Source organism: Mustela erminea, chromosome 17 (assembly GCF_009829155.1).
Source record: "Mustela erminea isolate mMusErm1 chromosome 17, mMusErm1.Pri, whole genome shotgun sequence".
NCBI lineage: Eukaryota > Metazoa > Chordata > Mammalia > Carnivora > Mustelidae > Mustela > Mustela erminea.
The window spans coordinates 66702676-66768112 of record NC_045630.1 but is presented as its reverse complement, the minus strand read 5'-3'; the positions used below and the strand labels follow the sequence as shown (position 1 = coordinate 66768112).

Here is a 65437-nt window from a genome sequence, read left to right as displayed (position 1 = left end):
TGAGCAGAGAGCCCGATGCGGGGCTCGATCCCAGGACCCTGGGATCTGACCTGAGCCGAAGGCAGACGCTTTAACCCACTGAGCTACCCAGGTGCCCCTAAATTCTATTTCTGAAACCAATATTACACTAACTAGAATTTAAATAAAAATTTGAGACATGAAGAAAAAAAAAAAGCATTTGTTGATGAGAGAATAGACCACCTGCCCAAAGCAAAATAAAACAAAACAAAAATGGGTATCTTTTTTTTTTTTTTTCAAAAATGGGTATCTTGTAAGGAAGAGAATTTGAAGGATTCAGTTGTAAAAGACCAGTCAGCATTTAAGAGAGAGTGGTTTGAATGGTTGGTATGTAAAGAAATTAATAAGTGACTTATTAGCCCAGAGTCACATAACACCACCGTAGAGCTGGTGCATGAACCCACAGCCCTAAGCATGGTATTCCTTCCACTGCCCATTCTGTTTCTTCATTCTCTAGGTACATTTCTTTCACAACAGGACAACCAGTTGGAGGCATACATGGGTTAAGGATGACAAACTTCCCCTTCCACGTATGGTCATTGTCTCCCAAAGCCCCAGTGCCCCAGGGAAGGTAATCTCAAGATTCACTAAATATATTATGGATGCCAAGTGTTTGCTAATTCTTTCATACACATAATAATCCCAGATATCAGGGGCAATGTGTCCTTTGACATACACATATAATTGCTTAAAATTGATTCAAACCTACCATTCTATGTCTGATGGGAAGTCCAAAACCCTCTTAAAATTTTGGCAAATTCACCAGGATTTTTAATTTTATGCTTGCACTTAGTTCTCATTTCTTGATCCCACTTCTGCCTTGCCCTTACTTCTGATGGGCTATTTGTCTTTTCTTGATCTTGCACCTACAAACAAAAGAAATCCAGCCCATTTCTCTAACTGGCCACAAACTAGCAGTCAGCCAGGTACCTGTTCTTGTAGCAGAGCTAACAGAAGGAGGGGATGGAGCCCGATTACATTGTAGGTAGCACCGCAGGGCAAACTGTCAATGTTCGTATCTGATCATTCTTTCAGTTCTTCAACGATTCCCACTCCTTACGATCTCTCACAGCACATCCTTCTATAGGTCACCATCTAAATCATATTCCTGGGGCGCCTGCGTGGCTCAGTGGGTTGGGCTTCTACCTTCGGCTCAGGTCGTGGTCTCAGGATCCTGGGATCGGCCCCACATTGGGCTCTCTGCTCAGCGGGGAGCCTGCTTCCTCCTCTCTCTGCCTGCCTCTCTGCCGACTTGTGATCTCTCTCTCTCTCTGGCAGATAAATAAATAAATAATTTTAAAAAATTTAAATCAAATTCCTCACCCTCTCCTCTGCCTTCTCTACTGTTTCCAGGGAGCCACCAAAATTCAGGTCATTTCTTAGGCACTTCACCTATAAATCTCTCTGCTTCTATGTCCCCCTGCCCTCCCCAAGCAATCTCCTGGGCTGTCCAAGAGAAGAGAAAGTGGAAGCTCAACACTGGATACAAATGGTCTAAAAAGGCATTTTGCTACTGAAAAGACGGTATGCTCCAGAGAGAAGGCACAAGTGGCTGAAGAAAGAAATTGTTTTAAATGGCAGTTTTTTAGCACTATTATGTTTTATTTGGTGTATATCACACCACAAAATTCTGAAGAAAGAGTCCTGAGATGAGATCCTAACACCAAGATTTTTCCTGTCAAATAAAATAGGCGGCCAGAACTTGACCTCGGTTCTCCGTGGGACATTGAACAAGGGGAGGGTTCAGGCTCTGAGTACATGAAAACGAATGTTTATTTTCTGTGCAAATGAGGCAGAAGCTTGGGTTTCATTAACTTCTCTGTAAATTCACCCTTGAGCCTAAGCAGAACCTTAGTGTTATGAGCTCAATCAGGTACATAAACTTAATCATAACAGAAATCAGACTTCCTCTAAACTGGCTTGATATAAGGCACCCAGGTGCCCTATTATACATATAGAAAACCATTGTGTATGCAACCTTGACATTCATGAATTAAAAATAAAAATTAAAAACTGACATAGTTGAAATACTACTCAACAATATTAGTGCAAGCTTCCTCTCCATATTGACCTTGGTTTTTAAATCTTTAGTGAACAATCTTCTAGAAAAATAACTTAAGCAGTCTTCTACTTAAAAAAATAATCAATAATTATTATACTCTTATTAAATGCTAGACACTGAGTTAAAAACTTATTTCATACATTATCACATTTAACCTTTAAAATAACTCTTTGAAGTATGTACTATTTTTATTTTCCATTTTGCAGATAAGAATAGTGAAACTGATAGAATTTTTATTTTTTTCAATGACATAGAGACCAGATCAATACTCAAACAGAGGCTCTGTCATGGCAGAGGTCAAATGCTGACCATTATACATACTGTCCTTTGAATAAGAGGAAACTCAGTTTCTCCCAGAGAAATCCACTTCATCTCTAATACGTGTGTGTGTGTGTGTGTGTGCATGTGTGTGTGTGTGTGTGAGAAAGAGAGAGAGATCTGTTTCCAACAGACTTTGTCCAATCAAATGAGGCTATAAAGAACAAGGCTAGCTCTGTTCCAGTGTTACCCCAAAGGCTTTTCTCCCAAGGGCAATCCTTTCTCAGTGCTCTGTAAACTCCTCTCTAGAATGTCAGCTCCACGAACATTATCTTGTTCTCTGTTGTATCCTTGATGCCTAGAACAGTGTTTTACTCTGAGACCCTGAAAAGGGCACCTGAAGAATACAACATTACTTCCATGATGTTACTGGTGCAATGTAAAAACAACACAAAATCCATAGATTAGATTACTATATCAATCAATTAATGATTAATTATAGGTAATTAATCATTAATAATCAATTAATAATTTCCTGATTTTGGTAATTGCTGTGTATGTAGGACAATGTTTCTCGACCTTTTTAAAAATTATTGTACACCCAAAGGAGAAACATTAAATTAATTAATTGATACTTACATTAATTTCTCTCTAATAAGATAAATTGGATACTAAGAGTTATGACTTTGGTGGGTAGGGTTGAGCTTTGGAGAGCCACAGTTCGTTCATAATATTTCAGAATTTTTTGCCCATACAGTCAATTTTGCCCCCTTGAGGGTGTGTGACCCCTACTGAGAATGTATGATGTAAGAGAATAACCTTACCTTTAGGAAACACAGTACCAGGGGTGTCTGGGGTGGCTCAGTCAGTTAAGCATCTACCTTCGGCTCAGGTCCCGATCCCAGGGTCCTGAGATTGAACCCCACACCAGGCTCCCACAGGGAACCTGTTTCTCCTTCTCCCTCTGCCCCTGCCCCTTCCCCTCTCACTCCCTCTTCCTTCTTCTGTTCTTGCACTCTCTCTCTCAAATAACTAACTGAATAAATAAATAAATAAAATCTTGTTAAAAATATTTTTTTTAAAAAAAGGAAACACACTGAAGTATTTAGGGATAAAGGAGCATCATGTCTGCAACTTACTCTCAGCAATTCAAAAAAATAGGTAAGATATATACACACACACATATGTGCATGTGTGTGTGTGTCTGTGTGTGTGTGTCTGTGTTGAAAGGCTATGAAGCAAAGACGATAAAATATTAACATTTGAAAATCCAAGTGAAAAGTATATGGGGCATGAGGACCAAAATAGAGAACACTGAAATATACTGGAGAGCCCAGTTGATTTTCAATAAGGGTACAAGATCACTCAACGGGGAGAGGATAACCTTTATACCACATGGTGCTGGGAAAATTGGACATGCCTGAGCAAAAGAGTGAAGATGGACTCTAACTCTACACCAAATTCAAACCTTAATTCAAAATGAATTAAAGACCTAATGTAAGAGCTGAAACTATAAAACATTGAGAAGACACAGGGAAAATCTTTATAATATTGGATTTGGCAATGATTTGCTTAGATATGCATCAAAGGCATAGACAACAAAAGAGAAAATAGATAAATTGAACTTCATTGAAATCAAAAACTTTTAGGGGAAATGGGGTGCTCAGTCTAGTTAAGTGTCTGACTTTAGCTTGGGTCATGATCTTGGAGTCCTGAGATAGAGTCCTGCATCAGGATCCCTTCTTAGTGGGGAGTCTGCTTATCTCTCTCCCTCTGCCCCCCCTGCCACTATTCATTCCTTCTCTCTCTCAAATAAATAAATATCTTTTAAAAAATTAAAAACTTTTGGGCATCAAAGGACACTATCAAGAAAGTGAAGAAACAACCCACAGAATGGGAGACCATATTTGCAAATCATGGATCTGATAGGGGATTGATATTCAGAACATATAAAGAATTCCTACAACTTAAAAAAGGGCAAGTCATATTCATAACTGGGTGAAGAATTTGAAGACATGTCTCCAAAGAAGATAAACAAATGGCCAAGATAAGTACACAAAAAGATGCTCAACGTTGCTAGTAACATTTAGGAAGATGCAAATCAATTTTGAAACAGCTCACACCAACTAGGATGGCTATTAATAATTTTTTTTAAATGGAAAATAACAAGTGTTGGTGAGGATGTGGAGAAATTGGAGCCCTTGTTTATTGATGGTGGGAATGTAAAATATTCCAGCAACTGTAGAAGACATTTCAGTGGTTCCTCACAAAGTTCAACATAGAATTATTGAACGATCCCGAAATTCCACTCTTAAGCATATATGCAAAAGATTGAAAACAGAAACCCACACAGATACTACACCAATGGTCATAACATAGTCAATAGCCAAAAGGGGGAAACAACTCAAATGTCCATCAACAGGCAAATGGATAAACAAAAAAAGTGTATAATACAATGGAATATTGCTCATCCTTAAAAAGAAGTGAAATTCTGATCCATGCTACAACATGGATAAACCTTTAAAACATTGTGCCAAGTTAAGCAAGCCAGACACAAAAGGACTCATATTATATGGTTGCACTTATATGAGATACTTAAAATAGGCAAATATATAGAGCTAGAAAGCAAAGAGAGGTTATCGGGGCTCAGTAGGAGGGGAAAATAGAGACTTCTTGTTTAATGGGAACAGAGTTTCTGTTCGGAATGAAGAAAAGACTGGAAATGCGTAGTGATGAGAGGATTACAAAATATTGTGAGCGTTCTTAATACCTCTGAGGTACATCTGAAAATGGTCACGATGGTAAATTTTATACTAGGCATGTTTTACCACAATAATTTTTTAAGTATATGGAAAAAATTTTGTACTATTCCTGCAGATTTTCTGTGGGTCCAATATTATGTCAAAATAAAAAGTTATGGGAATAAAAAATAAACCTGCCAGTTTAGGATGATGTCATCACAATAGGTGGTGCGTATTTTCCGCTCAGAAGAGCATGCAGTCCTAAAGGACTAATCCCTAATCTCCCCATCAAAGGGCCAGCTGTATGAAATCTGCCCCCTAAGGAATCCTGCTGCTGTTTCAGCATGATCTTTCTCTCCACCCAACTGAGTGTCTTTCTTACTTGGGGTTTCTCTCCTACTCAGGACTTTCTCAGTGCCTGAGGCTGACTCCAGATTACAAATGGACTAAAGCCAGGGAGGCTCAGAGTAGCCTGACAATACCCTCTTTTTGTCCAGTTGATAGATTATGCTCCCCAATTTTATGGGGATATAGAAGAGCTTATTGCCTTGGTCCAGGTACTGTAGGTCAACAGAACTTAGCCACAGGTGAGGTTGGTGTGGAGGATTTCTCTAGAATCAGGACATGTAAACAAGATAAGAGATGAAATAAAAATTGTCCTACCAACTCCCTGTGGACATGTTCTATTTCCACATAGATCTTGATGGAATTTACACAGGACTTCCAAATATAGCTTAAATTATTTATATGTGATAGATGAATTAAAGATCTCATAAGTTCAATTGTTCCCCTAACTCACGGGTTTGGTTCCATCAACTCAGTTCTGCGGGGCGGGGGGGATGTTGATGCTGAGAGTAATGAACAAAGGTTGTGTTACCCCATCTATCCTTTTTCCTCATACCTGGTCCCTGGGCCTCAACATCCCCCTCAGAATCCAAGAATTTTCCATGTAGATTTGGATTTGGTTGTTGATAAACAAATGTGGTATTAATTATTTTGGACGATGTCTTGATTTTCCCAAGTCTCTATTATAGCTCCTCTTTGAGTAAGAAGTAGAAAACTAGAAACTGGTTCTTTGAAAGAATTAATAAGATCAATAAACCTCTGGCCAGACTTAACCAAAAGAAAAGAGAAAGGACCCAAATTAATAAAATCATGAATGAAAAGGAAGAAATCATGACTAATACCAAAGAAATAGAAAGAATAGTTAGAAATTATTATCAGCAACTCTATGCCAACAAATTAAACAATGGATGCATTCCTGGAAACTCGTAAACTACCAAAACTGAAACAGGAAGACACAGACAATTTGAACAGACCAATAACCAGCAAGGAAATTGAGGCAGTAATCAAAAACCTCCCAAAAAATAAGAGTCCAGAGCCAGATGGCTTGCCAGGGGAATTCTATCAAACATTTAAAGAAGAAATGATACCAATTTACTGAAGCTGTTTCAAAAAATAGAAACGGAAGGAAAACTTTCAAACTCATTCTATGAGGTTAGCATTACCTTGATCCCCAGACCAGGCAAAGACCCCATCTAAAAAGAGAATTACAGACCAATATCCCTGATGAATGTGGATGCCAAAATATTCACCAAGATCCTAGTCAATAGGATCCAACAGTACATTAAAAGGATTATTCACCACGACCAGGAGGGATTCATTCCTGGGATGCAAGAGTAGTTCAACATTTGGAAGTCAATCAGCATGATAAAGCACATTAATTTAAAAAAAAAAAAAAAGACAAGAATCATATGATCCTCCGAACTAATGCAGAAAAAATCTTTTGAAAAAATATAGCATCATTTCTTGATTAAAACTCTTCAGACTGTAGGAATAGAGGGAGCATACCTCAATAACATAAAAGCCATCCATGAAAAGCCCACAGTGAATATCATTCTCATTCTCAATAGGGAAAAACTGAGAGTTTTCCCTTAAAACCAGGAACATGACAGGGATGCCCACTCTCACCACTATTGTTCAACATAGTTCTAGAAGTCCTAGACTCAGCAATCAGACAACAAAAAGAAATAAAAGGCATCCAATTTAGCAAAGAAGAAATCGAATTCTCACTCTTTGCAAATGCCATGATACCCTATGTGGAAAACCCAAAAGACTCCACCTCAAAATTGCCAGAACTCATATAGGAATTAAGCAAAGTGGCAGGATATAAAATCAATGCAAAGAAATCTGTTGCATTCCTATACACTAACAATGAGACAGAAGAAAGAGAAATTAAGGGGTCAATCCCATTTACAATTGCACCCAAAACCACAAGATACCTAGGAATGAACCGAACCAAAGAAGCAAAGGCTCTGTACTCAGAAAATTATAGGACTCTCATGAAAGAAATTGAGGAAGACACAAAGAAATGGAAAAACTATCCCATGCTCATGGATTGGAAGCACAAATACTGTGAAAATCTCTATGCTGCCCAGAAAAATTTACACATTCATTGCAATCCCTATCAAAATACCATCAACTTTTTTCACAGAGCTGGAAGAAACAATCTTAAAACTTGTATGAAACCAGAAAAGACCCTGGATCACCAGGGGAATGTTGAAAAAGAAAACCAAAGCTGGGGGCATCACAATGCCTGACTTTAAGGTCTATTACAAAGCTGTGATCCATCAAGACAGCATTGTACTTGTGCAAAAAACAGACACATAGATCAATGGAACAAAATAGAGTCCAGAAATGGACCCTCAACTCTATGGCCAGCTAATCTTCAACAAAGCAGGAAAGAATATCCAATGGAAAAAAGACAATCTCTTCAAGAAATGGTGCTGGGAACATTGGACAACCACATGCAGAAGAACGAAACTGGATCATTCTCTTAAACGATACACAAAAATAAATTTAAAATGATGAAAGTCCTAATGTGAGACAGAAATCCATCAAAATCCTAGAGGGGAATATAGGCAGTAACCTCTTCATCCTTGGACACAGTAACTGCATGCAAGACAGTTCTCTAAAGGCAAGAGAAACAAAAGCAACAAGAAATACTGGGACTTCATCAAGATAAAAAGCTTTTGCACAGCAAAGGAAACAATCAGCAAAACTAAAAGGTAACCTAAGGAATGGGAGAAGATATTTGCAAATGACATGTCAGATAAAGGGTTGGTGTCCAAGATCTATAAAGAACTTCTCAAACTCTGTACCCAAAAAGCAAATAATCCAGTCAAGAAATGAACAGAAGACATCAACAGACACTTCTCCAAAGAAGACATACAAATGTCTAACAGACACATGAAAAAATGTTCCACATCACTTGCCATCAGGGAAATCCAAATCAAAAACCACAACGAGATGCCACCTCACACCTGTCAGAATGGCTAAAATTAACAAGACCAGGAACAACACATGTTGGCAAAGATGTGGAGAAAGGGGAACCCTCCTACACTCTGGTAGGAATGCAAGTTGGAAAACAGTATGGCGGTTCCTCAAGACGTTAAAAATAGAGCTACCCTATGACCCAGCAACTGCACTACTGAGCATTTATCCCAAATATCCAGATGTAGTGAAAAGAAGGGGCACCTGCACCCCAATGTCATAGCAGCAATGTCCACAATAGCCAAATTGGGGAAGGAGCCAAGTTATCCTTCAAGCGGTGAATGGATAAAGAAGATGTGGTTCATATATGCAATAGAATATTACCCAGTCATCAGAAAGCATGCATACCTACCATTTGCATCAACATGGTTGGAACTGGAGGGGATTACACTGAGTGAAATAAGTCAAGCAGAGAAAGACAATTACCATATGGGTTCACTCTTATGTAGAACATAAGGAATAGTGCAGAAGACAATAGGGGAAGGGAGGAAAAACTGAAGGGGAAGCAATAAGAGAGGGAGACAAACCATATGAGGCTCTTGACTCTGGGAAATAAACTGAGGGTTGGTAAAACGGGGGTCAGTGGGGGGATGGGGGTAACTTGCCCAGTGGGAGCTGTTCCAAGGACAACAGCCTTGAGACAGATGTGGCACTGAGAGTATCTGGAGGGCACATAAGGCTGAATGCAGTTAATCTACGTAAATTTTTCAGACTCTGGTGGGCTGGTGCAGAGATCTACTCATCTTGCCATTGCCTCAGACAACGTCCCTAGATGAGCTCCCTTGTTCTCTTGCTTAATAATCTTGCCACCTACCCATTTGCAGTGGACTGCCTCTTTCTCTTTAGTGGTTCCCTGCCCCCTTTCCCCCATCTGTGTACAGGAAACTAGTTTGTGAACCAACAAGGCCTCCGACCATTTCTCCTTCTCTTGAACCAAAGGTAATGGCGTTCCCATCTGAAAGCCACCGTGACTCCCCTCTCTCTGGCCCTAAGGCTCCCTGGTGCTCTGAAAGTCAGTTCTCCCATTTCCCCACCACCTCTCCTGGCTCCATCCCACCCCAACTCCTCCCACTGACAAACAACAAACACAAAAACTTCTCATCTCTCCCTGCTTTTCTAGTTTGGGATCTTCCACCCAAGCAGGCTCAGTACCTACCTAGCTGTGCCTCCATCCTCTGTGAAGACTGAGGCCCGAGGGGACATTCAAAGGCTTCCAGGGTCCATGCAAGGAGGGAGACACACACCACTGGGCCTCTGACCCTCTTTTTTCAAGGACGGGGTATTTTTTTCTAGCTGACAGGAGTCAAATTCAGATGAGAAATAAGCAGGGAGAGGGAGGCCAATATTCTCTTACTCTGCAGTCGCTTCTTCCAGGTGTGTGACAGCCCCATCTCCTGTAACTCCACTTTTCCTGTTTTCTCCTGAGGAGGCATGAGCATGTCACCCAAGGAGACAGGCTGTCTGTCTTCATGAGGGTACAGCCTGTTTGACGTTACCTATCCGTGAATCCAGGTCTTGGTTCAACACGGAAATATGAAAGACCGGTATCTTACAGACAACTGACATCATTCACCACAGAGGTCAGCTGTGGCCTTCAAAATGGAAGCCAAGGGGGAGGCCATCCATTTCTTGGTCTTGTTTCTTTAAAGCGTAGTCTGCTGGACACCTCCCAGTGGGAATCAGGTGAGCAGGTCTGGTGGTTGGTAGAGATCAGAAATGCCTGCTCATGACTCAACCACTCTGAGTTTATCACTGCAAGACAAGCTGGTGGTTTTGACCGTTATACCATTTTATGTGGCTTTTTTTTTTCTTGCTCATACATTTGTTTCATGTATATCCACAGCGAGATATTGGCTAAGGTTATGGATCACGAGGAACATTCACGTTGGACTAGAACATGTTAATGAAGAACATAAAAATGATCATTCGGAATTCACCCAAAGAGTCTTTAAAAATAAATATAATTGTGAAAAGTTTAAATTTACAAAATAGTGGAGAAAAGTTATAAAATTACAAATCAAGTACCATGCATTCACTATGCCATATTTGTCATAATTATTTCTTCTTTTTTTTTAAGGTCAACACATGTAAGGATAAAATCAGGAGCTTACCCTGTCCCTACCCTCCCTTCTTCCTCAGAGATAACCAGTATGTTGAGTTAATGCTTGCCACCCCTCTGCACATTCATATATTGGCACATGTGTCTGTATGTATAAATATAAGGTCTTATCCCAGATACATATATGTATTCTATTTTTGATATTTGTCAATATCGATTGCCAGAGATCCAAACAAATAAATTATTCTATAACTCATCAAGATGTCTTCAGCAGCTAAATAAACACTTGGAATGTAAGTACTTGGAACCTAAGCATGAATACTATTTAACACGCAAGGTGCGGGGTATCCTGAAGCTGTCAGCCTCAGAAACAAAAATCAAAATCATCAAAGGATTTTTTGTGTATTTCTGATGGGGCAAAAAGTAGTTGAATTTCAATCTTCATTTCGGAGCATCTATTTTTAGCCCTGAATGAAATGTAGTATGTAAAATGTCATTGTGAATCTATCCATAAATTATGTTCTTTCATAATAATGTTAAAGTTAATTCAATAATACAGAGCACTTATTTAATGTGGATAAGTCAAATTCCTCTTTTTAGAGATACATTAATGGATATTATTAAAGAATGATAAGTGAACTTACAATGTTAGCTTTCGTTGTAAAATATTGATCTAAAGTCACATATTTTATGGAAAATAACTTGTTTATTTAACATTATGTAAAAATATACTGTGAAGATTATTTTACAAATCACTTAGGAAATTCTTTGTTATAAGTTACAGTGAAAGGAGTTTTAGAATTAAAAGCGAAAGATCAAGACTGATTTAGACCAACCTAAAATTACCCAAACAAGACAAAGATTTTAAAATGTGTTAATTCCCATCATCCCATTTCTGGCTCAGATGATATTGTTGCTGTTAATCATATAGTTGAGATTAAAGGGAAAAAATCCCTAAACCCAAATCACCTATTCAGAGATTTGCATACTAAATAAATGCTTATTGTTTCACAAACTGAGGTCTGAGTGGTTTATCACACGGCAAGGTTAAGCAGAGGAGGACAGCCACAACTAGATCCCACGGATTTGGTTGGCAACCAGGAGTCTTAACACAGACAATTTCCCTTCATTCTTCTCACCAGCCTGGAAACACACAGATGAGTCCGTGCTGTAAGTAGCTGTATAGCTCTTACTATGAATTAATCACAGAGGTAGATGCTGGGGACTATGCTGTGGGGGAAACCATACCTGACCCATATGTCCTTGGACTTTAAAGTCTCACTCATAAGGTATAATAACTGAAAAAACAGGGAACTCACCCAGTTTTTACTGGAGACAGAGAAACAAGCACCAGAATGAAATGCTTATCGTCAAGTTTATAAATCACAGACGTAAGCCAGTGTAGCTAGCTGGGTTCCCAGTATCAACATCGGTTATCAGTCCCTCTTCACAGACACCTTCCTTGAGCTCCTACTTTCCTAGCTGATGCGCTGATTCCAGGTGAAGGGCTCCATCGGTAAACCCAACACCCAGAAGCTCCTCAGAGACAACCTGGCAACCTCACTGTCAAGACCATGAAAGCTCCATCTCCACTGTCTCCATCCTGCCGTGGACCACAGTCTTCAGCCCATGCTGTACTGAAATCCACAGCCGCCTGAACCAGCGAATGTCCTTGGTCTATGGGTGACTCCCCAGCCCCCACGCCTGGAAGGAAACGCTTCCTCCGTCAGCTCCACAAGTAAGCTCGTCTTATAGAACCAACAATCTCCTTACACACATTAGGCAACAGAATGTCCCTTTAGGAGGAATGTAGCTTCCCTTTCCTTAGAGGCATGGACAGGACAGCGCAGCAGGAAACAGAACAGTTAAAAGAGAAAGGAAAGCCCGTCCAATTGAAACAATATACTGAAGTGAACAAATTTGTTTCTAATCATGTCCTGGTTCGGGTCATTAAAACCATTAAAATCGTTGCCCTCTGTTACTGGAACAAAGGCTGCGCCCCTAACTGCCCAACCTGAGAAGCCCGGCCAGCCAAGATCTCCCCTCTGCTGCAGATGTTGCTGTGCCTCTTCCTGCCCCCGAGAGCCACGGAGAGTGGGCTGGAGCTCCGGCGGTGGGACACAGTCCGCTGGGCGCCGAGTCTTGCTGGGAAGATGTTTCTCTATGTCCCTGGGGGAGCAGGTGCACAGCTCTGTGTTGTGGCGGTTTTGAGGAAGACTCAGATGAAGGACGCCGTATAAGTTACCCACTGCTGTGTGCCAAGCACCTCAGACCTCAGCAGCTTCAAACACAGAGACTTACGATTTCATCCTCTGTTTGGGTCAGAAATCAGGAAGGAGCTTAGCTGGGTGACTGAACCACAGATCACCGGGACTGTTGCCTCATCTCAGTCTTGACCAGGACAGAACCTGCTTCCACGCTGGCCTGTGTGGCCACTGTCGGAATCCGTTCTGGGGCCACTGTTGGGTTGGGGGCCACGGATCCTCACGGGCTACTGGAAGAGTTTCCCCTCATTCCTACGGATTCCTGCGGACCTTCCTACAGAGCAGCCTACAGCGTGGCCGGCTTCTCCAAGAGTGATCCCGCCTAGAGAGAAAGGGCCTAGCGCAGAAGTCTGTGTTCCCTTACTCTAATCTTGGAAACCACACACCTCAGTTTGACTGTATTCTACTCAGTAGAAGTGAGTTGACCCACAACCAAGGAGAGTAGAGTTATTTGGGGGACATATTTTTTTTTTTTTATTTAAAGATTTTTATTTATTTATTTGACAGAGAGAGATGACAAGCAGGCAGAGAGGCAGGCAGAGAGGCAGGTAGAGAGAGAGGCAGGCAGAGGCAGGCAGAGAGAGGGAGAAGCAGACTCCCCGCTGAGCAGAGAGCCCGATGCGGGGCTCGATCCCAGGACCCTGAGATCATGACCTGAGCCGAAGGCAGCAGCTTAACCCACTGAGCCACCCAGGCGCCCTGGGGGACATATTTTTAAAACCACCACATACGCTGGTAAGTACGCATATGCCTAGCAGGAGGAAGCCCCAGGACAGAGAAAGGGGGGTGGCCTGCTTCCTACATGGGAACGCCATCCCCTCTAACCTTGGTGGGGGGGAGAAGGGATGGGCAGGCTCGCTAGAAAAAGAGAAGGTCCTGGAGGGTTGCAGCGTCCCCTTTCTGACCCTCCCAATCCTTCTGTCTCTGTCACGGGGCGGGGGGCATATAAAACCTCACAAGGATCTCGGACTTGAATCAGGGGGCTGGTTTCTTCCAAACAAAGTGCATCACCTTCGTGAGCTCCCGGGACCCTGACCCTCAGTTTTCATCTGTGAAATAGCGATACAAATGACACCAGACTTGCAGACTGGGTAAGATCGGTTAAAGGCTAATTTGTTAAAGGTGACGTGTGATTTGTAAATGTTATCGAAAGTTAGTTTTTAGTAGCAGCAAAAACAAAGCTTTAGTGCTCTGTTGCCCTCTGCCTTGTTTTGTTTCCTATCCCTGCCACGAAGCGCGGCCTCATCTTCTCAGATTTCAGATACTCCCCTTGCCTCTCGCATCACTACCAGTAATCGGATATTCAAAACGCCGCTCTCGGCGAACCGCGCTGTTTTGCCCCAGGTTTGTACACTAACAAGGTCACACGTCGCACACAGGGCGATAATGAGATCAGAGGGACTTCCTCATCCTCCCGATTCCTACGGTTCCGACTAACGCGTGGGCTCTCCCCGCCCCCTCCTCTGCCCACACAGGGGCCCTCCTGCCCTCTCAGCTTTAACGTCTCTCATCTCTCCTTAGCTCCCTTTCCCTAAATTCTCTGTTCCTACTCTTGGTCTAGGGTGAGCGTCTGAAGAAACCCTTGTATCTGAGGCAAGAAGAGTTCGAGCTGTTTTCCCATTTCCTACGATGAAGCAAACCCTACGGAGCCCCGGATTTCACAGTGTCTCCCAGGCTGTGTCTCCCATGATTAAGCTGGTCATTATTCCCTAGTTTACTTCCGGACCATAATGTTTGTTAATATGCTTTGCTCAGCAAGAGAAAAACAGTTGGTCCTGGGCTGGTTGAGCCCGCCTCTCTCAAGGATCTTAAGAGGAAATAAGTCAATGATAAGTCACGCCAGGATGCCGGCGTCGCCGCTGTGGGGAAGCAAGCAGGGGACCCTGCCCTGCACACAGGAGCTGCACCACAGGAGGGGAGGGGAGGGGAGGGGAGGGGAGCTGCGCAGCCTGCACACTCTTCCCCTCCTCAGGTATCACTGGCTCTGAGCGTTGGTCCAGCACAGCCAAGCCATGCTTCCAGAAAGGTCACCATAACGCCCTCAAACCACAGCCACAAGGGTCCCGTGGGAGGCATCTCAGAGCATGATCAGTGGTGGGGGAAGCGGGGGCGCTCCCTGTGTTATCAGTTATCCCGGTGAGTCAGCGCTGTCTCACGCTCCACAACTGGTGTTTGCTGTCTGCCCCCACGATGTCTGCAGAGAAGACGGAAGTGGAGGGCAATGTAGGCCGTCTTTGTCTTCTCCCAACAGGACAGCTGGACCACAGCCTATGCTTTAACACAACGTTCTCCATGGGATGATGGCGCTAATTCGATCACAGGCATTCCGTGAGCTCCAGTGTGTTTTATGTACCCTGTTCGGAGGCAGCCTCTGGTCTCTAGTGAAGCGAGTCCTGATCCCCAGGGCAGAGATCCCACTGAAGGACTCCAGAGGCCGCACCTGCCCTTATAGCCTTTCCCCCCATGGCACCCAGTTCAAGGACATTGAGCAGTTTCTCTATGTCAGCAAAGCAGGCAAGCACATGCGGTCCATTGGGAATGCTACCGTCACTGGCAAAAGCCCCGTCTCCTTATGCCCAAGTCCACGTCTGCCCCAGCAACGGGTCTGCTGCAGGATTGCCGAGCTCTGGGAGGGTGGAAAGACCGTGGGCAGGGCGGTGCGGGCGGGGAGGGTGGTGTGAGCAAGGGCTACTGTGTGGGGACAGAGACAGAGAATACTCTGGGACAAGAGTAGGATTCCTCTGAGGTATGTTTTGATGCAAAATAATCCTTTGGGAGGAGATATGGGATGTGTCTTTGTCGGATCACGTGTTCTCCCGAAGGGAAATGTGTACCTCCAGTCACAGTAGCAAGCCCCTCAACGGGCAAGCCCCGGCTTAGAACGATGATGACTATGTGGCGACTAAGCCCAAGCTGTGGGCTTAAGCATCACTCTGTTCACACATGACTTGTGTTGAGTGAGAATTAGTCACACATTCTCTTTGAAATTAAATGTATTGGTTTAATTTTTTTCTGGCCCTGTTGTGATGGTATAAACTATATTTTTAAAAAGACAAAGAATGAGGAGCCTTTAATACACATTCTTTACTGTTGCAAATATTACTTTGGGAAAATTACACCATAATTTTCTGCAGCATCCAACTATAGGAACTCAGGGGAACACACACTGTCTTCAGTAAGGGCTCCAATCCTATAAAGACCTGGGCAGCTGTGGGAAATCGTATGGGGGTTCTGTGTGCAAAAATTCTGCAATCTATAAAAATGGGTTGACTGCTGGGAGAGGCTTTCGGGAAGGTGCCGCTACTGTGAGCGGGACCCCCAAAGAGAGGGTCTCCAGGGGGGCTTTCTGAGAAGCAGGCCTATGAACCAGGCCCAGAAAGGATTCCATGCTGTCATGGAACCTGGATAAGGGCAGCCCCAAGGCAGCTGCCGTGAAGAGGCCAAGCTTGTACTCTTCCAGACAATGTTTCATAAACATTCAGTCCCTCTGCCATTAGGGACCCCAAGTCGCTTGTCGGACACGCACTCTCAATGCACCTTCAGTGGGGACACTTGGGCCATCCTTGAGCAGGAAGAGGATGGTGAGTGGGAAATTTGGATTATCATCATTGTTATTATTACTCTTTTTTAACATCACCCTTTTACAGGCTATAAGACCTTTGGCAAGCTCTCTTTCTCACTTTCTCGCCAAATAACCCTAAAACCTTACACCTTTCTCACACATCAATCCAATCCCCCCTGCAGAAGGCAACAGCATCAGGAACTAGGAGACACCCCGGCCCGTGTTTAGACAAGCGTTCAAGCTCAGAGCTGAACGCAGGCACCCAACTGTTGACAGAAAACGAGTTCAGCAGCGCAGAAATGAGGAGCCTGAAGTTAAGACACGTGTCTCTGCTCAGGCTCCACATGCTCTGATTATCCAGATCTGAGAGAGCCAGCGTTAGGGGGGCGGTGCGGCTAATACATTTAATTTCAGGAAGGGTCTTCAGGTATCCCCACACTCGCGAATGCAGCCCAGTGCGTGCGTTACCCCACAGAGCGCGTCTCTAACTGCAGGGAAATGCCGCTGCCGGTGTGACAAGTTACTTACTAACATGTGAATATGAGACTCACCACGGAAACGGTTCTAATGTGAGCTTCAATAAAACTGGAAGGAATTTCATGGGTCTCCAAGGCAGGTGAGAATGTTAAAGCAGAGAATTTTTCTTCTGGAATGTCAGGGTCTGTGACTCTTGTCACTGCCCAGAGGAGAAAGTGATGAGTAGGAAGGTAGTTCTGACTGTGTTTCCAGCATGTGCGTGCACCAGCCAACCTCTCTCTCTGTTTCAGAGCTCAGGATCTACCTGACACTCAGGTTGCTCCCTTAATGCCTCCCTTCAAATAGGTGTCATATAGCCCAGGTGCCCACCATCAACACACTGACAGCAATTGCCCACCCTCTTGCTTGTTACTCCCTCCCAGCTCTCCCTCTTCCGGGCAGCACCTGAAGCCTCCTCCAGGGCTAATGTCCGAGGTTAGTAGAAGGCATGGGAGCATGACGATGAAAATGAACTTCAAGTCAGGGAAACTCTGGGCTCGTCACTGCAGCCTTACCACCGCGTCCTGCACCTCTTCCTGGGTAAAGAATGAATAACAGGATCTACAAACATTTTTTGAGATGACAAAATACCCAGAAGATGACAGGCCATTTGTCCAACTACCATAGATCCTAGGCAAGAGGATTTTTGCTAATAGCACGGCGAAGAGCATCCTTGACCTCCTTGTTCCTCAGGGTGTACACCACAGGGTTCAGCAGGGGGGTGATGACCGTGTAGGTCACCGAGATCAGCTGATCCTGATCCCTGGTGTTCTCGGACTTGGGCTTGAGGTAGGCAATGGAGGCGCAGCCGTAGTGGACAATGACCACCGTGAGGTGGGAGGCGCAGGTGGCGAAGGCCTTCTTCCGGCCCTGGGCAGAGCTGATCTTGAGAATCGTGGAGATGATGAGGACGTAGGAGATGAAGACCAGCCCCATGGGGACCACAATAACAAACGAGCTGATGATAAAATTAATGATGTCATGTAGAGTGGTATCTGCACAGGAGAGTTTCATAACTGGGAGAATGTCACAGAAATAATGGGCCACTTCTCTGTCACAAAAGGGCAGCCTAAATACAGAGGAAATCTGAACTACGGCCACAAGCAGCCCAATGCTGAGAGCCCCCCATGCGAGCAGGGCACACACCCTCTTGTTCATGAGGACCGTGTACCTCAAGGGGTTGCAGATGGCCACGTAGCGGTCGTACCCCATGGCCGTGAGCAGAAAGCAGTTGTTGATGGCCAAGGTGAGGAAGAAGAACATCTGGGTGGCACAGCCGGCCAAGGAGATGGGTTGGTTAAGACCAGTAAGGCTGCAGAGCATCCGCGGTACAATGACCAGGGTGTACACGGTCTCGGAGATGGAGAGCACACTAAGGAAGAAGTACATGGGTGTGTGGAGGTGACGAGTGAGGCTGATAACTGTCACAATGAGGACATTGCCAGCCAGAGTTAAAAGGTACAATGGAAGAAATATCACAAAGAGAATGATCTTGTGTTCTTGGAAACTGGAAAACCCCTGGAGAATGAATTCACTCACTACTGTGTGGTTCTTGCTCTTCATGAATAAACGCTGGGTCTACACAGTGGAGACTCAGGTCTGTCAGTGAGTCAGAACACACCCACGCCCCGCGCCGGCTCGGGACCAGAAGAAGGGGCAACAAGGACCTGCTCCAGAAGACATGCCCAGTGCATGGGGTCTCCTGTGCCCTGGGAGAGAAAAGGTAAAAAACATAATCAGGAAGCAATTGCATGTATGGAAAGTTTTGTATAAAGGCACAGAAGAAGAAACAGGGATGGGACAGGATAGTAGGAAGGACACCCGGGCTAGTCTTAAAAAGGCTTCCTCATGAGCCAGAACATGGGTGTTTGGAGGCAACTAGAGCTAAAGAAATAGAAAATGTATTAGTTTGAGAATTTTCTCATAAATTGCAGTTTCAGATTTTTATTTACCTAAAACAAACTGGCCAACTTCTTCCACTTCATTGAAACCACAATTTTGATCATCTTATAGATCTTACCTTCCAAGTTGCCAAATGGGACAATGCTCTCTGCTCTGAGGGGACATGAGAGTTTGCTTTGCCCCTGTTCTACGCCCCGACATCTCTTCATGAACCCTTTTCACAAATCATTCACCTGCTTCAAACCTGACTGCCCTCCTGACAGTAGTTTTCAACCAGACATATTCTACTTTCTTGGGTACTGGCATTGCCTCCTCTTGCTCAGAGAGCTCTCTCAGGACCAGCAGGGCCCTGTTGATGCATGTCCTCTGCATGTAGATTAATTACTAAGTGTTGGTTCTCCTGCACTGTGTGTATTTTCGTGTTTTCAGCCAGTGCTTGGAAGTGAATTTTCACAGTTGGTCTGACTCACGACTAAACTCTGAGCTCTCTTCTACTTTCTTCATAATAATAAACTGGGTACCTCTGGGAAAACCAGTTTGCACACCCTCCCTCACTATCTGGGGAATTTCAGAGACCAACAAGCTCTCATTTTAAAAACAGTTTAATAATAACAATAACAATAATAATGAACAACAAGAATAGTTCCTTGTGGCACTTTTTAGTTTATGAAGAGTGTTCATATGCGTTATTTAACAGCACACCAATCCCATCCGTTTGATAACTATCTTCATCTTGTACCCTAAGACACCTAGCGTTTGGTGGCTTGCCCCAAATTAGTAAGTCATACATCCAATCTTCTCATTTTAAGGCTGGTGTGAATTGTCTTTGCCACAACTGCCTGAAGCAGCATCGTGGCTATGAAACAGAGGAAAAAGAAGACATTTTCCCCCCTGGGTTTTATTGAAGAGAATTAAAGGATTCTCCTCACTCTGGGAATGAGATTACATTGGGAAAAAATGTTGGAAAAACTGGAAAACATTTGGGAAACCAGAAAAATTTTACCATGTTGACCTTGATAAGTAAATGCAATATTAGCATATTAGTAACCATAAGCATCCATTCTCCTTGGCTTAATACTTCTACTTCTAATTACTTATTTTAAAGAAATAATCAGAGAGATGTATCAGGATATATATATAAAAGAAGCTTTTATGGTATTTATAATAATTAATACCCAAAACAATGTAAATAACTAAGGGAATAATGAATTATAATGTATCTCTATGATGGGAACTATGGAGCTATTAAACATCTAATGTTCTGACATTGAAAAATGTGATGGACAGACAGGTCATAATATTTCAAAATTAAGCAGAAAGGAAGAAATAAACAATGAAAGGAAGCCCATGGAATGGTACACACATCATTAGAAATGGGTTGGAAATAAATACACTGAAAAGCTAATAATACTCTTTTCTGGATAGTGAATGGAGAATCTTAAATGATTTTTCCTTTTGTCCTCTTTATATAATCCAGATTTTCTTAATCATTTCTCTTCAAAACGTAGAGAAAAATCATTGTTAAATTCTTCTTACGGTGAGACTCAATAATAAGGTTGCAGAGAGGATCAAGGAGAAAAGGTAAACATAGTGGGTTTGAGCACCCAGCAGCCAGATCCCGAGGAAATTAACATCAGTTTTAATGGAGGATGGTAACCAGAAAAAGAAAACCTTTCTGAACAGTGCTGGAAGTGGCGTGGCATGTGAGACACTCATCTTGGACTCAACATTTAGGATAGCCCCAAAGAAACTCAGTGATCAAGACAAATATGATTTTAATGCAATATCTTTTTTTAAAAACAAATGCAAAATTCCTTGATGAACAAGATATTAAAATTTTAAATAGAGACAGGCTCAATTCTGCCTATCGCCACAATGGGATGCAAGCAGCTAAATGAGGGAAAATTTTGGAATTTCCGTACTAAGGATTTTGAAGAATAGAAAAATATAAAATATGTTCAAAATATAGGGGGAAATGGAGAGCAAAATATGTGTTCATTTTCCTTTGATATGTGGTGATAGGTTAGTCTTGAAACAGCTGCTATTTAACTGAGATTCATGATGTGTTACTGAACAAGATAAAACCCCAATCTTATGTAACTGGAAAATCAATCCCTACCTCTGCCAAGGGGGATGAGAAGATAAGCAACAATAGAGAAAAAAAAAGGTTGAATTGAGCTCGTGCGCTCCTTTCTGCACTTATCACCCCCTCAGGAAAACAAGGGCTCACCAAGAGGGCAAAGATCTGATGAATGTTAACACCAGGATAGTAAGGTCATGACAACAGAAACAAAATGGCAGCCTACTTCTATGGAATCCATGTCACCAAGAAGAAAAATATTTTACACCACTTGCTGTTTTCTTGGATTCTGGATCTTTAGCCAAAAATATCTCTCTACCCTGAAAAAAAAAATGTTAAAATATTTCATTGTAAAGAAATGATAATGATTTCTGCTTAGACCTGACAAGCAATCCTGGGCAAGGGGTTAATCTTACTCATTTCATTATTCAAGTCTTTCCAACGGGAAGCAAGCTGGGAAAGCCTATGTGCTTGGTGGTTTTAAGTCCTTTAATATAATGGAGTCGCAGGACCTTAGCACTAGGAGGTAATTTTAAAAGCAAACATTCCTCAAAAGTAGTCCCCCAAATTCTGCTTCAGTCTTTCCAATGATTGGAAATTATCTTACAAGTTAGCATCCCCTTCTTTTTTTTTTTAATATACCAAGTTTACTTGAAAAATAAAACAAAGATTTTATATTATAAAAATGCTTTCAGGGAAAAACAGCCATCTGTACAAAAGGGTATAAACGGGAAAGTTAGTTTTCTCTTCCTATGCTTTGCATTCTCTGGTCCGGGGGTAAACATGACTCATGTCTTTGTGTCTTAAAATTTTCTGTCTAGAAATTTTCTAACTACAATTGTGCATATTTCCATATCATTTCAATGTAACACAAATGAAACTGTACATACCAAATCATAACTAGCTTTTTTCACTTACTAATATATCTTGAATATCCTCGTAACGGTGCAATAGAGCTATCTCTTTATGACCAGCAGTGCACACTCCCCCATACAGATCCATATAGATATACTATCATCAACTCTATTGTTGAGTAACCTTAATTCTTAGAAAACATCACTTTCTGTTGACTCAACCTCTGTCTCCCTGTGACTTGCCACCTCCCCATATTATCCTATTTCCTTTTCAGTTCGGTAGTGGAAGATTATTATCTTGTCCCTGCTAAATTTTGTGTCCTTGAGTCCGTTACCACAGCAAGATGAGCATGAAGAAATGTAATATTAATGGCATGAGAATCAATACAACCAAAAAATAATGAAAAACTTGGAGGAAAAATACTAAGAATTTAGAAAACACACATTGTATCCCATTTTCACTTACTTCTGCCCACAGCCAGTCACTGCTTCTGACCTTGGCAAAAGGAAGAAGGAATCACTTTCCAGATAGTGATTTTTAAAAGTCACTGAAAGGGCTGAATCTATTCAGAGGAAGCTGGTAAAAACACCTTGTGTTCAAGAGCCATTTACAAGGGAAGCTAAAACCTACAAAGTAAGGAAAATTCAGCTTTCTACAGTATCAGAGAAAACCTCAAATCATTGCTGTATTTCTTGAAGTTGAGATCAGTCCTTGGTTCCTTTGGCTTGAGAAGTAGCCCAGGAAAAAATGCCATCGCTTAAACTCCGGATTTTAGGAGCTTTGTATATTTATTTTCCCCAAGAGAAGGTAATCCCTCATGCCAGTTCTCCTGGGACCATCCTTATGAAAATCCCTCTGGGGTACCAAGAGCTAAGGATGAGAGAACCCTAGGGCTTGTCTCAAGAGCTTCGTTAGGAACTTGGGTAGCCGATGGGGGAGATACTTTTGTTTGTTTCCTCACTGTTGGGGACTTTGAGGGTTTCAGAAACCAATACTGCATTGGGTTTAGTCAATTAAAACCATGGAAACACTGGACAAGCTTACAAAGAGAAGACCCTAAATTCTAGTCCTTTAGGATCAGAGAACAGAAAACTTCCTGCAACTTATCCAGATCCAATCAGGGTACACAGAGGAGTATGGCCACCAGGGCTTCTCTTGTCCAGGCTTGGCCCATAGCCAGTCTCCTTAAGGCTTAGTCTAGCTCCCATCGAGGGACACCTGCCTCCCACACTTGGAAAGGCAGAGGCTGCTGTTGGGCCCATTCCTCATGCTCCCTTTCATTCATTCTTGGATCCTGCTGGAGAGGGAATGGCACAGCAGCTCTGTGCTCTAGTTCCTTTAGTTTCTGGATCAGTGTGGCCATCTCTATCAAGATTCTCTGGGCACAAGGAAGATGTCTGAGGAGCCATCTCAGCTCTGCACTGCAAAAGGGGATTGCAGTACGGGTCTTCCACCCAGACTAAGAACTTTCTTGCTAAAACCATTCTGTTTCCTCTTGGCTGAAAACAGTAATATGTGTTCACCGTAGAAAACACAGAAAAAAAAGGGAAAAAAAGATTACATAAATCACTCATGATTTCCAGCTTGGAAATACCACACACAATTAATACGCACACTATTAATATTTTGGTGACTGATTCTCTAATTGGTTTTCTCTGCATTAAGGTGTGTGTATATGTGTGTAAATGGACACACACACCTTAATGCGGAGAAAACCAATCATTAACAGCAAACATGGAATGACGTGTTTCCATGGTTCTTTCTCCTTTCCAATAGTATGAGGTCATACCATACAAACCTCCGTTACATCCTGCTCATTTGTCCTCTTAGCCATGTATTGTGATCCTTTCCCACGTAAGCATTTTCCCACCCTATCGCTGTTAAATAGCCGCCTTGCCTTCCCTCTGGTATGTGTAGTGTGGTGTCAGGATTCAGATGGTCACTGTGCATTGCAATCGGTTGTGGAATCTTCAAAGGCTCTTGGAGCCCACATCAGGGTCCCTCAACAGTGGTCCTGTTGTCCTCAGTGGCCTGATACGTTTTATGATGTGGTGGGGGGAAGGGTGTCCCTCCTGTTATAAGACAGAGCTCCCCCGGCCCCCACCCTCTAGGTGCCTCAGCATCCTCTCTCCCCCGCAGCATAGGAGGGGAAACCAAAGATGTCTCTAAGTGTGGTCCATACCTGCTGGGGGGGCAAAATGTTCCTCCTTTCAGCGTCTGTGGTCTAGAACATCCCACCATCCTCTACCCAATGTTTTTATTTCATGGTCATGTTTAAGAACCAGGTCAAAATCTCACCTTCAGGATATCATCCATGCATCGGACCATTTCTCTTTCTATGCCCTGTATTTCCCACAAATTGGAAGTCAGTTCTAAAGGCTTAATTAGATGCAAGTTAAACTTATGGAACTATATAAACTATATTGAGATATATATACTATAAACTGCGTTGTATTATATATAAATTATATATATAACTGTGCTAAACTATATACATGCATATACACACACACACACAACTTTGCATGACATCAGTAGAGTTATCAGATTTAACAAATAAAAATAAGGGATACCTTGCTAAATTTGAATTTTAAAAGAACAATAAATAATTTTCTAGGGTAAGTATGTCCCAAATATTACATGAAACATACATACTAAAAGTTATTCATTATTTATCTGAAATTCAAGTTTAGCGAGGCATTTTCTCTCTTATCTGGAATCCCAGTCAGGAGGTGCACACTGTTTGGTTTTCCCACCCTAAGCAATGCAAAATTGATCAGCGTTCCAGGTAGCAACAGCCTGGTGCTCTATTCAAATTGATCCCATCAATATTTTATCATTTCATCTTTTGATGACTTTTGTCTAAATCAATTTTTTATTAGAAGTTGCAAAGAATGCTTTCCTAATCATGTCCTTTCTCTTACATTTATTCTGTGAAATAGTTTGTGTGCAGAAGTTTCTTTTCATCCCTCGGGGCAGGAGAGTGAGGTAGGAATGAGTAGAGTTGGAATCCAAACTTGGTCTGTCTGATCTGGGTCGAGCGCATAGTCCCGTCTACCTGGTGGGGGACATTCACTCTCCCCGCGCTGATGATGTGGGACCACACGCCATCGTATTCCAGCAAGCCTGTGTCTCACAGTGAGGTGGCAGGAGGCTAGCACGGGGACGGAGGAGTGGGGTCTGCCAACGTTAGCAAACCCACAAGCTATCTTGTAATTAGAAGAAGCAAAAGGAGCCAATGATGGCATCCGGAGAAGAAGAGGGTGAGGCATATCTGAAGAGCATGCAATGTTTCTCTGTTTCCTCTCATTCTGGCCACGAAGTCTGACTGACACACTTCAGAATAATCCATGCAGCCAGTACGCGCGGCCAGCAATGTGCCCTAGAAAATCAAATTGCTTGTGGTTTCTTTTTTTTTTTTTTTAAATATTTTATTTATTTATTTGACAGACAGAGATTACAAGTAGACAGAGAGGCAGACAGAGAGAGGAAGGGAAGCTGGCTCCCCGCTGAGCAGAGAGGCCGACGTGGGGCTCGATCCCAGGACCCTGGGATCATGACCTGAGCTGAAGGCAGAGGCTTTAACCCACTGAGCCACCCAGGCGCCCCGCTTGTGGTTTCTGAAAGAACTGGAGTTGCTGCCACAAAGACACTATGAAAGGCAGGGCAGAGGAGACTCTCTCTTCCTCGGCGAGGTGACGTGTGCCCGGGGTGAAGGACATCTACACACCGGAGCCAGGCGGCACAAGGGACTTCATCTTCCTTTTCATTTGTTGACTTCATTATACTGAATTTCCAGTAAATTAAATGTATAATTAAATACCCCAGGGTTACAGTAGTAGAAAGAGGATTAGAGCCCGTATCTTGCCCACATTCTGTATAGCTCAGTAGGGCTGGCATAAAAGAAAACACTCGATGATATTACCATAGGAACGAAGTGAAGAGTGTGGTCTTCGGTGCCGGTTTTCCGTCGGATGGATGCAGAAACGAGATTTTTGGTTCTCAGGAAAGACTGACAGCGGGTGACCGGGTTGTCTAGCGTGCTCCAAATGCTCTTCAAGAGATTTCTTTCTCGTGTTAGAAAATTGCCTCTGAGGAAGCGAAGGATGGTTTATTAGGTCGCAACGTCATCATAGAGATGACCCACGAGTTAATCGATCCTCTAATAAACGTGTATGGAAGGTCTGCATGCGCCCTGCACTGTGCTGAGTGCCGGGAGAAACAACGAATCACACACATACCATACGTGACGAGGAACCAGACAGAAAGATGTGACTTCCGTAGATCGTGATGCATTCTTTGATGGGGTAAGAACAGAGTAACAGGGTACTGGTAAGTAATCTTCCGACATGCATTTTAATATACTAAATTGCTTATATCCACCAGGAAGCAAAAGCCACGAAGGTACACCTGGTGTGGTCTATTTACCATGAAACATGGATGAATGAGCCTTTGGAGTTAGCTAGCGAGTTGCGTGTTGTCTCAGAGACGGGTCAGCTCCCGTGAGTTTGCCGTTGAGCTGTGGGGCTTGCACGGCGAAGACGCGAAGCCTGGACAACGGGGCTACACCAAGATTTCTGAATGAGCAAGTTCCCTGGCTGGTCTCGGTTCCCCGGCCTGAAAATTCAGGTGCACTCAGCGCTGCGAACCGCTCTCAGCCTTGAAACGTTCTTCAGCCTGGATTTTGTGACACTTTGATTGCGGTGTTTCTCCCAAACAGAAGCTTGCCGGCCGCCGAGCCAACGGTGCGCACCTGCCCGTCTGTGCTGCAGACCGGACATCAAGCGTCGCTGAATGTGGTGACTCCCTGAACGGGAGCCAGTCAACAGCCCTGTTACGGTTTCAGTATGTGATGGACCCGAGGACTCGAGGGACACCCACTCGCGCGTGGGCACGTCACTCTGACCGACTCCCCCTCTTGCTCTTACCGACGCTAAGTCTCAGCTCCTTTACTCTCTCATTTCCTTAGCATCTTTCTCCCCACGCGGGACTAGAATGGTTCCTCTCAGGAGCACCGGTTCTTTCAGCCTTTGCTTAGCCTGAATCTTCAGTCCCAACAAACAAGCAAACGGAGCTCCTAATTCAGTTCCGTGTCGGCCACCGAAGAACGGCTTAGCAAACCCGCACGGAGCAGGCTCCGGGGCTCGGGCTTCGCACTCCCTAGCACAGGGAGTTTAAATCGATCCTCTCTAAGGTCTTTTCCTATTTTAAAGTTTTACGATGTTTTTCCCGACTTTAGGACTGAGGGTGAAAACAGACGAGAAACCTGAAGATCCCACCGGATGCTTGGATGCTAGCCCCGCGCAGGACCCGACGTGGCCCAACCTTTCCATTTCACAGACGCAGCTGTGTTGAAAGGAGTCGCCGCCTGTGAGGTGTGTACGTGACCCTGGCATACTTTTTCAATGACTCTTACGCTGGCTCCGTCCCTGCTGGGCAGCGCGCTCCCTGAACGACATCTCAGACTGACTCCGTGACCTTTTCATTACTTTGTGTTACTAAATCCGTCTCGCTGGCTTATTAAACACAATCCTGTTTTACACATTTTAATTTCACCATTGATGTGAGAGGCTCTCCGGCGTCTGTCACCCCCTGCCGCTCCACCTCCCCCCGAGCACAGAGCAGGGTTTGCGGCTGCAAGTGGCTCTGTCGGTGCCGGGAGGTGAGGGGTGGTGACCACGCCCCTGCGCCCCTTCCTTGTCCCAGCATCAGCCCTGCACGCTGTGGGGAGAGGAGAGAGGCACAGAGGAGACGGAGTCACCCACAGTGCCGGCGCGGCCGCTCCTGTCTGGGTCGTTCGTAGCCTCTGGGCCGGCCCATGGCCGTCACCTTGTTAGAAGACACTCTGTTGGGTGAAGGCCTCTTTTTGTTAATTGTCCCCATTTCTTCAACAGTATTGACTGTTCTTTTGTCCTCGGTCAGGTGTCCAAATGTAGGTGCTCTCAGAGGGAGGCCTTGGTGCTCTTTTCAGGGCAATGTGGGTCCCGCCGTCTGCCTCTCTGGCCCACGCCCCCGAGGCTCCCTCTCCCTTGGCTGCCATTGCAAGCAGCCGCCTCCACGGCCTGATGTTACCGGGGCCCTCGCAGCTGCGGAGTGGCCCTGTGGGGGAGCAGGCAAGACGGTGGAAGCCCCCATTCCCCTCCGCTTTACCTGTCGAAGCCGTGGGACAGGGGCTTGGCCTGGCCGCATGAAATGGTGACAGTGCCCGCTAACTCCCTGCACCCCCCATGTCAGAGCCAGTCACTTCTTTCCAGACTTTTCCTGCAGGGCCGGCAGCGACAGGTGCTCGCCCAGAATTGTGTTTCACAGACTGTGAGGCAAAAGACGGCCGAACGCCTTCTCGCCCCATATTTAAGAAGGTAGCTATTCAGACCTCCGAGTGTCTACTCCCGGCTCTGCCGTTCGCCGAGTGAGCGACCTCCCCACTTCGTGAAGAACAAGGATGCTACAGGGACCGCTCCACAGGGTTCCTGCGAGGGCTCGACGGGGTAAAGCAATCCGACAGAGTACGTGTTGGACAAAAGTGGAGCACTGCTGCAATTCCGTGTTTATTATGTTCAGCTGGAACACATTCCGGTCTCTCCTTCATTCCTTCTCACTGTGGAAATCAAGACTTTTGACAAAGTCAAACATGGTGAGGGGAAGCACCCCCTCTTGCATCCTTGTACCTACACAGTGCTCAGCCCACGGCTCGGCACACGGCAGCTGCGGACGAGAAATGCCCTACAGGTTCTGCGGCGGAGCCCATGTTTCTGAACTGCCAATGTTCCACTTACAATTGGTAAACCCAGAAATAACATCAGTACGATGTGGAAGTGAGTTGCCACAAGATTTTCCCTAGCACGCGAATGTTTGCAGCCAAGGAAAGGCGCCCGCACCCAGATCTGGCGCTGCAGAGCACGGCGTGGGCCCCAACACCTCCACAAGGAGCAGGAGTTCTGCTCGCCTCGGCGTCACCACACGCCTGTCCGCAGAGTGTCCCCTGCCTGGTTTCTCCGGCTTCTGTGCACTTTCCCCTCGCCAGCTCCTGCCACCCACCTTCCTTTGCCCTTGAAGAAGATCTAGTCCTATGGCTCCTGTTGATTTTACTCATTTATTAGAGGCTTCACTTTTTTTTTTTTTAACCGTTTCATTTATTTAACAGAAACTTTTATGATTATATTAGTTAGTGCTCTGGTTATAGGTTTTGCAGGATCTACCACAATATTTTTTTTTTCCCAAAAGCCTTGTTATTTTTAGTGTGTGTTTTTGCAGATTGCAAGGACTTTTAAAAATAAACACATATGACGTTATAGCAGAAGCACCTGTGTTATGTTCAAGAACTCTTAATTGAATTCAATGAATGAAAACCATTTCTCTCATTTTGCGATTCAAGGACTTCACTCTTTCCACGACGCACCTCTATCTTCCCTCATTGTGTGTCTCTGCTTACTGGAATATTCCTATCAGGTAGCAAAAAGGACCCGGCACCTCCCATAAAATCCAAACCCTGTCTGGACCCCACATCTTCCCACAGCATCACCCCACGGCAAAACTCATTGTACTTCCTATTCCCTTTCCAACCACGTCAGCCTGGTTTCCACTCTTACCAGTCCCCCAAAATTGTCGTTGATAAGGTTCCAGAAATTTCCATATTGTTAGATCCAGAGAAAAATTTTATTCTCTTATCTTCACTCCTCCATAAAACTCAGTGCGGTCAACCATTTCCTCTAGAAGGGCTCTCTGTCCTCAGCTTCCGTGGTACGTTGTCCAAGAGTCGTCCCACCTTACTGGGCATTTCCTCTGCTCTCTTTCTGGATCTTCCCCTCTACCCATCCTCTAAATATCGGAATGGCTCACGGTTCTGTCCTTGGACATTCTCTTTCTCTCTCCTTGGCTGATATCATCTTGTTCCACTCAATGGCTCTAAACGTAGGCCGGTGATTTTCAACTTTATGTCTTTGGTCCAGACGTTTCTTCTGGTGTCCTGACCCTTATAAGTGCCTGTCTGGCATAAACACGTTAGATATCACCAAAACCCTTCAAACTGAAGCAGCTCCGAGCTGGCACACTCGACTGTGCTCCCTAAATCTGGCGCTTTCGCAGTCTTCGCCATGGAAAGGATGGCGTCACCAGCTACCCAGGGATTAAAGCCAGACACTTGGGAATCCTGTTTTATGCTTCCCTCACATTTCAATCTGTCAGCGAGTCCCAGTCATACCTCTCCCCACAGATGCCGGAACCCCACGACTTGTCTTCCCCTGCTCTGCGACCTCTCCAGGCCAGTCTGTCATCGTGATTTATTGTCTCCTCACCATTTCCCAATTGCCACTTGGAAAATCTTTATCACACTCAGCTGTAGTGTATGTAGCATGTGTGTATGCAAACATGTGTGGATAGGGACGTGTGCACGCATATATTTGATGACAAGCCATCGAAGCATTTAAAGGTGAATACACACGCAAATGCCTCTGTGCGTGTGTGTGAGTGTGTGTGCGTGTGTGTGTGTTCCTTTGCTCAAAGTTTGATAGATGGCTTTCCATGAACCGTCAGATAAAGTCCCCCTTCCTCCCCGTGTCCCACCAGGCTCGCACCGCTCGCACTAAACACACATCTGATCTCATTTTGTGCCTCTGTCCCCCTTACTCAGTGCTTCCGTCCTACTTGTCTTCTCTTAATTCCTGGAATTTTGTAACTTCCTTCTTGTTTTGTGGACTTTGAAGTTCCTATTGCTTGAAATAGTCTTGCCCTAGCTTTTAGCTGGGTCCCTTCTATCTCGTGCTCTAAGTCATTTTTGTTGACGGCCTTCCTTAACCATCCTATCTAAATGAAATTACCCTTGTGATTCTGTATAGCAATGTTATTTACTTTTTACAAGCCTTAATTACAAGCTGTTCCTATTTTATTTGTTTACTTGTTTAATGTCTATCTTTTCCAACGGAGGCTTCACTCCGTGCGGGAAGAAATCTGGTGCCTCCAGTTCTCATTCATGTTACCAGCATATTACAGGATGCTTAGCTCATAAATGTTCGTTGAACAAATAAAGAAATGAATACATATGATGGATAATGCTTTTGCACAAAAACAAAATTCTGTGTGTGCTGGGTTTCGTGGTAGAATGACCAAGAATCAGTTCTGTATCTCTTTTTACGTTATTCCCGTATTCGGTTACAATAATGCAGATTCAGATATCGCCTGTTTGGAAAAGTATATTGTGCAAAATGATATTAATACACTCTAAGACATTGTTCACTCCGGGAAATTGGGGCATATGATAACCAAAACTCTACCAGTAATCTATGTTCAAAATCTGACCCTTGATAATTATACTTAGTACATAGTTCCCTTTTTCTTTTAAAGACACAAATAATAGTCACACCAAAACCTAATGATGTACTATATGGTGACTAACATAATTTTTTAAAAAAGGAATAAAGCGGCATAAAACTTTTAAAAAATGAACATTTTGAGATTATTGAAGTATACAGTAAATTGGTATATGTAATTTAGGAATTGAGAATATAAAACATTATTTATTTGTGATTTTATTTTCCTTCTAATTAACTGTTGCCCCACCGGTCATGGGAAGAGAGGCTTTTCTCCGTGCATCTCTCTACAACATGACTGAGGCATGAGCTGTGAGAGAAACAGACTCACGGGGCACCTGGGTAGCTCAGTGGCATGAGTGAAACGAGGGGCAGAGGGAGAAGCAGACTCCCACCGGGCAGGGACCCTGATGCGGGGCTCGATCCCAGGACCCTGAGATCGTGCCTGAGCCGAAGGCAGACACTTCGCTGGGTCTCCCAGGCGCCCCCATCCTGAATGTTCTGACACCGAATCTCTTTCCAATATTCAGTCCACCGTTCCTATCCCTTTTCAGACCACACATTCTACTTTTGGGTCCAACACTGGAGGTCCGACCCAAAGTCCTCCAGTGTTTTCTTGAACCTCTGTGAAAATTTTGTCTTTTTGGAAGGAAAGGACAATTTCTCTGGAAACTGCCCCATTTTAAGTTACTTACCTCACTTTCATGTGGTCTTCTTCTCTTCTTCAAAAGCCAGACAAGTATCAGACCCCACCTTGTGCCTGGGAGCACTCTCCTTGCTCTCCTGATGCAGAATGTACACGTCAGGGACTCACCCAGCAGAGGTGAAGGTGGGGGGCTAGAGGAAGTTAGTCCTCATGATCCCGCACTGGCGTGGGCCCCTCCAAAGTCCTGGAGGAGGTCATATGTTTTTGTAAAATTTACAGAAGTCAGATACATTTTTAAAGATTTTGTTTATTTATTTATTTGACAGAGAGAGAGATTACATGCAAGCAGAGAGGCAGGCAGAGAGAGAGGAGGAAGCAATCTTTCTGCCGAGCAGAGAGCAGAGAGCCCGATGCAGGGCTTGATCCCAGGACCCTGAGATCATGACCTGAGCCCAAGGTAGAGGCTTAACCCACTGTGCCCCATAAAACTCTTTTTTTTTAAGATTTTATTTATTTATTTGACAAACAGAGATCACAAGTAGGCAGAGAGGCAGGCAGAGAGAGAGAAAGGGAAGCAGGCTCCCTGCTGAGCAGAGAGCCTGATGTGGGGCTCGATCCCAGGACCCCGGGATCATGACCTGAGCCAAAGGCAGAGGCTTTAACCCACTGAGCCACCCAGGCACCCCCGGAAGTCAGATATTTTAGCCACATTTGAATGAGGTTTCCTTTCCTACTGGCACAGGAGGGTAGCTGCAGGAAAGTTCTGGAACCCAGCTAAGGAGGATGTGGGCTGCGGGTGTTCAGTCCTGGTTTAGGGTAACAGATGCGTGGAGTTCGCAGTTCCTTCCAGACCAGGTAAGTCGCGGTGAGGCGCTACGAGCCCTCGCGGTAGGAACGGCCTCCAGGAAAATGCCACCGAAGAGCCAACGGTCTTGGCTTCAGGACACAACGGTGGAGGTAGAGGGCCAGAGGTCCGGCTGCAGGGTGACCGTATCCTCCAGCACTCGGCGCTGGAAGGTGGTGGGCAACGACAGAAAACCGGGGTTGAAATACCTGGAGTCAGAAGCTAATCTTGTCAAGACACTTTCCCGAGCACCAGACGTGTGTAAAATTGTAAGCAGAGGATTCGGTTTGTTTCTGTGTCTCGTGAAAATGGGCGTTCTCTCCCTTCAGGAATATCCTCAGTCACGTGAAATACAGGATTATAAACACACCGTGATGCTTTTGTCTTCTTGTTCATGGAAATAAAAGCAAAGCAGAATTTATCAGGATTCCCATGTTTGCAAGCCACAAACTGTAACAACGCTGCAAACTGTGGGCATCTCCTAGAAACGGCTGTTTCAGAAAAAAGTGCTGCTCAGCAGGGGCAGGGAAAGGATGAGTTGTACTTCTGGTTTCTCTATTAAAGATGATAATACGGTGTCACTGCCTGGTGACGAGGCTCATAGAGGACGTGGTAACGATACGGAGGCGAAGGGAGGGACCCCGGTGCGACGTCTAGCAGCAAGCCGTTATTTTTTTCTGGACTTTTATAATTTTATAATTTTGTAATTTTTATAATTTCTTGTTCTAAATAGTCATTGTAATACCGAATACTGCAGCCATAATTTTCTGTCCAGTTTTTTAAGGGGTGCTAAACTGGGGGAGTTGTGCAACCACCTCTCCCACACACATGCAGTTAAGATAAAGAAGAAATAAAACAAAATAACTGAATGGTAAGAAAACGTCTCTGGGAGGCATGTGCCGGCTGCGCGCACAGCCCGAGGGGGAGGGCGAGACACTGACGCAGAGATGAGGACACGCGCACTAGCTGGGGTCTGATTTGGTCCAGCCGTGAACCATCCCAGGATGCTGTTCCAGGAACAGCAAAGAATAATTTTTACACGGGCATTACGCGGATTTTCCCCCTAGAACACCCAGCATCTAGGAAGACATGTGAAAATTCTTTGCATTTATTAGCCAGTCAGATTCAAGGCTCAAATAATGACAGAACATCTGGCTGGACATTCAAAGGTTGTGCCGAAGCAGAACGGTTCGTTCTGATGCAAGGCTGCCCCCGGTTCCGCAGGCTGCTCAGTGCCTGCCGGACGCTAAACATGTAGGCCGCACGCCCATCGCTACAACAGCGACGTGTAACCCCTCCACTCCGCTGCCGGAGACGCACGCGCGCGCACACACACACACACACACACACACACATGCACTCTCTCGCTCTCCTACTCCCTGACAGCCTTCGGCAGCGATGACATTCCGGGAATATGATCTGAGAGGTTCAGATGATTCCCTCTGTCCTCATTTTTCAACCCCGACTCCTGCCCATCGTCACCCCCAGGAACACACTGCTCACAGCACTGTTTAGCCAGGTCCTGAAGGATTAGGGCTTCAAAAGTTACCTATTAAAATGCAAATGTCCTTGGCCGAGCTAAGACCTCTCTGTCCTTACCTGCTAACAGCCTAAAGAGATTCCTTTCAGAGAAGGCTGTTTCCATTTTTTAACTGGGTAATTCTGTGAGGAACGTAGAATAAACTGGCCAGCACTACATTTGACTTGAGGGCTGACCGCAAGATGGTTTCTCTGTGTCACAGCAGGCCTGGGAACCATCCCCCAGACTCCCAGCCCGTTCTGAGAGGGAGCTGCCCTCCGCTCTCCTGGCCTCCTGGCCTGACTGTGCAGGCTGCAGACTCGGACCCAGCTGCTCACCCCACCCCCCCCGTCCCCCCCCCTTCCCCGGTCCACCAGTGGTGTTTCCGGCTTTTTCCCACAGACGTGCAGAAGGGTCTGTCCCTGGTGCTCTCAAGGCCAAAAATGCCTTACAAAACCACGACACAGTGAGTCACATTTACGGCTTTACTCTCTGCCAGCCTCTCTCTAGCCCTTTAACTACATCAGTCATTTAATACACCAACAGGCACTGTCACCAGATCTGTTTTCCTGAGATAGCGCTCAGGCACAGAGACAGCAAGGAACTTACCAGGAGCCACACAGGGTGAGTGATTTAAGCTGAGAATGACAGTCCCCAGCCTGTTCAGGGCATACAGTCAGGGTTACACTTAATCTCTGTGAAGTATGTATGGACAATAGTTTTAGTCTTAAAAACTTAGTTAACTTAAAGACTTGGTTTTAGTCTTTAGGCTTTAAAATTTAATGCAACAGTCTGACGTTTTATAATTTTTTTTTTTTTTAACACCACCATTCCCTCTGAGAACCTTCCTTAGCAGGCTTCTAATTCTGTTCTCCCCATTCTGAAGGAAAAGTCAGCTCACCTCACCTGATCTGTGTCTGTTGGAAAGCAGGAAGGCAAGTCTGAGGTCCTCTGGGTCTCCGGGCTGGAAAACAACATTTATAAGCAAAGCTCCCGGTCAGTTTGCTTGAGCTCACCTCGTGGCTCAGACTGCTCCCTAACTACAAGAGGCCACAAAGACCCCTCTTCTGGAAAGTGAGTGGCTGTTACGTGTCTCAAAGACAGGCAGCCCAGTCAGTGGTCCAGCCCTGAGATATGTTGGGAGACCTATTCAAGGACTTTCTCTGCAATTTACAGTTTCAGGGGACACCCAAGAATTTAAACACTAGTTAAGAAATATTTTCCCCAGTCTACTGCACTTTTGTAACCCTGTACCTGACCTTTACCCTTTGGCCACTGGCAACCTTTAACAGGATATCCGGTAGGACTCACCTATAAACAAATAGTAGCTCTTGCTGTATCCCTATATAAAATCCAAATACTACAGTCAACTTTGCATTTGAGCAATAGTATATTGTATTAAAATCAGATACTAGAAATATATTTTATGTCTGGTCTCCATTCAAATCCATTATTTCTGTGAAAAATCCCACTGACTGCCCCTCCCCTGTCAGAAAGAAGTAAGTCTCTAAAGACAGAAGGAAAAGATCATCTTCAGGATTCCTCCCTGAAGCCCCATTTTTCCTTTTTTCAGGGAGACGTCTCTGTCCACACGCAGAGTTGTGGCTTCCATATCCCCTGCCCCAACCCCTTGTCGGTGGTACCTGCTTGGGGAAGCCCTGGAAGTTTCCATTTGTTTCTTTCAGACCTCTCCAAAGTAGGCAACTGTTCACGTCAAAACAAGAATAAAAGAAGCCGCAAAGCCACTGCCTTTATGGTGAGACGCCATCAGGCCACCAGCACCGACCGTTGAGGACTCCTTCCTGAGCAGACAGACTCCTATCCTGGTGGCCGGAAGACCTGACAACGTCCTGGACCTTGAGAATCTGGATTAAAAGGCAAGAACCTCTCTCTCTCTGAAATACACATAACGGATATGAAACCGTGTCAACAGCGCTGCGTGGCTATGGACTGAAAGGTCATCTCGTGAACCCAAGAAAAGAAACTATAGCTAGAACACAGAGGTTAGCCTAGACTCGTGATTGCCCACCGGTGGGTCACAGATCCCTGGGAATGCAGGCGGTCTTGGCGTGGAGCCCCCGAATCTAGGGGCTCTGTGAGCACACGGTGTAGATGGGCTGGAGGGGTATTCTGTAGAAGTGGTCGTGAGCACAGGCCGTTTAGCAAAACCACGTAGTTTCAAATCTTAATTCCTCCACTTAGCAGGTGCGTGCCCAGACGAGTCACCCAGCTTCCCTGTGTTTTGATTTCCTCGTTCTATAACCACAGGAATTTGGTGGAACCGAAGCATATTAGTCATGTTGCACAGTCAGCCCTATACCTTGTCCTCAGGCATGACCAGTGTTTGTGAGGCGCAGTCACACCGCAGCGGACAGCCACTCGGCTCTCTCGTCTTTCACATCCAGTTTCAGAGGGACCTTGTCTTGTGCTGGAGAACACGGAGAGGAAAAAGCCAATACCGTGGTCCTTCTGTCTGCTTTCAATTTTGGAGAAGGGTACAAATACCCCGACACCCAATGGGCTGGCCCCTCCCTCCTCTGCCAGCATGTCCCAAATCGTGAAAGCTCCCGTCCAAAGCCTTTCCCTCTGGATCCAGCTGCACAGACAAACCAAACCTTGCAGGCCGTGTAGACCACAGACGGCCCTTTGGGTCTCCTTTCTCTACTGCTACTGGGAGAATTACAAGTTAAGTTTACCAAGACCCAACAAAAGGTCAGAATTTGGGAATGAGACACTCTATTTAGGATTACCCCGACTGTAAAGCATGTGGAAAGAGGTGAGAAGGAGACCCAGTCTCCTGGCCTCAGTGAGACACTTGTTGACATGGACAGGCGGGCTACACGGAACGAACAGCGCGCCCCACCCAGAGAGCATGTAAAATTCAGAGGACTTGGTCTTTTGTGCAAGATAAAGATAAAGCATTGGCACATGAACCCCTGATTCCTGGGTATCAACTCATTCCTTGGGGTACCCATGGCTGTGTCCTGTGGGGATGATTTCTTCTTCCTGAGGTTGATGCTGCTGGTTTTGTAGTCGTTTTTGGTTTTGTCTTAAGGGATGGATGCCGAAGGTGCTTCGGTGCGCTTTTTGAGGTTTAATGAACTGCTTTTGTTGAGTCAGCGAAATCTCGGCCCTCACGACTGCCAAAACACTACCTCCATTTCAAGGGCAGACACCGAAGCAACAGCTTTGGGATGGAGCAGCAAACAAAAATGGTCTCTTTCACCCCAACACCTGTGCTCTACCCCCCAGGGGACAGGACCTCTCAATGGGCCCCACCTTGCCTCCCATTCGAGTAGGAGGCATTTGGACAGCGTGGAGTCTTAGGAGGAAGCTCTCAGAGAGACCACATGAGTCCCAGGAAGGTGTTTATGTCTGTCGTTGTAGGATTACGTTCCTAAGGAAAGCCCCCTAAGTACCCTGGACAAGGTCTCAACCAAGTGGTGAGGTGCAGCTTCTATTCTCTTACATGGCAAGATCTCTTCCAGGATCTTGCTATTCAACCACGGCCTTCCAACAGCGCCCCCAAAATGGCATCTGCTCCGCTTCTTTCTCCTGCCCCCCACCCCACTGAACAACTTCTTATGTGAATTCTTCCATTATCACGCTTTCTCATCATGATAACGGAGATGAGTGAGACCACTTACGTAAACCAGACTCGACTGGTTACCACATGGAAGTAGGTGACCAACTGCCTTAACCCAGTTGAAATGCCTCTATCTCCTTAGAGTCTGTAATAAACACTGCTAATGAAGGAGGGAAAGGTATATTCATTAAGCCTCTTCTACATACCAGATGTGTGCAATGCATTTCATGTGTTTATTAACTTCTTATCCCTCCTACTAAAGCCATGACCCCAATGCCATTACTGCGCTATGTCACAGGTCAACCTTAATGACATAAATATGGGGAGTATTTGAATTCAGATCTTTAAATACAAACAACACGCATTTTTCAAGATAACTTCCTGCTTCCTTTAAAGATCTGCCCCTAAGCCATTGAGGGGCCTGAAACCAGTCATCTGGAGCTTCTCACTTATGGATCGTTGTAGCCCCAATTCTCTCATGCCCCCAAGGCTGGAAGCTCGGGTTAGGTCTTCTGCGGGAGAACTCTACGTTCAGGTCAGCGGGCTTCCTCCTGCAGTCTGTGAGGAAACGCACGGTGACACAGAATGGGGCCTTGCTGACCTCCTCCTGCTCTGTCTACTTCAGATTTTTGGCAAGGACCAAGCAGGACAAATACCACCTGTGAAAAAAGCCTCGTAAGTGGTAATGACTACAGAATTTGTGGTGCTGTCATCTCCGGCATTGTCATCAATACCGAATCCTGGGGGAAGGTGACCAGCTCCGGCCTAGAGCTAAAACACGGAATAGTCAAAGTGGTTCTGGGGGTGCTCCGAACTGGTGTAGATTTAAAGGAGGAAGGGCGGCGGGCATGTTAAAATGGGCAATAGCTGGGGAAGGAAATAAATTATAGAATAGACCCAGATCCATATATGCTATGGTCTAACATCCGTCATCCTGAGTTGGGAGCTCCATCAAGACCCAGTGGAAGAGAAGGGGTCTGAGAATGGCCCCATTTTGGCTGCTCCAATAACGGATCTTCAGGGAATGAGATGAAAACATGTAGACCGGGGAGTGGGTGGGCCAGCAGGAAATTAGGTAATAAGCGGGATGGCAGCTTCGGAGAACCACAACCGAATTTCAGCACTCGCTGGCCCGGCACGGGAGAGCACTAGCTGGTGAATGTGAAATTGCCCAATTAGGCACCATTCTGACTATTATTGCCAGAGAAGGCAAACCGAGGCGCAGCTGATGAGTGAACCAGATATGATACAGAAAACATTTCCTTCTCCTTTTTGGCTTCAAGTCTATTTTAAGGCTTCAAGTCTCCAGTCCAATTTGCACTTGGGGGCCGCAGAGGAGATGTCTGTTCCCATGGGAGGCCCTGTCCTGCTGTGGATGGTGTTGCTTCTCTTCTGTAAGTAGACGTTCAGGGACACCACCCCACCCTGGAGGGGCCAAGATGGATCTGGGTGGCAGCTGGGGTAGGAGCATTGACAGTTTTCGTGGTGGCTTGTTCTAGGTCACATGCAAACCACAGTGCGTCTCCTGGGGGTTCTGTAAAGGACACAAGCTGTAGAGCAGGGCAAATTGGGCTGAGCAAGGCTTAAGGGGGAGCCATCCCCAAAACCTCTCCTTGCCATCTCTCTGGCGTCTCCCAAAGGGCAAGGGAGGGAGGACAAAGGAAAGAGAAAAGTTCCTTCTCTCTCTGGGTCAGGTTCCTGAGAAGACGCTTGGCCCTTAAAACTCCACAGATGTAGACCTGACCCCTGTTACCAGACCCCTGTCCTAGAGTCCCAGAAGGCGGCACTTGGCCACTAACTTATCTTCTCTGGACTTTTGCAGCTCCACATGGTGTGTCAGCAGGTAAGCCAGTCCCCTGTCCTTGCTCTGTCAGCCCCCACATGGCTGGGCATGGCTCCCCACCTCACTGTTCCCCTTCACCCTGTCTCCTCGGCTTTCTAGTGATTAAGCATCTGCTCCTCTCTGTCCAACCCGAGCCCCACTTCCCCGCTGCCTGTCTTCTTTCTTTCCCCCGTTTGATGGCTTCAAAAGAACCACCTCATTCCCCTGAGGCACCCACCTCATTACAGGCAACAACCATGTCTGTGGAACATCTCGACGTTCGAGAGCTGCCCAGGCACTACCACACAACCTCAGTCAGTCCCTACAACATCATCTTAGTACGGTCGCCATCTTGTAGTTGAGGCTTTTGCTCGAGTGAGAGCCTTGCTGGAGGTCTCACAGCTAGCCAAGGGCCAGCTTCTGACACAAGTCCTTTGGGTCCAAGTCTAGCTCCGTTTCTGCATTCTTCCTCCTCACCACCTGCCACTTCCTAGGCTTTGGTTAAATCTGTACCGCATCTCTTTGTTCCTGAAAACCTATTAAGGCTGATTCTCTCGGCGCTTCTCACTTCCTTCCAGAATTGACATGTATTTTTCACTCCATATGCATTCACAGTTAAATAGTCATAAAAATTTAGAGCTCGGAGAGACTATGTTTCATCTAGTCCAACACATTTATTCATCCATTATTCACGCATTCATCCACTCAGTAAATATTTAATGAACACGTACTTTGTACCAGCCACTGTGCTGAGCTAGGGCTGAACAGGACAGACATCGCCTCTGCCTGACCAGAGGCTGCAGTCCTCACTGGCTTGTTTGTTTTTTCAATACCCCACACTTGCGTCCTATCTTTCTCCCTAGGTTGGGAGTTCTCTGGAGCCACAGCACTATCCCCTTCTTCTGTGATCCTAGGAATCAGGACAGTTTCTTATTAGTGGCCGTTCAGGGGTAGACAGACCACTCACTGAGGGACTATTGCCATGTCTGTACTCTAGAGCCTGGACAGTTTTCTCTCCCCACCCCCCTTACATCTCTTTCCACAATTTGATCTCCTCCAAGATATCTCGAAACCTATGGTGTCCTTGAACCCGCCATGGAATAGAGTATTGAAATATGACAATGTGACTCTTATATGCTATGAGAACAACTCCCTTGAAGTCACCTCTGCGATGTGGACCCACAACGAAAGACTTTTGGAAAACAAAACTTCACGCTTCAACATTGTGAAAGCGCGCCCTCAGGACAGTGGGGAATACAGGTGTCGGGACAAAGAATCCAACGAGAGCGATCCTGTGTACCTAGAAGTCTTCTCAGGTAAGTTCCAGCACTATGGAACAATGGATTCCTCCATATGAGGAATGGCCCACCCCAAGATGGGGAGAGGTCAAGTCATTCCAGGGCTATGCACAGGGGTGGGACTCGAGTCTCTCACTCAAGACCTGCCCATCACTCTTCTTCCGTCCTTACTGACTCCAGCCAAGCCTTGCTGCTTTCTATGTTCTCGCCGTCTCCCACCTCCCGGCATTATCCCTCTGCTCCACCGTCTCTCCGCTGCCTGGGGCAGGTGTGTACGACGCGTGCCGGTGGCGGGCTGGGTGTGTGAAGGTCGCAAGGAGCTGAACGTCTGAAATAGAACCGAAATGTCTGATTGTGAAATTTGTTCACGATTTCCACGCACCGCAACCTGGATATCGGGTTGCACTCTTGGTTTTGAAAGACATCGCGTAGACTCCTCCTGACCTTCACTTTTACTGAAGAACAAACCCTACGTGTGTTTCCACTCTGTGACTCCTCCGCTGCCAACAAGCGGCACCACACGCTCAGACTTACGTGGTTGGTTAGTAAATGCCAGACGGACAGAGGAAGGATTTCACTGATAGGGCGAGGTCATGGATGTACTTTGCTTTATTTTTCTAATGCAAATATATTTTAAAGGATAAACACCCTTTGTATTTTCCTTTTGAGTGAAAAGAGGTGTGGTAGCATCCGGAGGCAAATCCCAGGTACGAAGTAGAGCAGCGTGCAGTAGCTTACTCATTTCCTCGGACGAGGTTCTGGAAAACTCCAGGATTGCTCTGAAATAAACTGACTGCACAACCCAGCCAGATTTTAGTTCAAAATTCTCCTTCAGTGAGTGTGTTTCAATTTTTTTTTTAAAGATTTTATTTATTTATTTGACAGAGAGAGGCAGAGAGCACAAGCAGGGGGAGTGGCAGGCAGAGGGAGAGGGAGAAGCAAGCTCCCTGCTGAGCAGAGAGCCCAATGTGGGGCTCGATCCCAGGACCCTGAGATCATGACCTCGAGCCGAAAGCAGAGGCTTAACCCACTGAGCCACCCAGGTGCCCCTGAGTGTGGTTCAGTACCTACAATGACATTAGCCAGAGAACCTGACTCTTGTATTATACAGAATCATTGTTAACAAGTATTTGCTGAGTAACTGCCCTCTCCAAGGTAACGGTGTTGGGCATTAGGGATATAATGCAAGGATCAGATATGACTCCTGGCCTCCTGGAGTATGGAGCCAGGTGAGGAAGAGGACATCAGTGAGTAACTAGGCACACATCATTGAAATTGGCAGTCATGTTCTGGGGGAGTTTGGGAGCCAGCTATGATTAAGGGTAGAGCTAGGGAGCCTCTAAGAGGCAAGAGGACAAAACAGACCTGCCTCTAGGGGAGGACTCCCTGGACAGGAGACTTTTATACCTCTTTAGTAACCAGAACTGGCACCGATGGAGCTGAAGGGAGCACTGGCTTTCAGGCTGCCCATGGACCAGCTCTGCAGAAACATCAGAGTGGTCTGATGGCCCCAGACTCACTTTTCAGGAGGAGAGAGGATTGATCCGTATAGAGGACAGATTCTAAGCATTATTTTGTGTTTCCTTTTTTATTGACTTTATGAGCCAAGAAATGGGTTCATGATAAACCATGGTTCCTGCCACATGCCCTGTGAGTGACCACTTTTATCTTGTGTCTCTCCCTGTGTCTGTCTATCCGTTTGCTCTTACACAACCTAACGAATGGTCTTCAGAGTGGCTGCTCCTTCAAGCCGCTCCCGAGGAGCTGACGGAGGGTGAGTCCTTCCACATCAGGTGCCACAGCTGGAAGAATTGGAACGTCACCAAGGTGACCTACTACAGGAATGGCAAAGCCCTCAAGTACGGGTATGAAAACTTCGAAATGTCCATCCCCAACGCCACAATAAAGGATAACGGCAGTTATTACTGCACGGGCTGGATTAAGAAGCAAAATCATACCTCCGACACCATCAACATCATTGTGAAAAAGAGTGAGTTGGTAAAGGAAGGGGGGCCCATGGTAGGGGAAGGGGGAGAGAGAGACCCCCCCAGCCTGAAACGGCTGAAGTGTCCAGCAGGGGACAGTGGGTGTGCCTTGCCGGGTCCGCCGGCCCGTGGGCAGGGGCCCAGGCTGTGACACACGCCCGGTCTTGGAGCCCTTATTGGTTTGCTGGCAGCAGTGACACTGGCTCACAATGTGGGGTTTCTATGAGGACTAAATGCAAATATTGGGAAGTGGACATGTAGCCTGTTAAGCGTTACCCAACCATAACGATCACAATTCCTAGTGTGCTCTCAAAGCCTCTGCTGCTCCTGGGCGCACACTTAATTTATCAAACTGAAAGGGAGTCTCCGAGTTAAAGGCAGGCAGGCTGTGAGGAGCTTGGAGACGCCACACTGGCGGAGGAGGGCTGAGGAAGGAGACCCACGGCCAGCAGACTGGGTGCCTGAGTCAGGAGGAGGCAGAGCCTCCTGAGGAGAGCAGGCTGGTGGGCTGCCTCCACTGCCAAAGATAAAGATGCTCCTACCTACCTCCAGAGAAGAGAGGGAGCCTTTGGAATATCTGCCTCGCAAGGAGGAAATTAGAATTTTTTTTTTTTTGCTTGGCAGATTTGGCTCATTCTAATGCCTAAAAAAGCATGAGACTGGAAGCCAGAATGAAGTTTTAATGCCAATTTTCTGTTAACTAGTCTGAGACCCAAGTGCTATTTAATTGTTGTTGGCCTTCTGGTACCCTTATCTGCAAAGTAAAGGATCTGGCCCAGATGCCCCGTGGGGATCTTTAGAAATACTGGTGTCTGCCTCTCACCGCCTGAGATTCTGATTTACTTGGTTTGGAGGACTAGGCATTGGTATTTTTAAAAGCCCTTTCAGGTAATGGTCATGTGCAGCCTGTGCTGAAAGCTGTTGGTCGAGGTGACCTCAGGCGGGCGGGGGGGTGTTCTGGCTATAATATTCTGGGGCTCTACAGTCTACGATAATCACAAAAATCAATGCCTTGCAAACAGAATAACAGAGCCACAGGAGAGAGGATTATTTTGAAGAAGCTCTGGTCCAGAGTCTTTGTTTCACCCGACAGGCAGGTGGTAAATGATGAACAATTCAGAAATGAGGCAGTGGCCGCCCCCACCCCAGCCCTCACTTCTCCTGTCCACCCCCAACTCATATGGGGGCACTGGTACTGTGAGCCCAAATAAAGGGTTCACCTTTCCTATGACCTTCCCCCTCAGACAGACTGGCTAGAAGAGCTGTAGGCAGGAGCTATGAAGGAGATCTCAGGAGTCCCTGGGCTCCAGGAAACATGGACAGAGGTACCTAAATCCGTGGGTGTTGCTCTCTAGTCCTAGATGCCATGTCATGCTGGCGCTAGAAGACAAAGCACCAGGCGAGGTCCTTCTCTTAGGGGGATGATGTCCTGGGCCTCATTCATCAGTTCTTCATATGACTTGTGTTTCTTGTTGCATCTAGATTACCTCGACCACAGTGTTCACCAAAGGAAAACCTCCTGGCTACAATTTCTGATCCCATTGTTGGTGGTGATTCTGTTTGCTGTGGACACAGGACTATTTATCTTGACCCAGCAGCAGCTGACACTGATCTTGAAGACTCAGAGGACCAGAAAGAACAAAAAGCCAGATCCTGAAAAGAAATGATGTCCCTGCTTAAGAACCGTTAGCAACAACAACTTCTTTCCAGCATCAGCAATCGCTTCTCCATCGTCAGACACAGCTCCCAATGCACACAGGATGGTCTGCACTCAAGGCTTTATAGAACTGCTTCATTAACCAACTCAAACTGATTAAGTGACATGTAATTGTAACTGCTCAATAAATGTCTGTTAAATAAGTTAAAAAATGAGTAGGTTCATTTATTAGCATCTGTCAGAGACAGGTACAGCCTGAATAAAAAGGTATGAAACCAGGTAACATGATGCTTCTGAGTATTTGAGGCTTGCTAGTTTCTTTTTTATTTCTAGAGGCAAGAACCATGAAGTTCTAGACTATAGATGTCTTCTCTCAACTGCTCTACATCTAGACTGGGACTACAAAGACATGGGGAGATGCTGGTGAGATTGACCATTTTTATGCTTTCACTTCAACATACCCCTCATGAGCTTCTAGCTCCTTCTGGATCTGAGGAAATCTTGATCCCTAGGACTCTGGGGATGGGGCTCAGTCTAAGATTTTCCCTTTGATTGTTTTTCCTCCCAACATCTCCCAAACTTGTATCTTGAATACCCTCTTATAGCAACTGAACTAAACATCTTGGAGAAGCCCCAGCAAATAATTATCACCAAGACTCTCAGCTCTGAAAACAGAAAGATCTCAGGCAAAGACCCAGTCTTCATTCTCTCATCCCCCACCCCACCTATGCCCATGGAGACAGTTGGACGGGGGCCTAGGGAAAGGGTTAGGGAAGAGAGGCAACCTATTGTCAGTGCTGACCATGAGTTCACAAGCCAACGAGATATCAGAGTATCCATAGCTTCACTATGTTTTAGAACAATTACTAACATAAAGAGGAAGTGAATCTAGGGGGAAATTTGTAAATATCCATGAGACTGAGAAGTCCCATTTTTTTCCAAAAGGTGTTTTTGGACCACAAAGCAGAGAAAAATATTGGAGCTTTTTTTTTTTCCTTTCTTAATGTAGGTATCTGGTATGTATCTCCTTAACATCCCACTCACCCTCTCCCCTCCATTGCAATCATTTCAGAGCGGTAAGAAATGACCAGATTCCCATGAAGAGCCATGTCACTTGACTTCACAGGCAGAGAAAAGATTTTTCTTGCAACAAGAGGCCAGGAAAAGTCCCCAAAGAAGGCTCCTTGGTGTTGTTCTGGACACTTCCCCTGACTTTAAGGGAAGACAGGAGATCCATGAGACCTCGAGACCATGGTCTTGCCGCCACCTTCACTAATGACATTATGCTTCACAGCGTCCTAGACACGGCATCATACACATCAGACCAGAGAGCAAGCGACTTATTCCTTTGTTGGATCTGAGCCCAGATGATACAGAGTGAAGGGTTAAGGGGTATTTAACATGGAAAGAAAGTCTAAGCTTGGGGCACCTGGGTGGATCAGTGGGTTAAGCCTCTGTCTTCAGCTCAGATCATGGTCTCAGGGTCCTGGGATCAAGCCCCACATCAGGCTCTCTGCTCAGCAAGGAGCCTGCTTCACTCTCTCTCTCTCTGCCTGCTGCTCTGCCTACTTGTGACCTCTCTCTCTCTGTGTCTCTCTTTATTTATTTATAAATAAATAAATAAAATCTTTAAAAAAAGAAAGAAAGAAAAAAAGAAAGCCCAGGCTTGATCAGCTCGAGCTACAACTTCTGAGGGGTTTTCTCGGTTCTGGAGTATCACAGTTCACCTCCACCTCCCCTTTCTCCCCACCCAAGCTTGCAAGGGCTCTTCAGAGGGCACGAACCTGGATCTTCAGGCCACTGTGAACTAGCTGTGTGACTGGAAAAAGCCACTTGCCAGTGTCTGAGATTCCATTTCTTTGTAAAAAGAGGGTTTTGGACTAGGTGGACTCTAAGCTTCCTTGAACCCAGGCGTCCTATCCTTGGTGGAGCCTACTTTCCATGAGGTGACTACACAGGCTCACAGGCTCAGAATGCATCCCCAAGAAGCTCTGGTGTGAATTGTCCTTTCGTCCTCCACATACTCTTTGCCGTGCTTTTCCGTGATCTGAATCTCAGGTTTGTGGGAGACTTCTCCCTACCATTCATTTCTTCCTGTTTTCTTTCTTTCCATACATTGCTTGTTCATATGGAATGTAGAACAGAATCAGGGCTTAAAAATTTTGTGGCGTTCTAAAATATGACATTAAAAAGATGTGTTTTCATATATATATATATATATGATACTTTGTCTATGCCAGAGAGGGAGTACGTATGTCATACCGGTGATTGAAGTAGAGATGACCCACCCCCGCGTCACTCTTGGGCCTCGTCTGCTGCCCCGTCTCTCACCACATTGGTCTGGTCCAGCTCACAGGGCAAATTTTCTCTTCCACAGCTGCTGTTCCAAAATGGCTGCCGCAAATCATCGTGAATTCCCAATAATAGAGACTGTATTTTTTTGAAAATCAACTCAGTGAACTCCCTCCTGGTGGCCAGGGAATGACAAATTCCCTTGGTCGCTTTGAAGTCGGACCAAAGATCCACCTTGTCAGTATGTTGGGGAATTGAGTGTTCGGAGAAAGGCTTTGCTCTTTCTCTCTTCTCATGAAACGGGAAGTGGGACAACAGGACCATCTCCCCGACCCCAGAGATGGGAGCTTTATGTTGAGAATGCCAGAGCCATCTGCCAGCCTGGGTCGCTAGATAACCTGGCAGAGTGGTCCTGTCTTCCTGCCTTAAGTTGTCTGCCCAGCTCTGGACAGTTACTCACCGAGCTCAGGTGGCTTCATCAACCACCAGAGCAATCCAGTTTCCACCCCAAACCTTTACCTACGACGGTGCCCAGGATCGCTATCAAGTTAGCTTGTGCCCATCACTTGTAGCACACACACTCTTTCCCTTCCTGAAAATTGGAATAACATAGCCTCACATTTAGCCTTTCCTGTATTTGAAATTTTAAAAATATCACCAAGACTGGTCCGCCATCTCCCTGCAAGGTAACTGAATGGAAATCCAGGGCTGCAATGCAACTGAAAATTGCTTGCAGTCAAACCTCTGAAGATAAAAGAATGACTTCTTGTGGATTTTGAGAGAAGTTCCAACTGTTATTTTTCCCCCCTCAGATTCCAAGAGGATAATACCCTACTACTATATCAACTAAATTGAGCCCCAGAAAATATACTTCAATTAATAGGATGATCTTTTTAAAAAATTGAAATATAGGAGCCACTGGCCTTCAGCCCTCACTAGAATATATCAGGGTGAACAATCTGGGTCCTCTGCTTGCCAAGTGGCGTTCTAGAAACAGGATCCTAAAACGCTGCAGATGAGGATCCTCAGAAACAGATTCCGAAACCGACTGAAATGTGACAGGTTTCTCAGGGAGTGCCCTCAGCGCCAACACCCGTGTGAGAGGGAAGGCGGTGGAGCCCCGCAGAGGGAGAAGCTGAAGTGCCACAGCGAACCTCAAACCGTCTCACAGACAAGAGCCCTGGAGCTGGGACGGCCCCTTGTAATCCTCTTAGACGGAGGTCTGGGGGCCCGTCTTTACAGCCTGAGGTAGGCAAGTCTTTGGAGGCAGGGTGCCCTGGGAGACGTGTGACTCTGGAGAAAGTAGCTCTTCAGCAAGAACAATTTCCAAAGAGCCACTCGACTGACTGCTGCGGGCCCAACACCCTCCTGGCAGCCTGTGGGAACGAATGTGTGGGTCCCGAAGGTGTGCCATCTGGGGAGGGTTGCACGGCACCCACTGAGTACGACTGTGCTAGAAGAGAGTGAGGCCCCGGGCATCAGACTCTACCTCATGGCTTTTTATCTGGATAAAGAAGAATCACTAAGCCCAGGAATTTTTATAATTTCGACTATTCTCACAGCAATGCACGTTGTTTCTAGAAATCCGGACATGAAAGCAAAGGTATCTTGGCCTCCGGGTTACCTTCACATGCTAATGTTTTTGAAAAGTCAGACATATTAACTGGATTCAGAGAATTTGTTAATTTCCACTCTCTTGTCCCATCCCCCGCAACCGGCAGACCTCAGGACACTCTCACAAGTGCTATCTTGCCTCTGCAGGGTCACCCCGTGGGGTCAACTGAGTTGCGGGGACATGGGAGCTGTGTCTGGAACTCAGAGTGCGTATGCTCATTCCTCAGTGCAGAGGCCAGAGTGAAGCCGAAGATGAGGGAAAAAGGACCCACCAGAGCACACGTGTTCACCCTCTGTGACGCTCAAACAGGAATGCTGTGTTAAAGTCCGTTTTTAAGTTGGGGGTATCTCAGAAGAAACTTCAGTAGATTAACCTCTGCAGGCTTAGGAGCTTACCAGAAAGTTTTTATTTAAGTCAAGCTTCAGACTTCTGCTCATTAATAAGTGTTTTCAGGAGTTGTAGTTAAAGTGCTTACACTTCTAACACCCTATCAAACAGTTTAGGTCTACCCTGTGAAAGAACTATGCTTTTCTTGGCTCCTTCCAACCTCTGTGCTTTTTACTCCTGGGCTGGAAACATGGAAGGTGTTGAACTTTTCAACATGCTCCCTTTACATCTGGTGTTTTCTCACCTAGCCAACTTCCAGCTGTGGACAACCCGCTTCGGTGCTCTCGGGAGCTGATGACTTTTTGCTTCCCCACATTTGCATCCCGCATTCCCAGGAATGGCCAGGTAGGGCCCTACCACCACTCGGAACTGCCTCCACCCCTTCAGCCTCCTGAAGATTCCTCAGGCTGTTCTGAGATATCAGCGTTAGCAAAAGCAGATTACGAGAAAGTCCTCAATGTCCACAGAAAAGAATACACATAGGTCTCCTCGCTACTTAAAAAGTTTGCACAAACTACTCCTACATCCCCACCAACAACAGTGAAAGTCTTTCGGAGGTGGCTTCCAAATACTTTGTTCATGGGCTTTCTGGACGCGGCTGATTTTATGTCTCGATGGAGTTGCGTAGCTGTGTGCACTCATGTGTGATAGGACACCGGTGGGCGTGACCTAGGCAGGTAAACCTTTCCCCTCTAGTCTTGAGCATTTGCCAAGCCATTTTTTATTCATTTATTTATTTGTCAGAGAGACAGAGAGAATGAGTGGGGGGAGGGGCGAGGGGTAAAGGGAGAGGGTCAGGCAGACTCCCGCTGAGTGCAGAGCTGGACGTGGGACTCAGTCCCAGGACTCTGGGATCATGACCTGAGCTGAAGGCAGATGCTTAGCAGACTGAGCCATGCAGCTGCCAGAACCATCTATCTCTCTGTGCCAGGCCACTTTTTATCCTCTCTGAACAAGGGCATAGGAAACCGTGACAAACCCAAACAGAAGCCCACAGTTTTGGTTCCCCTTACTTTAGTCTGTTCTTCTTGATCTCATACTTAAAAGAATTATTGAAACAGCATTAAAATCAACATACATTTACAAAATCAAGTGAAAGGCTTTCAACAATCTTGTCTTGCTACGAGGAAAGGGGCCTCCACCCCACAGCTCTGTGCAGAGCATCCTTGACCTCCTTGTTCCTCAGGCTGTACACGACAGGGTTCAACAGGGGGGTGATGACCGTGTAGGTCACCGAGATGAGTCTGTCCTGCCCCAGGGAACTCTGGGACTTGGGCTTGAGGTAGATGATGGAGGCGCAGCCATAGTGGATGATGACCACCGTGAGGTGGGAGGCGCAGGTGGCGAAAGCCTTCTTCCGGCCCTCGGCTGAGGCGATCTTAAGGATGGTGGAGATGATGAGGACGTAGGAGATGAAGACCAGGCCCATGGGTAGAACCAGGACACAGACGCTGACGACAAAGTTGATGATCTCGTTGACAGTGGTGTCCGTGCAGGCCAGCTTCAGCAGGGGCCTCACGTCACAGAAGAAGTGAGAAATGACAAAGGCGTCACAGAAGGGCAGACCAAACACAGATGTTACCTGGACAATGGCCATGCCCAGACCAATTCCCAGTGATCCGGATGCTAACTGGACACAGACCTCTTTACTCATGATGACCGAGTACCGTAGCGGGTTGCAGATGGCCACATAGCGGTCGTAGCCCATGGCCGTGAGCAGGAAGCAGTTGTTGATGCCGAAGGTGAGATAGAAGAAGAGCTGAGTGGCACAGTCTTGGACAGCAATGGGCTGTTGGGGGCTCAGGAGTCCAGAAAGCATACGGGGAATGATGGCCACAGTGTAGCAGGTCTCAGAGAGGGACAGCATGCTCAGGAAGAAGTACATGGGGGTGTGGAGGTGACGGTCCAGGCGTATAATAGTCACGATGACAACATTGCCAGAGAGAGTCAGCAGGTACAGAGTTAGAAAGACAACAAAGAACACAAGCCTGTGATGCCACCCAAAGCTGGAGAACCCTTCCAAAAGGAACTGGGTCACAGCACTGGAGTTTGGCATTGACATTGAGAGAGGTCTAGGTCTGGGCAAAGCACAGGTGTGATGAACCAACCACAAAAGAGAGTAGGCTAACCCAAGGCCTTCAGTAAAAAGTGTGTCCATCAGCTGAGCAATGCCCCGGACCTCAAGAGTCATCAGTATCTGCTGCTGTCATCACCTTTGCCCACCCTCTTCTTCAGCTCTACAGAAGTATTACCCCAGGACCCTGAGACTGATGGCAGAGAGTGATCTGGGAGGAACAGTAGAGACAGAGTAAAGGAAAGATGAGTGGAAGTAATTACCCAGACACTGGTGAGGTGAGTCCAGGTCAAGGAAGAAGCTCAGCACTGTAGTTCCTCCTCAAATGCTCTTGAATTAGCTGGGAAGGATCTGGTGAGGAATAGTAAGTAAAGTGGAAGACAGAAAAGAGCTGAGGCCGCCAGCCTTCCGACACTGGTCAGAATGCACTGTCACCGCCCAGTGCTCCAGCCCCAGCCTGCCAAGATTTCTGCTCCCCCAGAACCCTACCTATGTCCTAGGCTTCACTTCCCTAAGCCCTGACCCTAAAAATACCCAGTGATCATGAAAGACTAGAAATGGGAGCATTTCAATAAAAAGTTCCTCCTGAAAACCCCGCACCAAGTATCTTCCAGGGCCATGGACAATGGTTTGATAAGGCCCAGCAGGTACGCAGCTTAACTCCTTGAATTCGAGCAAAAAACAGGATGGAACGAATCCAAGGATGTCCCTTCAAGTAGGGAATGGGTTTTCCTAGTATGAGAGCAAAGAGAAACTCACCTAATTGGAGAAGACCAGGTCTACTCTTTCCTTCAACTTTGCACATTCCAAGCTGAGATAGGAATAGAAAGGAACTCCTCTCATGTGAGCTCAGAATTGGAGACTACAGTGGCAGGGTTAGCCTTGCCCTTTAAGCCCGTATCTACTCCTGGTAGAACATACCATGTTTAACCATCATCTCCAACCACATAGCTGAGGATCATCCTTTTCCATCCAGAAAATCCTGAAATTCTGTCATCTCTGTCCCCTCCTCCCCGTGCTTTCCACCAACACCCAACTTCTGAGCACACACAATCATTCTCTGCAGGGTCTGCAATGGTCTCCGAGTCAAGCTCTGTCATTGCAAACGGAGGTCCAAGTCCAAGCCTGCCTCCTGAAGGTTGTCATAACATTCTTTAAAAAAAAAAAAGAAAGAAAGAAAGACAGACAGACAGACAGACAGAAAGAAAGAAAGAAAGAAAGGAAGAAAGAAAGAAATCTGCTAATGGGATTCACCCGAACAATATGAAAACGCAAACTCAAAAAGATGTACACACCCGTATGTGTACTGCAGCATTATTTACAATGGCCCAATTACGCCAGCAGCCCCAGGGTCCAGCAGTAGATGAACGGATAAGGATGTGGCGTAGACACACAATGGAACATGACTCATCCACGGAGGAGGATGGAAGCCTGCCATGTGCAAGAACACGGACGGACCAGAGAGTCTAATGCTTAGCGAAGTCAGTCAGAGAAGGACAAATACCGCCCCATCTCACTTACACATGGCGCTTCAGAAACGAATACAACAAAGAAAAAGAAAGAGAAAACCCCCAAACCGGACTCTTTATTATAGAGAACACACTGATGGTTACCAGAGGGAGGTGGTTCGGGAAGGGGTGAACGGGCGAAGGAGATTAACTGTATAATTATGGTGATGAGCCCGGAGTAGTGTACGGCAGAGCTGAATCCTCTATATCACACACCTGGAATTCATGCAACGCTGTACGTTAGCTCCACTGGAATGAAGATAAAAATTTTAAAAATCTGATGATGGAGCTTGCCTGCATAAATTCCTTCAGTAGCCACCTGAAATTTGAAGCATGATATTTAAAACCATTTGTAAATTGAGTATAGCAACACCTCTTTGGAGTCACCGTGAGTAGTAGAGGGGTTAGTGTATTTGAAGAGTTGGACACAACAGTGTGTATAGGGAGGGGAGTTCAGCCCAGGCTCGAAGGATTTTTAAACAAGCCTTTAATCACATCCAGCCTTGATTTATAATTTTCATCATTTCCCTTCCAATTGCTTATATGGACTTTTTAAATGTGCTTTAAAAATCTTTCTTGAAGGGCACTGGCCGGATCTGTGTATTGTTCTACATACTATCCCAGCAGAGCTATGGGTCTGGTAGAACAATTTTTAGTTTTGCTTTTAATCCAACTCTTAAAGATGCCCAACATTTTCTTAGATCACAGTAGCCCATCCCGTTGATACATCTAGGAAAAATCTGTAGTGACATCCAGATCGCGTACGCATGTTATAATGGAGAGTTTGGAACCCATCGCTCAAAACCACCGTTTTCATTATCCTTGCGCACTTACATTGAAATTCATCCAGGTTATTCTTGTAACTTAAATTCACTTTCCTGGCAAAAGATTTTACTCATGCCTATAGCCTAGAATATTTCTTTTTCTTTCTTTCTCCAGACCGTTAGTCAGCTCTAAATTAGCAGCACCTGAAACAACTCTATCCCAGCACCGTAATGTGGATAGACTCAGCAGAACGACCAGGAAAGGCACACAGAGTGGGACGGGGGAAATGAGAAACACGGGCACGAGGAGGCTTCCTCATCCAGGGTGTAAGAAATGGAGATGAAGGAGGAGAGAGACCAAAAGGGAGGGAGGGTGCAGACGGGCAGCACCTCAAAATTCAGACCGTATCTTCGGCACTGAGGTTATTACCATTTCTTCCTTCCGAATAAATGATCAAAAAAAGTGAAACAAAGCCTGTCCCTGACCCAATCTTGGATGAATATACTACTCACCTTTTTTTCTCCAGGGAAAACTTATCTCATTGATCTCGGATTTTTTTTTTTTTCTACATCTACTGTGAATAATAAAATTTTGCTTCAAATCCAAACAAAACCTCTTCTTCTGGGGTTGACTGAGTTGAGTACATCATGAACTGTGAGTGCCGCGCCGGTATCAGGAGCACAAAGAAACCAAGCAACGGCCCTTGCCCTCACGGAGCTTGGACGCAGTTGAAGGTCCCTCAAGTTTTAGGTCCCTCCTCCCTCCATTAGCTCACGTATACACACAACCCACGTGATCAACATCACAAGGCTCGGGATCAGGGATCCCGACCCCCTTCTGCAGACCATCGCTGGCCCGGACGACTCCGCGACAGTCGACATGCTCCAACTCCCGCCCTTAAGGAAGTGAAACTCACCAGCAGTAGTCTCCTCGCTCTTCTGAGAGTCACAGCCCTCCACGCGGGGATTTTAAACTAATAGTTATAAAGCATTTTCCAGTTTTTGTCAATACTTTTCCTGAAATTATTTAAAATCCATCAGTTACCTGAGTTTAGATCACTGTAAAATATTGCTATCCTACGAAAAGCCTACACGTTTTCTTATCTGAGGGTTGCTGACATCTTACTAAGCCGAGCTGTGGTTTACAAGAACTCCTCCTTCACTGGCTAATCTTGGGATAACACCCAGATTGTGATACCGAAACGAAACTAGAAAGGAAGGAAACAATGCATCACCCCATCTTCTAGCGCCTGAGCCTGCAAGTGAGGGGCAGAGCAAGTCCCATTAAATTCCTCTAGACTCTCACCGCCTCCTCTGACACAAGCTCCTCTTTGGGTCACAAAGCAGTAAGTCCAGCTTGGGGTTTCTTAACAAGGTGCAGATTGCTTGTCCCAGACACCTGGGTCTCCTCCCCCACAACAGCACCAGTCCTCCCAAGTGACCGATAGCAGAGGGCACACTCCAAACAGCACAGTGTCTAGAGACCTCATTACTCAGGAAGCTCATTTCCTAATCCTGGGATTAATGTTTTGAGAGAGAGAGAGAGTTGGCTTGGCTCTTAGGAGAAATCTCTGGGGTGAAAAGGCTGATTTCAAAATGTATTAGTTCGGGGGGCGCCTGAGTGGCTCAGTGGGTTAAGCCTCTGCCTTCGGCTCAGGCCATGATCCCAGGGTCCTGGGATCGAGCCCCGCATTGTGCTCTCTGCTCAGCAGGGAGCCTGCTTCCTCCTCTTTCTCTGCCTGCCTCTCTGTCTACTTGTGGTCTCTGAGTGTCAAATAAATAAATAAAATCTTTAAAAAAAAATGTATTAGTTCAGGCCATGGTCCTGCTAAGGTATGTATCATACTTCTCTGGTGCCGAAGGAGAGAAGCTTAAGACCTTATGGAAATGACTCTTTACATATGGTGCAAGGGAAGCGGCGACAGTCAGGCAGGATGTAAGTGTGGACCCCTGCGGCCGGGTACACAGAGGGCTGAGCCTCCAGCGAGCCCGCTTCAAGCCAGTTGAAAGTCCCAGGGTACCATCAGCAATCCAGTCTCTGACTTCTGTTGTAAGAACTTGAAACTTTTAAAAAAGGTTTTATTTAAATCCCAGCCAGTGAAGGCACAGTGTTAACATGAGTTTCAGGTGCACAACACAGTGATTCAACACTTCCTACAACACCTGGTCCTCATCCTAAGTGCACACCTTCTTCCCCGCCCCGCTTCACCCCCGCCCACGACCATCAGTTTGTCTCTATGGCTAAGAGTCTGTTTCTCGGTGAGCCTCTCTCTTTTTACCCCCTTTGCTTGTTGGTTTTCTTCCTTAAATTCCACAGATCAGTGAAATCGTATGGCCTTTCTCTTTCTCACTTTTATACTTTTAAAAAAAAAATTGAAGTACAGTTCACACGTGACGCTACACTAGCTTCAGGTGTGCTACGTAACGGTGTGCTGTGCTGTGCTCACCACGAGGGCAGCCACCATCTGAGGGCACGCGGCACCAGTACAAGACCACGGACCGTGCCCTCTGTGCTGTGGCTTCTTTCCGTGACTTACTCTACTCTTCACCACTCTCTCTGAGCTCTCCTCCGATCGCCTCACACCTCGCATCATTCTGAAGCCCCTGGCCAGGCCATCTTCCGGAGAACACATCCGTCTAACTCCCCGCAGCCCAGACAAATGTAGCTTTGAGCTAGGTGAAAGTTGGCTCTCAGCCGCCACGCATTTTAAACTCTCTCGTCATATTCACGGCATTGATCTTACATTCCTATAACTCACCTTTGGAGACTCTCATTCACCTCCTCTCGTGGGGTACCTACAGCTGTTACTGACCAAAGTAATTGCTAGCATTTCTGACACACACGTCTTATCCGCTAGTACTAAACTATGCAGGGTACGTGTTACTTCACTGAAGACTAACGATGAATCTATGGGGTCCATCACCATATGCGTCTTCGGAAGAGAAAACAGGCACAGAGATGTTATGGAGCTTTCTCTAGCACACAGACCTGACAAAGGAGAAACCATGCCTTAAGCTGGAAATCCGGCTTCCGAAGAAATACTAGCACAAGTCTGGACACAGAATTAATTCTCCATAACCGTTGGTTGGACGGAATGTAACGGAAATTGTGCTCAGTGGTGGTACTGCCGGGGACACAGAGCCAGGGAGGCAGCGTGGGGATGGTGGAAAAGCAGCAGACCGGTGTTTGTTTACCACGTCCGGTGGCCACCTCTGCCACTAATCTGGTTGGCATTTGGATGGACGCGTCTCTGCTCTGGTCCTCCTCCTCCTTCTGTGAGTGTGGATGTCACAAAGCGACGATGGTGAGAACCGGTGAGGACGGGGTGCCGCGCCCGATGCTGCCTTCCCTCTGCGTCCTTCACGCGGTTCCGAGTAATGCACGGTAACATGATGCTGTAGACGCATACTGAGTATCACTATCTCCGTTTCACAAATGAACACTCCAAGGTTAAACAAGAGAAGTGCAGTGAGTGAGGCTTTCCAGGGTTCACCCACCCCGGCTCCTCTTCACACGCGCGGACCATCAAAAGGACTAAATTCTCGCTCTTCTGTCTCTGCAGTGATGTTAGAATGACTCTTTTTTTTTTTTTAAATATTTTATTTATTTGTTTGATAGTGAGAAAGAGAGAGAGAGAGAGAGAGCACACACACAAGTAGGGGGAGCAGCAGGCAGAGGGAGAAGCAGGCCTTCTGCTGAGCAGGGAGCCTGATGCGGGGCTTGATCCCAGGACCCTGGAATCATGACCTGAGCCGAAAGCAGACACTTAACGACTGAGCCACCCAGGCGCCCCTAGAATGACTCTTAAGAGGTGGCGTAGCTTCCGCATCAGTGAATGACTGAGGAGCTAAGACTCCATGAAGAAAGCACATGTAGGAATGTTAGCCTAACACCCACAATTTGCAGCTTCTTCAAGGAACTGTAATTTCTTGTTTACGGGCTTTGATCAAAGCACTGAAACAAGATGAGCAGAGGCTCTGTCTTCAGGGCTACCCTCTAGGTGAGAGGGTAGAGTGGAAAGGAACCCTCACAAAGACTGAAACCAGCTTCAATCTCACTCAACGCCTACTTACCGATCGCTCCCCCCAAGTCTAAGTATCTGCTAGGAAGTAAAACAGAAGATCCTACAATGCAGAGACTCAGCTTAGCTTTATAACTTTTTCACATGGAGCACTAAGCAAACCACTGCCTGCTGACCCAGGAACCCACCACTGGTTTTCTCATAGTCCACAAGCTGTTATGATGGTCTTTCCATTTTTGTAATGATTTTTAAAAGTTTAAAAAGGAAACTATTTTGTCACATGAAAATTGTACGAAATTCGAATTTCAGTCACCATAATCAAAGGTATTTTTTTCCTTTTTGTAGCCATGGTCTCACTCGTCCACTTATGTACTACCTCTGGCTGCTTCTGGGCTACCACTCAATGGCAGCATTTAATAGATGCGACAAAGACATCTGGCCCACAAATCCTGAATTATTTACTATCTGGCCCCCTTTAGGAAAAGTTTGAGGACTTCTGGTGTAAAATGTCCAGGATACAATCAAAATGCACTAACCATACCAGGACAAAAGACCAAAGGGCTAAGAATCAAGAAGGGAGAAAAAAAAAAAACACTCAACAGAAATAGACTCATAAAAAAGTCACTGTGTTAAAGTTATAGATACAACTCTGAGATAAATAGATTGTGGGAGACGTGTCCTAAGGCGACCCACCATCAGTCACATCCACGGATAATCCTCTGCTCCTGAGCATGGGCAGAGCCGGGACTTGCCCCTCTGCAACGGAGTACAGCACGGCTGAAGGGATGTCACTCCCCTGCTCACATTCCATCCTATAAAAATCTGTCTTAGCAGACAGGAGCAAGGACCCTCTCTTGCGGACGCTACAGAAGTAAGCTGCCAAGTTTTAGGAGGACTTCCAGGAGGTCATGTGGCACCTGGAGGAAGACAGCAAACTCAGCAGATGGCCGGTGAGGAAACACAGCCTCCATCCTAGAACCACAAGGAATCAAACTGCCAACAACCACGTGAGGTTGGAAAAGCACACCGAGGTCCAGAAGAGAATGCGGCCCAGCTAACACTTTGATTCCAGTTTGTGAGGCACTGAGCAGAGGACCCAGTCAAACTATCACCAGAACACCTGACCTGTGGGAACCATGATATGATACACGTGGATTGTTTTAAGTTGTTTCATTCGTGCCTATTTGAGAAATAATGAGAAAATGAATGTAAGTATGTCACATGTAAAAAATCGTGATGTGTTGTGAAGCAATAAGAAACTAATTTTTATTGTGTTGAAGAAAATAGGTGACAGATTGTGGAACCACACAGAGAACTGGAAAATATTTTTTTTTAAATAAAGTGAAAACATCCGAAATTTAAAAATACAATAACTGAAACTAAGAACTCAATAGAATAGTTGAAGAAGCCCACTAAAAAAAAAAAAAAAAAAAAAAAAAAAAAAAAAAAAAAAGTAGAGATAAAAATCAGTGAATGCGAAGTCTGTCAGTAGAAGATACCCAAGCTGGAGCACAGAGAGGGGGAACATAGTGTGTATATCAAAGAGGGAAAGAACCAAACAGGACCCCAGGAAAGGTCCAGCATGGGTGTCACTGGAGTCACAAGTGGACAGGAAAGATAGAACGTGTCAGAAGCAAGAGATGAAGAAACGGCCACAAGCTTTCCAAACCTGAGGAAAGCATCACATACAGATTCAACCTGAACTGCATGTAAGAATCTACACACACCTCCCCACCCCAACAAAATGTACACATGTACACATGTTGTGTAAGATGGCTGAAAGATAAAGATTAAAAGAAAAAGGCTTAGAAGGAGCTAGAAGAAAAAAAATACATTATTTTCAAGGCATAACAGTAAGACTATGAACTGGCTTCTTAATAGCAATAATGAGAAACAGAAGTCAATGGGATGCCATCTTCCAAGTGCTGAAAGGGAGTGGATGCCACGTGAGAAGTCTGCACTCCAGGAAAGTACCCTCCATGGAGGAAAAAGAAGCAAAACAAAAACACCTTCAGAAATGGAAAAAAATGAGGGACTTCCTCATCAGCAGACATCCCCTAAAGAAATACCGAGTTCTTCAGACAGAAGGAAAATCCAGCCCAGATGCAAACCAAATGAAAAACAACCAAAATAAATTTTAAAATAACAGAGAAGATAAGTGTCGGGGCAATTATCAATTAACATGATGCTTAATATTATCCATAAAATTCATGTCTTATGGATATCTAAATATTGTAGAGTTAAACCATTCAATAACATTAAAATGGGGATAAATCAAATACATGTTCCACAAAATCTTTGCTTGGTCCTTGAAATATAATCTCCAAAATAACCAGTAAAATGATATATAAGTGACAAATAAAAGGAAAAGGAATAATAAAAACATTTGATTGACTTATTTCACTTAGCATAACCTCCTCCAGTCCTATCCATGGTGAATAACATAATAAAAAAAATGAAAATAAATATAAATAAATAAAAAATAGTAACACTTGACTATTCTAAAATAAGATAAAAAGATAGGAATGTACATAAAAATAGGGAAAAGTAGAAAACAAATCCTGACATGGTATATTTAAACCCAAAGATGTCACTAGTTTCATGTATACAATGAAATGTAAATTTCATTACATGTAAAATTATGAGTTATAAATTTCACTATATATAATAAAACGTAAATTTCATTAAATGTATAACAATAATCCAATTATAGACAAAATTGTCACACTGGACAGGAAAACAAAATTTTGTTTACAACAGACATACCTTAATTATCAGAATACAGAAAGATTAAATATAAAAGAATGGGGAAAATATCATGTAAACACTAATCGAAAGAAAGTTACTGTTTTGTGTAAATATCAGATAAAAAGATTTCACATTTTAAGAATCTGAGGCTGGTTTTGTGACTTGGTGGAGCTTGGAGAGGGTACCACACGTATGCTAGAAGACTAGGTATTCTGCTCCTTCTTTGTGTAGTTTTCCATAAATGTCAGGTCAGGTTGGCTGACAGGGCTGTTCAGGTTCTCTTCATGCTTACAGATGCTCTGTCCGGTTGTTCTATAAATTACTAAAATCAAATTGTTGAACTCCCCAACGGTACCTGTTGCACTATTTCTCCTTTCAAGTCTGTTCTTTTTGCTTCACGGATTTTGGGGCTCTGTTCTCAGGTGCATATACATTTATGATTTGTATCTCCCTAACATACTGACTCTTTTATCAGAAACATATATTTCTTTGTCTCTTGTAATATTCCTTGTCTGAAAGTCTATTCTGTCCGATACTAACACAGCCATTCCTGCTCTCCTACGGTTAGTTCACATGGCGTTTCCACTTACAACCTTTACTTTCAATGTACGTGTCTCAGATTCTAAAGCTATGTCCCATGAACAGACGACCAGCTATATCTTGCTGTTCAAATCCGACAATCTTTCCCTTTTGACCTAAGGATTCCATGCATTCACTTCTAATGTAGTTAAGGCTGTGAATGGATTAATGCTTTTCCTTTCACTCGCTGTTTCCTGATTTTCATGTCTTTTTCATTTCTCTGTTCCGCTTTTACTGCCTTCTTTTCTGTTAAACAGCTTTTTTATTGTACCATATTGATTCTTCTGTTGATCTTAAAACTAGATTTTTTTTTAGTGTTTTTTCCATGCATATTTAAATTATCACAGTGTAGTTCAGGTTAACACAGAGTTGATATCAATGAAATACAACAATACGGAAATATGGCTGCATTTCCCCCTCTCTTACTCCTTTGCATTATTATTGTCATATAACATCTTTATTTTTTATAAACCCAATTATAAATAATAATATAATTATCAATTATATTATATATAATTAATTGTTAATTATATATAATATAATTATATATAATTATTAATAAATCCATACAGTATTATAGCAATATAACTTTTCAAATAATGGTATTTTTAAAAAGAAATTACTACAGGAAGAAAATAAAAAGGTCGATGTAAAACCTACACATACACACTCCTCTATGATGACTTATGTTACAGAAGTAGCGTTTCTGGTTTTCTTCTCTCTTTCCTATGGAAACAAGTTCTTGTCAACTGTCATGTCCTTTCACTCTAAAGAACTTCTAGCATTTCTTGGAAGGTAGATCTGCTAACAGAAAATTCTCTCAGTCTTTGTCTATCTAGATATACTTTAATTTTCCCCTCATTTTTTAAGGATGTTGTTGCTAGATAGATTTTTCTGTTGTTGTTCAAGTTTTTCTTTTGGCGGTTTGAATGCTGCGGCACTACCCTCTGGCCTCAGTTGTGTTTCCTGTTAGACGTCCGCTATAAACCAGAGTTTCTTCTCTGTACGTGGTGAGTCACTTTTCCTTGGTTATCGAGATTTTGGTCTCTGCATTTGGCTTTCTGCAGCTCGATGTCTTACATACACTCTCTCTGCATTTACTCAACTCGAGGTTTGTTGAGTTTCTTGAAGCCATTAATGTTTTTCATCAAGTTTGGGAAGTTTTCAACCATTATTTATTGAAATACTTTTTCTGCCTCATTTTCAGGGAACCCCCTTACACCTGTGTTGGAGTGTCTCCTTTGCCCTGTGGGTCTGTGAGAGTACTCGGTTTTCATTCTTTTGTTGTTGTTCTTCACACTGGATTTTTTTAAAAAAAATTTTAGTTTTTTTTTTATTTTTTTAACATTTTTTTGTTCAAGTAGTCTCCGCACCCAGTGTGGGCTCAATCTAGTACCCTGAGATCAAGACCTGAGCTGAAACCAAAGGCCAGATGCTTAACCGACTGAACCACCCAGGCGCCTCAAGACGAGATAGCTTCTATTCTTGATTTTCGGGCTCCCTGGTTCCTTCTTCTGCCATCTCACTTCTACTGTTCTTAGCATTTCAGTTATAGTTTTCAACTCTAGAACTGGCATTCCCTTCTTTGCTATGGCCTCTATTTGAGGTTCCCTACTTGTGTGATCACTGTCATTCTCTATATATAATTTTTTGAACACAGTTTCCTTTGATTCTTCGACTATATTTATAAAATCTGCTCATCACGACTCTGCTGTAATGGGCCCATTCAGAACTTACTTCTATTGACTACTTTTTCCACTGAATTTGGGTCACATTTTTCTGTTTCTTTACACAACTTGTGATATTTGGTTGGTAACTGAGTATATCATAGCAACTCTGAAAAATTTATATTTTTAAATGTCAATCCTTGTTCTTTTCCATTTTCAGTTATTCTTTTCAACTCGAGTGCAGAGACTGCTGTGTATGGATGCGGATGTCGGCTCTGTTTCTCGATTACGTTTATCTTTGCAGCAAGGCTTCCCAGGGGTTTCCCTGTGAATACATAGCTTAGTGGTTATCCGATGATTTGCTCAGAGATTGTATGTAAACACCTAGAACCACACTGTTTACCCTCCGCTGATTAACCCGTGGGCAGGATGCTGGATGCATTCAGATTTCCAGCCAGTTCTCAGGTCTCCCTTGGGCATCCATCGTTCCTCTGAAGCTAGAGATGTAGAACTTATTCAGCCTTTCTGTAATTCTCTTATTTCCAGGATCTCTCAGTTAAATTTATGGCTTATTTGTTCCTTGCTCAGAACCAAGACCACAATATCAGAGTAGGAGAGCTGTGGGTTTTTCTCCCCAAATGAGTCTGCATTAAGCCATAAAAGTTACAGGTTTTGCCCAACCTCCAGTGTACATTATAGACTGAGATTTCTGACTCCCACACCGCTGGGTTTTCCTGCCAACCCCAAACAGATAAGACTACCTCTGTGTTCCTACCTCTGTGCTGAAAGACGGGTGGCAGGGGTGGCATGGGGGACAGTGGTGGGAACAACCCAAAGCAAAAATAGCACATACTCTTGCATTTTTACCTAAAGCTCAAGCAATGTTTGGAACATTAATGTTTCTTAATGTGTTATCTGCCTTTGGTTAATTTCCAGTGCTCTTAAATCATTGCTTATATTATTCTGTTTTCTTTTCCTTTCTTTTCTTTTCTTTTCTTTTTTTCAGAACAGAGTTGTTGCCCTAACTTGCCAACAGTGCTACAAGTTCTGTCTGCCTCACATTCTCTCACTGCCTCCTGACCCATAACTAATGATAGATTCTAGATTCATAACATTGAGAACTAGAGAAATCTGTGCAGGGATTTACTCTACATATGTTAGAGGAGAAAGAAACACAATGTTCAGACAGGCAGCATGTATTGATGTGTGCCCTTAACTAGAGATTTTGTACGCAATGTATCTTCCCAAGAAGATAGGAGTAGCTCTTACAGTTCTCTCGGTTGCTGAACTAAAATATGGACGTGAGAGCAAAAATCAAATAGTGTCTGGTCCCTGCAGCCTGTGGTAGAAGTCATGAGATATTACCAGTGGACGTTTCCCTGATTTCAACAGGGAGAATGGGGCCCAATGAGTCAAAGGTCAAGTGGTATCACAAATCTATCAGACGTAAAGACTATGTATGGGTACGGAAAGAGGTAGCGTAGTAACGGGAACTCCTTGCTTACAGAGCTCCTTGGTGTATCTAACTGATTATGGTGTTCCAAAGCCTGAAACGGAAGGGAAACTATGTAATAGTAATGTACATGATATAGATCTATATAATAGTAACAATATGATAGCCATGTAACATTTATAATATAAATTGTATCTATACTAGTAACAATACATTTTAGAATCTATATAATAGTATCAATACATTTTAAAATTATCTAGGGCTGGCGAACAGAGCCCTGACCTGAATTCTGTGAATGGGCTCCAGTCTAGGAATTGGATGAGAGATTGTGATTCTCCATTATAAGGAATTAAATCGGGATTCTATCAGGCCCCGAGAGGAGGATCACAGTGCAATATCCTAGGAACCATACATTCTTTCTCTAGGTAGACATTGTTCTGAGAAATACCTCCTGAATCACTCTGAGTCCTGGAAAAGGCAGGTTACTTGACCACATACCGTCAGATGCCTGTTATGAGCTGGTCTTACTTGTCCCAGCGAGCTGGTGGTCCCGGGACCTGGTCCCAGGTCCCGCCATGTTTGCACGGGACAACTGCGGCCGCCTCCTCACGTGGTTCCAGACTTGCTCTTCTCCAGTTCATTTTCTGCTTCTCCATCAGACACTTTGAAATCCACATCTGAGTGTGCTATTTGCCTTTTTAAAAGCTCTGCTGGCTCCACATCATCCTACAAGCTTCAAGTGCTACAAGACCCCCCTGCTCACATCCTCTAGTACCTTCTAAATTCATCTCTCCCTCGAGCTCTCTGGCACAATTTGGCTTTGTTTCAGTTCTTAGAGTGAATCATTATCAATAATCTATCTAGTCCCTCATTCATGGTTTTTTTTCTGTATTTAATTATCTCCCCTAACTTCACCTGGTTGACCCTCATTCACCTAGAGACCCCAGCTCAGAATCATTGCTCAGAGAATTGCTCATTTAGACTACCAAAACTTGACCCCTTTGTTAGACGCTCCCATGAAACCCTGTTTATTTTTGTTTTGTAATAATTTACTGATAAGATTATATGTTTGAAACCCGCCTGGTGTGGACTTTGTACACTACACCAGGATGCCTAATTAAGGTGAAGAGTGAAATAATGGCAGCCCACCGTCCACTTGACAAGTCACACACCCTTGGTGTAGAGCTCCTTCTGTCCATATGAATGGATGCTCTTTTCCTAGCTGCAAAAATGCATTGTCTCCTCACCAAGAGGTGCACACACAGGCTGTACCTGCCCAGAAGAGGCTCCTTTTACTAATCTGCAGAAAGACACCCAATGGATTAGCAAGCGATAGATCTACAGGCTTCCCTCCTTGATGAGCTCCATGAAAGCAAATACCATGACTGTTCTTGGCATACTTGTACTGCCAATACTTAGCATAGTGCCTGCAACATAAGTAGATTTGCATTAATTTTTGTTACTTCAATAAATTAAGGCAGGATCCTCAGGCATAGAATAACACGCATGTATTTTATTTTGCGTGTTTCCTTAGATTTTGACAAAACCTATTTGTTTCTACAACGCAAACACTTCTTGTGAACCAGTAAACAAAGGTAGAGTTTTGTTCTACTAATTGCCCAAGATCCTAATCAGGCCCCTGGGACAGAGCCTCAAGCTCTTTTTCTGCTGCCCCTTGTGCCCTGGAATGGTCCTCAAGGGGAAGTCCCTGGAGTCCTGCATCCAACGGATTCATAATCAGTCTGTGAACAGGGTTTTAAGAGGCTTAGAGGATCTGCTAAAGCCAGACGAATCAGTCCTGCAGGCCTTGAGTGGGTCACCACACCTGAGCTTCCTTTAGACCATCAGGAAATGCTGCACTCCTAGGCCTGGGGTTCAATATCTCCCTCACAGGCCTCGTGAAGATTCCCATTCTGCGTTCTTTTTTTAAAAAGTCCAGATGTATCTGCAAGTAAAAGAATTTCTCTCATGTCCTTTGACAACTTTGCAAGAAGTAAGTGGTTGTTAGTACAAAAA

The 65437-nt window shown here is 45.0% G+C and overlaps 3 protein-coding genes across 3 annotated transcripts; 1 reads left to right on the top strand and 2 right to left on the bottom strand.

Moving 5' to 3' along the window:
* Positions 1-16218: 16218 nt before the first annotated feature.
* On the bottom strand, positions 16219-18459 carry LOC116576307 (olfactory receptor 10J1-like). Its single transcript, XM_032318408.1, has one exon. The coding sequence runs from the start codon at positions 18374-18376 to the stop codon at positions 17444-17446; it is 933 nt and encodes a 310-aa protein (XP_032174299.1). The 5' UTR covers positions 18377-18459; the 3' UTR covers positions 16219-17443.
* A 20196-nt stretch (positions 18460-38655) lies between these two features.
* FCER1A (Fc fragment of IgE receptor Ia) lies at positions 38656-44597 on the top strand. Its single transcript, XM_032318409.1, has 5 exons — positions 38656-38944; positions 39373-39393; positions 40434-40688; positions 42403-42660; positions 44138-44597. The coding sequence occupies exons 1-5, from the start codon at positions 38779-38781 to the stop codon at positions 44320-44322; spliced, it is 885 nt and encodes a 294-aa protein (XP_032174300.1). The 5' UTR covers positions 38656-38778; the 3' UTR covers positions 44323-44597.
* Positions 44598-49425: 4828 nt separating this feature from the next.
* LOC116576306 (olfactory receptor 10J3-like) lies at positions 49426-54164 on the bottom strand. The gene is made up of 2 exons (XM_032318407.1): positions 53870-54164; positions 49426-51031 (listed from the first exon to the last, which is right to left on the bottom strand). The coding sequence occupies exon 2, from the start codon at positions 50795-50797 to the stop codon at positions 49727-49729; it is 1071 nt and encodes a 356-aa protein (XP_032174298.1). The 5' UTR covers positions 50798-51031; positions 53870-54164; the 3' UTR covers positions 49426-49726.
* Between the last annotated feature and the right edge of the window lie 11273 nt (positions 54165-65437).

What these genes read in the sequence shown, in the direction of transcription:
- LOC116576306 (XM_032318407.1), bottom strand. Translation starts at nt 50,797, where the DNA reads ATGACTCTTGAGGTCCGGGGCATTGCTCAGCTGATGGACACACTTTTT.
- LOC116576307 (XM_032318408.1), bottom strand. Translation starts at nt 18,376, where the DNA reads ATGAAGAGCAAGAACCACACAGTAGTGAGTGAATTCATTCTCCAGGGG.
- FCER1A (XM_032318409.1), top strand. Translation starts at nt 38,779, where the DNA reads ATGAGTGAACCAGATATGATACAGAAAACATTTCCTTCTCCTTTTTGG. An exon ending in GTACCTAGAAGTCTTCTCAG is followed by an intron (nt 40,689 to 42,402) that starts GTAAGTTCCAGC and finishes AATGGTCTTCAG; the next exon opens with AGTGGCTGCTCCTTCAAGCC. An exon ending in CAACATCATTGTGAAAAAGA is followed by an intron (nt 42,661 to 44,137) that starts GTGAGTTGGTAA and finishes TGTTGCATCTAG; the next exon opens with ATTACCTCGACCACAGTGTT.